The following is a 72089-nucleotide window of genomic DNA, read 5'->3' as shown; positions in this document are numbered from 1 at the left end:
AGACAGAACAAGATGTGGGTGGGCTATTCATGTTCTAAAAAAGCCAAGTAAATCATTTATTTTTCTGAAAAACCATTTTGTAAAGTGACCTTTTGTGTGGTACCATCAGTAAATCTAATTTATTTTATGTGAGAGAAACAAAAACAGCACAGCATAAGAGACATTAATAATATATATATAAATATCTGATAGCAGAAGGGTAGAAACCTGCATTCGCTGTAATGTTTGCAAATGTAGAATTCCACCAGACACTGCTTATGAATATTTTACCATCTTATGAACGGCGCAGAAAAATAACTAAGCACTGCTGACAGTTTGCTGATCATAGAAATATTAGCTCTTCATTATGTGGAGTATGAAGTAGGGCTGCTTAAAATAAAATTAGACATGAGATATATATATATATATATATATATATATATATACCTTGCGAGCAGGGCTTTCTCTACCTAATGTATCGATTTGTCATAGTCTGTATCTGTTAGCGCTATATAAATAAAAGATAATAATAATAATAATATATATATATACGCACTCAGTTGCACATAGAATCATGTATAATAAGTAATGTACAGCTTCAGAATATTTTTTTTTCTTACACCTAATTAAATACTGTTTTGAAGATCTTCCTCCTTTGCGTTCCATATTCCATCATTACTGGCACCAGCAGGTGATGCTCAGGGCACAAAGGGTGCGGGAAGTCGTGAACTTTGTGCTAGTGGTTGCACAGACTCCACTTTCAGGCTATGGTGGCTTTTGACGGCACAAAAGACAGCTGTTGTGGTCTCCTAAGTTCAAAGTTTCCAACAATCCAATACAGTTGCTAAATATCCTGGTTTAGTGATTATGCTCTATTAAAAATGTATGCTTGAAGAACTCCAACTAATGTTCCACTCTAAAAATGTTATATGCCAAACAATATTTCCAAAGTTGAATTATTCTAAGAATAAATTCTATGTAGTACACAACTACAATGAAAAACAATATGGCTGATATACTAGTACTAGTTCAGTAAGGTGCAAAATATGAGATATGTTCCATTTCGAAGAGCGTGTAACGTGATCTAAAGACGTGTTATTTTGTATATACAGACTTGTATATTCATGTAGCGTAGACATGATAAATTACTTTAAAAATAAAATGTCAAGGAGTACTTGAACATATCTTATTAAACCCATCAGAGAAGTGTAGGAAGATTGGCCAAATCTTCATAGTGTTCTGTGCTGATCTTTTAAATCCTTCTAGACCTTCCCTAGATTATGCCATTCACACAGAATGTAAACAAGCTGTTTTAAAAATAGAGTCTTCTTGGCTTAAATCCTTTCTTGTCTATTCAAAAACCATTTGATTGCATAGTTTCCCAAATCATACACAACATTTACTGCACCTTTTTGGATTCACACAACCTAGTTTTATCCAGCTGTCGCCAACTAAATTACTTTATGGGCAACTAAATGAAGATGATTAATCACAATTTTTTTTTATTTTATTATAATTATAAAAATGATCCTCTTTTCTGTTATACTAATAGGTGAGAGCCAGCATTATGCTGCCCCCCCCCCCAAAAAAAACAACTAAACAAATGCTTTGTGCCATAACAGCCCTAGATCATGGCTGGTGTTATAAATCTTTCTCTATCCACTCACAGACTAGAACATTATTAAGTAAAGGATAGAAAAAACAAAAAGTGTGGTTAAGGGTCTGGATTATAATTGGTGCACTTATCTGCCCAGGCTGTGATGTGAAAAATGCCACCACACAAAACACAAGCTTATGTTGAGCGCCCTGGTGGACCAAACCAGAGGGTCGAAGACATTAAGGCCAGAGGACCAAGCTTTTCTTCTCTTAGAGGGGCTAACTTGATCTCAGCGAAAAGGCTGTCCCATCTGCCTCATAGATGAACTGTAAGATTTTGAATAAACTGTACCCCTAGAGTTTCATGCACAGTGTATTAGGTCCAGGAATTGTATTACAGTTTTCTTCTTGGACTGACTTTAATATTCCAATGCAATCTTTCTTCAGGGATCATGGGAAATAAAAACAAACAAACTGAGTAATTATTGTCAACAATATTAAAACATAACCTTTGAATCATTTCAAAAAGATAGGATTTCCCAATCAAGGTTGTTTTCTATAGATAGAATAAACAAATATCAACAGTAATCAAGTAACATCTAAAGTATCCAAAGGTATTTCATTGATACAAAGTAGACAATACCAATTAAAGTGTTGCATGTAAGAAGTTAACTGAAATACAAATCTTCTCCAAGTTAAAATAGTACCATACCTGTTGGAGGACTGGATCATCTAGGGTCCAAAGGGGACCACTGGAGTTGCTTGGGGAAGGGGGCTCCTTGCAAAGGGTATCTCGCCTTCCATAGAAGCAGGCAGCCAGTGCCCTCAGGATCAATCACAAGTTAGTGGCCACTTTGGGCATACACACACATATATACACATACAAATATACAATACAAATCAGTACACATGGTGGAAAATAATATATTTATAAACAAGTGGATTCTGTATTCTTTTACTTTTGTTTACATTATTTTATACATTAACATATGTACACACTTATGTACACATACTCAAATATGTATATACACACTCACACATACTGACACATGTACATACACACAGGTTCGCAAAAGTCATGCCATCCCTGACCTGCGGTCCCTACCTGCAACTGCTGTGTGCTGTGTGTCAATGGAGTGAAACAGAGGCCTGCTGGCCCAGTAGGCAATTTACCCCCAGCCCAGTCCTATAGTAAATGGGTCATCCATTATATAACTGATATGTTATATGCTGTAGTAACTGTTGTGTTGATGTTGTGAGTTGCTGAAATATATGATACACAGAGGTTTTTGTTAAGCTTGTAATTTTCTTGGACATGTGAGTGTAAATTTTGATGTTAAATGCATTCTTTTGCCTTTTATCTCTACCCAATCTCATTGCTGCTTGCACCAGGGACTATACGCTAGGATGAGAGTGCCCTAAAGACTACATAGTAAGAATGTTTGCCAACTTTTATCATTGACAGAAGTAAAAGGCCAACATCATGTTTTAGGACTATAGGACAAGAGTCTCATTGCAAATTCAGTTGGGTAATACCCCTTTACAAGGACAAGATATTTCCAGCAGCCTGTTTAAGAGGTTACTAGAGTAAACAAATTCATAGCAGCTATTTATGAACTCAATATAAAAGACGATTGAACAGACACAGTCATAGTTAATATTATGTGGGTGTCCAAGAGGCTCTTGTTTGCATTCATGTTCTGTGATCTGTTTACAAAACTCACTTAAGCATCATAAATATCACTCTGCTTGTGTCATTTGTGCATTCTGCTTTATCCGGCTGATTAAATAAACATATGCCGGTTCTGTCCTTCTGTTTCTTTGATAGTTGTCTTAGTATGCATGAATACACACCAACATATTTATTAATAATCTGCTAATGTCCTAGGGAAATGTCCACTTGAAATAGCATGTGATATTTCGCAACAGAATATTGCTTCTCACACCTTTTTGAAGTGTAATCATATAGGTAATTCATAAAACAGAGGTGTCAAACTCAATTGGGCAGGGCCTGGTTTGAAAAAGGGCTTAGGAAACGATTAGCAATCGCCTTCTAAGTTCAGCTGGTGTAACCAATATGCCTCAATATTGAGGCATTCAGCAACACAAAAGAAAAAACTCAGGGGCCCCTCCTGAGAGCTCCTGAGAACCCTCAGCTAACCATGCAGGTCAATAGAACATTTAGAAATTAAAAGGACAACCAAAAAATTACAAACAATTTAAGAAATTAAAATTGGTGCTGTATCCTTCCAAAATCCCTGGCATTAAACATGTTAAAATACCATAATTTGGGGTATCTAGTTTTGAAAAATACATGGTCTGATGGCTTTAAGGTGTCCCAAATAGGACATGGGTGCAGGATAAAAAGAAGTCAGAACTAAAAAATGTGAACATCTCAAATATTGCCTTTTACCCCACCAACAACTCAACAAACCTATGCATGGGTTGGCTCACAGCATTTAAAAGATCCTGCTGAACATATATTAGGGTGGTGTTTGGCAGTGTTATACACCAGGAGCTGTAAATTCATACCTGAAGTACAATGTGTGTGAGAAGAAAAACACAAACAAAATTACTACCACAAATGACAAAGGCTGTTGGTAAGTTTAGCGCATTGAAAGTGTTAAACTACCACCATTTAAAATACCCTATGTTGTATATTTTTCAAAACTATTTGGTTTGTGCCATATAGGACATGGGCGCAGGATGACCAGATTTGAAAAAAAATGGTTTTAAAATCGTAATATGATAGAAAAAAACTTAAAAACATTAGGTATATTTTAACTTATGACAAATATTGCAATCTATTTAGCAGGTTTTTTTTCCATTAGGTTTTATAGACAAGTAAAAGATTCTTTCAAAAAAAGAAAAAGGTTTTCTTTTTCACCATATTGTATTTTTTATAGCAAATTAGGTGATATGATCAAAATAATGGCATCTAAAGAAAGCCCTTCTTTTTTGACAAAAACATGCTAAAGTGGTAAAAAAAAAGGCTCCTGTTAAAAAGGGAAGTAAAACACTGTGTCACAGAAGGGTTAAATCACCAGTACTATGGTAAATCTCCAATTAGGAAAACCTCAAATTTTAGCTTTTGCTGTTACAGAGGAAAAATATCCATGAGTGTATTAGACTAGTGCCTTCCACAAAGACAGTATAGATACAAAATATAAGGACATTTCTCTGCACAAGGAAACCAACACCCTCAGATGTATGCTTCAATCTTCACGGGCTTTGTGCACGACATCAGTTTGGCATCCTGATGGAGAGTCCCAGTGGTCAGGGATTCACTGTAAGGCAGGTTATTAAAGTTGTCCGTTTTGTTTGTATTTTCTCTTTTGGGGGTCTCCCAAAGTGTAAAGGTGAGTCCAGATGTGGACCCCCTTGCTCACAGAGTTGAAGGGGTTATTCATTGGATATCCTACAAAGACAAGAGAATCTAGCTCTCCCTAGGTTTTATGAAGGGATTTGTTTACTCATCAGTACCTGGCTAGAATACTTACTACTTTGAGTTGACTTAGTGAGATGGGCCTGTGGTCAGCTCAACAGCTTAAATACTGCTTCATCCATAGGCAAGAGGGCATTTAGGCAGTAGGAAGGTGGAGAGATATGTAAACTAAGCAGAAATATTCAAACATAATTTTTATTCAGTTCTTTGAGTGACGCAGAACAGTTCATTGTTCTTTGACCCTAGCATTATAGAAAAATGTTTTATAAATATCCTTCTACATTCATATAAGAGCACATGAGTTAGTACATAGTATAACTTCTAACAGTGTGGATTTGTAAGTTAACTTTTTGGAGTATTTTTGAGCATGCATTTTATACATAACAGAAATGTTCCATTCTGTAAGCTCGGCACTGCATTATTTTGGCTTTTCAGCTTCAGAACAAGCTGGTGCATAACGTTTTTCTTTTTTTTTTTCATTCTGAACACTTTAGAGTGCGTACAATGAAAATTACATTTTGGTTTGCTTTCGATAAACATTTTTCGGAATTTAGCCTAGATATCTTAGTGAGAATGAGGTGCATAGGGGGATTAAAACTAAATGGGAGACGGCCAAGTACTTGAATGGATAGAGCCTTTGGAAAAGCTTAACTATAGGAAGAAAGCATATCTCTAAATTGCAATTGTGAGCATCAAATGTCATCACTCATCATGGTTTTTTTGTGCATGAAGATACATTTTTTTTAAAAAATAACTAAAGGAATATTTCTATATACAAGTATGTGCCCATTGAGTTTTTTTCCACTATAGTAGTACATACTGTATATTGTGTAAGCATGATAAAGGGTAATAGGGAGTGAGAGAGGATAAGAGAAAGAGTCAAATGTTGCTCATCTGCTCAGAAAAATAAGAAACAGACTCAAAGACCAAGGGAAGGAGAGCTTCCCAGATATATATACATATATATTTTAGGAAACATTTTAGGACTCAGCGATGATGTAAAAAAACTCCCTTCTTGTTGGGGTTCTACCTATTGACTACCAGGTTTAATGGCTGTTGGGGGGTCCAATCCATATGAACATTTTCACATTTCTACATTTACATTTCATTTTTGTACGCCAAGATTAGTTACATATTAGTTACATATAAAGTAAAGTGGGATGGTCTAAACGAAATGCAAACAAAGGGGTACGGTTGAGAAAAAAATACTGTATCCTTAGTGGATAAAAGTGCCAAAGATAACAAAGGGACTTATATAACCCTATAAATAAACAGAATTGGGATAACATGGTAAATACTTGTCTGTCTATTCAAAGGTTTTTGCAGTGGATATCAGTGAATGGTGGAAGTGGTTGTCCATGAGAGATGATGGTTGAAACGTGGACCATCAAGGCTACACATAGTATAAAATATAATCCCAGTGCTAAATTGCTGTTAGAGGATAGAAAGATAACTCAACAACTCTGAGAAGGAATAAACCAACATTTTATACGTCACTTGAAGAGAGACAAGGATAATTGCCAGAAAATGTAGCAATTCAGCAGACCTCAAGTGACATTAACAGGAAATAAGCAAGGATATGAAAAATGTTACATTTTATTACTGTTACTTTTCCTGAACATTCACGTGTCTTTATTTTTGGAATATGAGATATATTTATCAGCAAATGTACGGCACTCAAGGGAATTTAATGTAAAAGTGCTCTTATAGGTGGAATCATTTGGAATGGTACACGTGTGTACTCACCATAGATTGTGTCTCAACTGAGTTATTCTCATACTTCTTTCCAATTTCCACATTTTCACAATAACTATCTGCTGCAAAGGTTCTGAATTTAAAAAACATAGCATTGTACTAAAAAGCACAATAAAAAATGCAAAGCATTCAAAATGTCACAGAAATTGATTTATTCTTTGGTCTTTTTTATTAAATGTCATCACAGCTTATTACAAATTATACCACTTGATTGATCATTGCTCTCCTTCATTTATCTGAGATCCCAACCCCAGATAAGGATACTAATGTAGTCAGCATGTCAGCGTAAAGAAAAAAAAAAAGGAGTTTATTTACAGCATACTGTGTAGTCACAGAGTTCCAGGAATGATGGTGTAAAAATCCCAGGTGAAGTAATAGAGTTGGGAATGTATAGCTTATTAAATCATTAATTTATTATACTCTCTAAATTGCAAAGGCTGTTGTTTAACCATATCCCTCATAATCCTCATTGGGATTATAACTGAATAAACAATGCTGTTTCAGACGTAGAGATATTTACACCGGGGCTAAGTTAGATCCCACAGCGTAATAAAAATATGAAAACAACTAACAAAGCGTTTGAGCTGGCATAACTGTGGCCCACACCTTCCTCCACGAGCCAAGGTAGGGCCCCGCTTAGGCATGGCCAGCAATAGCTATAAGGCAGGATAAGTAAACAAGGTTGGCAGCAGTTGACCAATGTACAATAGATCGGATCTACAGTAGCCTTCCCATAAACACAGACTTATTATGTTTTTGACATAACTGTAAAGTTTTTTGGCTTACTTATGCAAGCTGTTTTTGGCCTTCAAAGTTCTAGTGCTGACTTAGCTACTTGAAATGTTTACTTCTTTGGTTTTTTTTAGATAGACTTTCTCAAAAGCTCTCCAGATGGTACAGTTTGACTAGTTTTTATTTGCCTGCCAGCTTGAAGTAACGTCATCCTATTTGGTTGTTAACAAAGCAGTGCATAACAATATAATCTTGTCAGTGTGCGCTGCTTAGAACAATTACTGTGTATTCATAAAGCATGACTATATTCTGCAAATGTGAAGCAGATAATATATATAGAAAGACTGGCACAGGGCAAAATAACCTCTAATTTGGATCTGGCCTAACTGTACACTATAATAAATGAAATGATACTGTACCTTTTCAGGATATACTTAAAAATGCAAATATTTAAAATTGGGTATGGCAAGTATAAACCCAATAACTTTTCTTGGAAGGTCCAGTTATAGCAGCTGATTGCTAGGTATCTGGTAAACTCCCATTGATATCTGCATAGTGTTAAACTTTGCCCACTTCTTACCCTTTTTTTCCCAATTTTTCCCACATAATCACAAGTAGCCATTGCCTTGATATATATATATATATATATACATATATACATATATATAATGAGCTATCTGCCACCATAACCCATGTTCCTAACAATGAGTTTTTACTCATATTGAGTAAAACATACATTACCTCACACCAATTACTGAAATCTGAGGTAAGCATTGTATTCTTCTCTTTTTTGCTGTAGTGGGTACAGAGTTTGCTCATCAGCCTTTGTCTTAACTGAACTAGAATGCTTCACAACTACTATAAACAATGACTCACAGATATGTTTTGTGGTAATAATGCTTTATTACTGTATTCTCGATAACGCAGAGATTTTATTTTAAAAATGCTCCCCCCTATGTAACGTCAGAAGATGGGTGACAGCTGTATGTAATATTTGCTTAATTATATTTTTTTTATCTTTGTGTTAACTTGTGTTTATTAGTTTCCACATAATAAAACTATTGCTATTGTAATGGGGAGCACCAATATATTGCTTTTATATCTCCTGCATCCTAATATTTCTACATTACTGATCTTAAAAGTTAGGAAAAATACATACACACTCCATTATAGATTTCAAGGCTCGTGAGTATTTTTGGAAGCTGTTCCTTTGTCACAAATAAATGCAAACATTACCATTAATGGTTATTTACTATTATATGTAGCTGTCATTGTATTCACCTGCAGATATAATGTAAATTGATGTCAGCCAGAATGAGCTCTAGAATGAATTATCACGCTACTTCACAGACCAGGATCACCCCAATTGTAATAATGAGTCCAGACATGGTGCCTAGAAGGGTACCAGTTGCACCCCTTGACAAAGCCAAAAACATTTGTCTGGGGTTGTTGGTTAAACTCCACAAAGGTAGTTGGCCTTTCATTTTGCTTCTGTACTGTTGGGTCAGATTGATATGTCAATGATGACTTTTTAGTGGTAAATTGAGCTAATATTTGCGATGTTCCTGGTTGGAGATGCACCATAGGACAAGCTGTTGCTGGTTCAAAGTTGAATTGGTCTTGTACCCATTTGTATGCTACTTGGCATATGGATATTGCCAAGGCAGATTACAAGAAATGGCAGTAGCGGTAAGTTTCTTTTGCATTTTTATTATTAATTAATTATTATTAAACACATTTAACAGTTAAATTTTTTAATATAGGTGAGGTTCGATTTACGTTTCATAAGTTGTATGCCTCTTTAAGACAATTATAAGGGGGCTATTATTGACTCTACATGGGATATGTTCTTGTGCAGGAAGGGGTTAGTCTCAAAACACTAAATAAATACTGGTCCAAGGACACTAAGTGTTAGAGGTTATAGAAGGCGTATCTCACGTGTCCTTGCTGTGTGCAAATGTAATTCATCGGATTTCTGCATCTCCAACCAAAAGAAGAAAATTAAGCATAGTAAATTAAATTGCAGAGAGGTGAAAAGTGTAAGATGTCAGGAAGGGCAAATTGATGATGTGCAACATGTCCTGTGAGGTCTGCAGTACTCATTTTGATTAACTATTGGAACAGATTTAACAAATAAGAATTGTAAAAGGTAACGTTGTGAAAATTCTAATTGTACGGCATTCTTAAGATACTCTGCATTTCCTTATGTTCCGGTCAGTGTGTGACATATTTCTTAAACATGAGCATTTTAGTGAGCTGTCATTAGTGTATCAGATGGCTCGAGTAAATTGCAAAGTGCTATATGCAGTACATTAGCATAAGTCTGTTTGATTATACCATATAAAGTATTGGAACAGGGGTACACCACTAGCAACTATTAATGAACTGTAACTCTGTTAGTTCCTCACCTATCATATCTCATTGGATCATGGATTGTACTTTTAGCTATGCTTATCCTGGACTCAGAGTATGAGATTTTATCCCAGGTTTAATTCCATTACCAGTGAACCTTATAGATGTCTTGGTATACTTTTTTGTGTAACTTTATTACTTCTAAGAAGTCACCTTCAACATACCTCTCAATTATTCAGTTATGGAGAATGTGCCTTTACAGGTTTAAGCTTTACACCAACCAGGCCCGAACTGGCCATCTGATAAACTGACCAAATGCCTGGCGTGATAGCGCACAAAGATGCAGCACGTTTACGTTTTCTGCTACTCCTGTGGCAGATCTGGTCCTTCAATGTGTGGCCGCTAGCAACCATGCGCTATGAGAGCTTGGCAAGTGTTAGGTATGACTTTATTTTCCCCTCCAAACATCTTCCAGACATATTTTCCAGACCAGACATCTACAGTCTGATGAGTTGAAAGCTTAGGTGGTGAGTAGAACAGACAAATGTATCTACATTTATTATTATGTGATTACATGTGCAGACCAGCAATGGCAAATTTCCACCTAGTCAATGAAGCAGAGCTTTCACAAAGAACCATCAAGAGGCCAACTCTGGTGTCTCTAAGAAGTGGTGGTAAGGAGCATACACGGCATCCCTGAAAGGACCACTCCTCGTGAGCACATATATTTCTCAAAATCTTATTGCTGTGACAGTATAGTCACAAAACCTGATTAATCACAATTACATGGAGCCAGTCAAATATGGATTCAATAATAGTAAGTAGAGTAGGTGGGATGAAAATCGTAATCTCAATGAAATAACTTTGAATTGTAAAGAGCCTACTCTGTCTTTATAGCAAAATTATCTTTTAATCTGAATAATATGTAGCATATAACTAATCAACAGAAAATTATATATATTTAATATTATAATAACATAAATAATATTTATCTTATCAAATATTTCTGACATAAAATTCATACTATTGCTATTTAGGTCTTGCATTTGTATTTTTATTGATTTATAGACTAACAATAAAGTCTCATTTTACACATACATACAGTTTATTAGTTTTATTTGTACACGGAAAAAAAGGGCAAATTATGGCTGGATTTTTCAGTAAGTGAAGTAAAGTAACGATAGGAGCCTAAGAGTTATGCAGTTCCAGGACTGTAGGCACTGCTTCTAAAAGTTAATATTTTCTCTCTTGTGATGTGGCTCTGTACCAAAATGCAGCTCTGGGTAAATTTGTTCTTCTTTTTCACTAGTCCAGAATTGTCCTTACTTATATTTCTCTCTAGACTTATATCTAGACGTTCATTGCCAGTAATTACAACCCTTACGAATTTAAAGTCTTAACAAGGCATTGCATACTTTACCATCAGGTGTTCAATGGATCTAAAAATAATAAAGGTATCTTCATATGTACTGCAATGCAGTATTTTTTTAGCCTTTATAAAGAAAAAGCTGATTAGACTTCCCTGCAGGTAAAATCTTCTTGCGTCAATATCCACAGACACATTTTTTGTGTTAACAGAACTATACTGAATGAAAATTAAACACTATTTACATTATTAGAAAATGTTTATCTTTTTAAAAGAAAGTAACAAACATTTATAAAATACAGCTCAGCTCAGACCTCGTAGAGATGGGTCCCCATCTCCTAAACACAAAATGACCGGTTTCCAATGACTTCATCTGCTTCTTTTGTGTTCCTCTTTCATTGTGGTTGGGTACGCTAGTGTCTAAGGTCTCTGTTCTCTCAATCATTGGACCCATGCAATAAACATGGAAGTGGGGGATCTAATAGAGACAAAGCACAGAAGACTGTAGGAGGGGACTTTAACTCAGGTATGGCACAAAAACAATAGCAAGAATTTTGAAGCTCAAACTCATCTATGGCCGGTTGTTAGTGAATACTATATTTCAAATGGCCAAAGAAGGGCACTTTTGGCTAAGAAGGTGCTGTTACAGGTACAACTAGGGAAATACTTTACCAAGATTTTTTATATTTTTTTGTGTGATTAAGATGAATAATGTATTCTTCAAACGTTTTTTTTATTTTTCAATACACATTATTGCGGCATTTAAGGCAGCTGAACAAAAGCAGTTTGAAATACTTCTAATAAGCAAACATTTAGAAAACAGGCATATCAAGGCGGTATATCAGTTTATCAGGGATATGTATAACCAGTGGTGTATACTGGTGACGGGGGGGGGGCCCTGTCAGGCGATTAGGCTCCCTGTGATGCCACTGACCAATGGCCATTTTAAAAGAGACATAACTGACCTCCCCAACTGGCCCATTAACACTGTGGAGAGCAGTCCTCCATAGTTTCCTTATGGTCTTCTTTTAGAAAAGGAGGGGATGCAGGGAATGCTTGTCACACCTAGTTGTAGCCGAGAATTATTTTATTATATGTCCCTAGAGATGGCTGACACATTGACCAGCTACATGTAATTCAAAACTGCTTATAGGAATTATCCCTTAGCAGAGATCTTGGGCCAGATATAAAGAATCATCTTAAAACTAGACTCTTGCAACAACAAAATTAAAAGATTACACTAAACATTCATATTTACCAGAAGTGATTAGACCCTCTTAAAACATCTGGGATAACGATCGCTAACTGCTCAATGCTACGTACATAACCTAACCTAAAATCACAGCACGGCAAGTACTAATTCTGAGTCTAATAAGATCAAATAAACCTCTGTGCATCCAACATCAAGGTAATTAACAAATTAAGTTAAAAACCAGTAAGGCCTATAAGTGTATAAAGATCCTAATTTATTCAGTCTTGATATGTGTTGGGGTACTTGAAAAAATAAACTCCTACTTGTTAAACCAGTAATTGCACAAAGTTTGTTGAATTCTAAATTACAGTATCATTTTGTCAATTTGTGTAGTTTATGTAGTGGAGGGATAGCCTGGATTTATGTGCAAGCTAGGCAAGGGTTGAAAACATTTTACTGTGTTTGAATCTGTTTTTTTTTTTATATATACGGTTAAACTAATAGAGGCTTAATAGTTTTCTGAGCATTATGCAAGAATAAGTATAATTGCTCAATTTAACTAGTTACTTTGGATTAAATGTAACTATTTTAAATGAAGAATGTTTGTAGTTATGTTGAACACAGCCCTGGGCTCCCCCAACACCTACTTTTTCGGCTGGAGTCCTCTCTGCTGAGTGCCAGGATATGATACCTTATCCCAGCGCTCCACCTTTGAAGAACAAGTCGCTACCATTACTGGATGATATACAGGCTATACTGGCTAGGAGCAGCCCGTTATATTGTAATGGGCCATTTAGGAAGAGTAGAGATCTCCTATGTAAATGGCCCATTGGGCAGTGGCTCAATAGTGTGATCTACCTCCAGTTTTGTGGCAGGGGTTGTCATCTCAAGATGTTAGTAAATGGAATATCAATATAGTATTTTAATAAGTTATCCTAAAATATATTCTCGTTACTATTGTTCCTATTCTGTCATCTGTTGGGGTCCTTCCTCTTGTTGATAATTGATATGCATGTGTCCTCTACCTTTAATCAAATGGCTCTCGATATTTGGGTGATTACCAACTTGCTATCTATTTTCGTCTGTGAAATAAGCCGTGAGGGGTGCTGCTTGGAAAAGTGTCATAAATAAGAATATATTTATGGCAATATGATGGACAAATAGAATAATGCTGAAGGATGCAGTTTGTGAAAAATTAGAATTTTTTGATTAGTAAGGGGTTTTGTATGGACATTCTGAGCCCTTCGTCGACCTTCTGGATCCCTAGAGCACATACTACAATGTATGCTTTTAATTTTATGAACTGAAACATTTGTTTAATCTCGCATTACCTATAATGTTTATTTGGGAGAAAGGGTTGTGATATAATGTATGTTATCTGGGTTGGCACGATAGTTCCTTTAAACATTCTCTTAATGTGTTCTACAATTCAACTTATGGATAATTATTAGTCTTTTTAAACAGTTTCTGCGAGAAGACCTAAATTAGTCAAGCATTGGAGAACACTGAAATACCAGAGGGCCATGTCTACCTTCCTGAATCTAGGACAGTGAACAAAGTTACAGGTCTCGTTGGTTTCCCTGGGATTGTATTTCATGAGTAATGTAGAACTGCCATTTTACCCTAAATCTAATCAAATACCTTCTAAATCCAAGTATCTGAATTTCACTTATCAATGGGTTGTTTCTTTTCAAAAGTAATAAGGGGGGAAAAACAAATGTATATATAATGACATAGTTATATAGGCTGAAAAAAGACATGCGTCCATCAAGTTCAGCCTTTCCTCTATCAGTTAATTTGTTTGTTGATCCAAAAGACAAATCCAATTATTTCAAGAATCTGACAGCCGAGGTACACAAATTCTATTTTTTTCAAATAATGTACAGTTTTCTTTATGAGCGCTTTTTTATACATTCTGCTAAACTGTTAATGTCTTTACGTTATTGAAGCTGCAAGAACCAATCTCCAAGGTTCCTTAAATGCAGTGGAAGTTGTAACCTGTATGGCTAGGTCGGAAAGCGGAAAATATATACTCCATTTGGTGTTATCCTGGAACATTTAGTATTTGCCCTGTGGGCTCTCAATGTCGCAGTCGAATATCAGACCACTGGGCATCATTTAATCTTAAAGTTGAATCAATGGGACGTGACTCACCTAGTCCCATGTCCATTATTGCCTACTCTGCCTACTTTCCAAAATATCAGAAACCAGACTGAGTTTTTGGCCAGGCTCTGCCCCTTTCTAGGTGGAGAGCTCCAGGAGACCAGCCCTGAGAAGTGTACAGGTATGATGGCGAAATAAATAAAATAAAATACACAATTTGACAATCACATGTGAGAATAGAAACACAGATTTTGATAGCAGGTAAGAACCATTTGGCCCATCGTTGCCTATTTTTTTTTCCTGTAGAGACTCAAATCATAATTGGTCCTTGGTTCTTTTCCTAGAATTAATATAGCCCTTTCTGCTGGGAAGCACGACTACTCATATACTGAAATTCCACTATTACCAGATTATTATTTTTTAAATGCAATTATTTGTTGCCCACATTTTTGGAAATAGCTTTTGGGAAGCTAAACCTAAATATTTTTTAAAACAGACATGTAATCTTCGTGTTTTGTGCCATTCATATACAAGCATAGATCTTGATGCCCTGTTTTACGTGACAACACAGACAAAGATTTTTGCAAGGCTGCAGATCTTGATTTTCTTAAATTTCCTTTTTGCTCTCAGTCAATGCTTGATCTTTTCCTTATCTTTTATTGTACATAAATGAAGCATAGCGCCAATTAGTATATTTGTAACTGGTTATGCTGAACTCTGCAGAATATATGGAATTAATTATCAGGATCTCTTTCTCTAGCATATTTTCATGAGTTGGCACTTGGTATAAATGAAGAAATGGTGCCCTCTACATTTTGCAACTAGGAAAGCAACATTGTATACATATGTTTATTGTAACAGTATTTCAGATTATGATCCAATAAAACATAGTTTGGGGGTTTATTCTCAAAACAGTATGAAGATGAATTTCATTATGAAGAACTACCCCCTTCATAATGCACAGGCTATGACGAGATTGCACTTTCCCAACAATAGATCATCAGCCTGCAGCCAATTGCCCCATACGATGCGGACACAGGCAAGTGGAACCCCAATTCAACAAAGCTGCCGATCTCTCTGAATGCTACATTTGTAAGGCGCTTCTATTAAAAAATGTGTTTTGATGACATTTCTGGAATGTGTGACGTCTATGTGTCTTTATTCCATTATTTATTATACAGTAGATGTGCAAGGAATATCAGAATTAGCTGTAAACCTGAAGTGGTTTTGTCATCTAAACAAGCTGACTAATGCCTTGTCATTGCAAGCATTTCTGTTAATGTAAGCATGTGCTGAAGTGGCTTAAATTATAATAAAATGCAAGATATGTATTTTATTGTGTTGGGTTCCAACAATAAAGTCTGCCTCTTGACATCAGCAAAAAGCATTTTGAATAAATTGATGAGAGTTTGGGAATGAGACCACTAACAGAGACCTGGCAGGGCAGAAATGGCAGCATCCCAGGGCCCATGCACTCCTCAGCGCTCTATGGTGGGTCACCTCTGTGCCCTGGAGCCTCTGTGTTTGCTTTAGTCTCTTTAAATAGAGAAGGAAGGGATGTTAGGAGAACCTTTTCTGTAAGAAGGGTTTAGCTGTCTCTGCATAATCCATATGGTTAGCAAATTTCAAGAACTCTTTTCACATTAACCATGCATTATGAATCGCTCAACTTGGACCTTCATGCAGAAGAAGCTCACCAAGATTTTCTTTTTTATAATGGATAGTGTAACAAAAAAGTGAAATATACCAGCGCCTCTAATATATAATAGCAGCTTCAATGTCAATGTGCTTCACTCGATTACATGTATATTTTACTATAGAATTAATTTAAGTGGCAGATTATTTGTGCATTGCAAGACAGCAAATGAATGTGTTTTTTGCTGCTTCCCACAATGGTTAGGAATTTAAACTCTATCTGGAGCGACGTAACTCATTGAGATTTAGTACTGTTCAACCAATGTTGCCGTCCTAATTATTAAAGATGTACGATTTTTGTGGAATTATAATATTTACTTAATATGCTACAGTGATCAGACATCCAATAACTGGGTACACATATAAAACAAGCTGAACTGAGGGGTCTTAGTATGTTTCTGCATCTTACATTTACTGCCCTTAGGTAAATATTAAAAACTATTCTTTCTAACTTTACCAGTGCCGTTTTCTTGGGTTAAACCTTTTGAAATGGGCTGGCTATGCTGTTGCCTTCCGTATGGAACATCATGGAATACCTTGTTGGTACTCTTCTACAAAAATTATTGGTGGAGGATAATCGGAAAATAAAATGTTTAATTCTGAGCTTTATCCATTCTTACTTATAAGAAATGTTGGTGATAGATTTCTTTGATCAATTATTAATGTACGGCCAACACAGATACTATCTAATCGTTTATGGTGTTTCTTTTTTAAGCTTATGTCATCTTAAACCCGATAAGTAATTAACAGTGTTCTTTGATACATCCCTTTATATATTTTATATACTTTGCTTTATCCATTTCAAACAATTATCTAAATGCACTGAAAAAGAAATCTATTTATGCCCATCCAGTTTAATGAAGTCAACCCATGCTCTCTGCAGAGGTCGCCTTGAATCCTTTCTTTTTTTTCTCTTCCATACTTTTTCCCTTGTTGATTTTATTTATTCTGACTTAAGTTGTGTTTTCTCTGGATATGAAATAGGACATTTTTTTTTTTCTAAGAAATTATTAGTTTTTCTTTATTCCACTCTAACTTCAGTTCATTTTGTTATGTGGTAACCACAGTTCGTGATGAAGCACCCCCTGGCACACAGGAATACATTATGTTACGGCAAGATTCCATCCAGTCTGCGGATTTAAAGAAAAAAGAGTCCCCTTTTCGTGCTAAGTGTCACGAAATCTTCTGCTGTCCTCTGAAGCAAGTGCACCTCAAAGAGAACACAGAGCCGGAAGGTTTGTGCACCATGGATCCATGTTATGTTCGTTTCCCTTTTTCCTTATTTTTTCTCTTGTTCGTGTCCCTAACCCGTGCTGTATGTCCCCAGCCTGTGTCAAGACAGACACACGGAACGTAACGCGCTTCATATAACCTCCCCCACTGCTTGCCTGTTAATGTCTTATACGATCTATCAAGGGACACTGTATGATACTAAGCATGTGTAAGCATTATCTTAAAAAAAGGCAGAGAATATTAAACTGACATGGCTTTTTCCAAATTTAACATTTATTTTCATGCAGTTTGCATCATCATACTGCCCTTTTTGGCTGCTAAAATTGCTTGCTTTTCCAAATAGCATTTATCCTCATATTTCTTAAAATAATGCACTTTTTGAGGAATGCACAGAACAAGATATTTTCCCCACCATAAAGCTTCTGCACTCGCTGTACCAACAAATAAATATATATATTAAAAAGACCAGCATTGGATTTGAGAACATATTAAGAATGCATTTGTAATGCACGTCCAGATACCTTAGAGTTGAAAATGCATGCAGAAGAACAGTGCATCTTAATGTAGATTGTGTATATATTCATATTTTTTTTCTTTCAGCCGCAGTAAAGGTTTGGATACATTGATTGATATATCAGACACATTAGCCAGTAATGGTATGCAGCTGTGTATATTGTGATATACCATATTTATGGCATTTATGGCATTCCTTTTAGCTTTTTGAAAGTTCAGTACACCGTTTTATAGCGCATGTGTACATAGAAAAAAGAAATAATCTTATAGTGTAATATTGTCAAGAACAAGAAGCTATGTAAAAGGTGTGAAATGCACTCACAAACAGTGCCAGCACAACAGGCTCGTCTGAGGTATGAAGACTGTTCTTTATTCTTTAAAATCTCTAAGAGCATAAAATAAAGAAAACAACCATATGGTGCAGTATCTTCCTTAATAGTATATGCGCAAGTTAAAAAAAGCACTTACAGGATGGTTGAATTCAAGTCGCTATTCAAACTAAATGTCCATTGTAGTGGATCAGGAACATGCAGATTAAAAAACTTCTCAACGGCTACAATCAATTTTTATTCTATTTTTACTCACCACGATTGCGGATTATCATAGCGGATGACATCAATTGATATTTATTTCTCCTGAGGAAGCCCAGTGAGCGGCGAAACGCGTTGAGAAGTAAAGAATAAAGAACAGTCTTCATACCTCAGACGAGCCTGTTGTGCTGGCACTGTTTGTGAGTGCATTTCACACCTTTTACATAGCTTCTTGTTCTTGACAATATTACACTATAAGATTATTTCTTTTTTCTATGTACACATGCGCCCCGAATTTTGCTGGTTACGTGTTTGAACGCCGAGAGGAGCGTTCTGGTTGGGCTGCGGCAGTGATACATTAGAGAAGTAATTTTTGGTTCCTATTCTTTTACCATCACCTTACACGTGTTTTTTGGGTGTTTTTAGTTTTTCGTTTTTCACCGTTTTATAGGGCGGTATAGATTTATCGTGATGAAAAATTGAAGATAGAAGACTTGAGTAAATTTTTATGTTGGTTTATGGAGCCTCTTGTGTGGCTTGGATATAAGGCTCGTGAATTTAGGGTTTATTCCCTGCCTAAACCAGTTGGTTAAATTTGAGTCTTTAAGCTGACCAAAAATCCTTATGCATTATAAGAACGTCACACGATAAAAACAACCCGTTAAGTTTATAAAACCCACATTAATAGAATTTTGTTCCATTTGCCAATGTTCATCAAACCAAAAAAAATTTATTCCAGAGGGTTTCAGAAACAACGTGATTTCAGAATGCTGCATACCACATGTTTTATTGATATACAACAGTAAATGTTCCTATACAAATCCACAAGCCCTGTAGATATTTTTGCCCTTGTGACCCAACCTCAAAGTCCCATGACCAATGATCAATGTGTAGGCCATGTTGATGGCACCTGATGATTAAGAAAACACATGTATAGCTTCATAATGATATAAAAATGCATTTAGGTGACAGTTTTATAGTAGCCGATGACAGCGCTTTAATTATTAAGTGTTTGTCTTATGGATTCATCACCATAATGAGTATAGTTATGAAGTACAAAGTCACAGGTTTCCTAAAGTGACTTGGGCTATTATGTCTGTTCATGAAAAAGATTTTTTTTGTACAGCCTACTATATCTTCTATAGATTGAAAAGCTTTAAATGGAATGCCTAACAAGGTACAGTTTTAGTATTAAGGTAGACAGCCCTAATTTATCATTTTGTTTGCTATTTCCTCCATATTGAAAATAAAAAAATCTTTGGCAATTTATTTACGGAAACACACTTTCTGGTGTTGACAGATAGGATCATATACTACGTCTCTCTGGTTTTTAGCAGCTGTTAACAAAACCTTTTGCTGTAATTCTCTTTTGGCTAGAAGCCCTAATAAAGACAAGGAAGCCAAAAGAATCTTCAGTCTTAGGAGATGTTATTCTTAGAATAGTCATGTTTCCACTGGGGTTATTCACACACATGTAAACACTTGCTGGAGAAGAGTTTTTTTGTGGTAACATACTATCAAGCTGAAATATATATTGCGTTAAGTGTCATATTGTGCTTTGCATGCTACTAAATACTATAAATGAGAATGTAGTGTGACTGTAGCTGTGTGATGAATATCAATTTTGGTATTTCCAATAATAAACAAAAACATGCAGATCATGAACCCTTTTCTTGTATCTTATATTTGAATATATATTCACAAATATTTTAAAAAAAAATCTTTAGGCAGATTCTGAGAGTTTTATTTTTTTATTTCTTGTGGTTAGAATAAATAGCGGAGTTATTTTTTTGAAGTGGTTATTGGAAAAATAGATGTATTAGGAAAAAAAGTAGAAATTATATAACAGTAATTAAAGGACAGCGTTGTAGGAAGTGAGAAATCTTATGGTAGATAATTAGGTAGATTAGTAAATAGATACCATGAGTGATGAGGGAACGGAATCTGTTTAGCCTCTAGATTTGAAACCTATGACCTATGCTCTTCAGGAATTGAGTTAAGGACTGGACACATTGACTCTGTATCGAGAAGACAGATCTCCAGACATGTTTTGCTACGAGTATAGATAACTCTAGTTCTCAAGCAATGTCACCTAGTTGGCCGGCAAAATGCCCCCATCACTTCCGAAACCTTAAGTGCAGTGGAGTGGGAACTAATAATCATACCTGGGACAAACCCGGAGAGTCCAGGTGAAGCATTGCTTCTCTGAGTCACCATGGAGAATCTCCCTGTCACGGTAGCTGGTTTGCGGCATGCATACCCCATGTAAGTGGGACCACCCAGCGACGTCAGCAGGACCGTATACTCACATGCCGAAAAGTGAGGGCTCTGGTTAGCTGGCGCCTAGATGTTCCTAGGTAGGCTAATAATTATTCTTAAGGAGAAGCACTTCCCCATGCCTCAACCCCATTTCATGTCTATTCCAAAAGATCCTGTGGGGAAGTATGGAGCTCAAGTCATGCCTCCCAGCTTGTCCCTCCAAGAGGTTACAATATTAGGGGTTGAAAGTAATTAGGGTCAAAAGTGAGATTAAGAGAGATATGTCCATCTATACCCTCCATCCTCTGAGCTGTGGGATGAATTGGATTAAATAAAAGATTAATAAAATAAAAGATACAAAAATAATATAAATCCCTACCTACACCAAGCTCTATGCAGCCCAGATAGGAAAAACAAGGTCTGTTCCATGCCGAGTGGGTGAACAGTGAAAATCATTGCCCACCGCCTCAGCACCCTAATGGTACAATGAAAAAATGATGTTGGTTGATGTCTTCAAGATATATATATACATATATATCAAGTGATAAGAGAATGAAGTACATTTTATATATAGTCTATATGGTGTATAGAACTGTAGAATGTAAAAAATCCAATTTAACCCATGACTGCACACACCTGTGAGGATACAAAAGCGACAATTTCACTCAGTGGATGAAATCATGCATATAGCTTATTAACAGAAGAACAGAATAGATTATGCTTATCCCCGTTAATGCACAGAGAGACTCTCAAAGCTATTTACAGCGTCATAGCACGAGACGGGCAGCAGGCCTAAACGCCAGGCACCATACAGTGATCCGTGGCAGAGCCTCATCATTGCTGAATTGTATTTCGATAAAAACAATCTTGTCAACATCCCAGCATCAGGACATGTTTCAGTGTGTTCAGCTGCACTAGAACATTTTACATGACATAATTTAAAGTTTAAAGATTTAAGGTTCCTGTTATACTTTTTTATAGAGAATTATGAAAAAAGCGGCATAATAACCCTTTCCTCAAGAATTAGCCCTTACGCTAACATGCCTTCATCAGTCTATTAACCCTTGTTTGTCACAATTCTATTCTGGATTATATTGTTTTAAGATTTAAAGTTCCTGTTATACTTTTATACAGAGAATAACGGAAAAGCAGCATAATAACCATTTACGTGACAATTATCCCTTACACTAACATGCCGTCATCAGACTATTAACCCTTGTGTGTCACAATTCTATTCTGGATAATATCGTTTAAAGATTTAAACTTCCTGTTATATTTTTATGCAGAAAATAATAGAAATGCAGGATAATAACCCTTCCCTCAACAATTAACCCTTACACTAAAATGCCTTCATCAGACTATACACCTTTGTGTTACAGTTCTCTTCTGAACAAAATGGTTTCAGGATATTTCAGTGAGTAATTCCATGGACAGCTTATACTTTCCCCTGAAAACAAAGTCTATGATTCGTTAGAACATCTGACACCTTTTTGGTTTAGATATATTCAAGTTGGTTTCTCCACAGGTCAGGTGGTTATCGATCTCTTAGACTGTCAAATATTACAATGCATATTCTCAAGAGCCCAATGAATGTTGCAAGTATCGTGTTATGTTTTGTATCTTTAATAAAAAAAAATATTTTTATCACATTTTAGTTGTGTGTGACATCTGTCTGCCCGGAAAGGCAGAAGCACTTTAACAAAAAAATACCTCCAGAGTAAAAATTAGTTAAATTAAATGCTAATCTGCAGCTAGTTTTAACAATATGTTACAGGAATACTACTTCTGGTTACAAAATTAAGCATTTTATGCACCAAAAAATGTAGTTATAATTATTGTTATTAGTAGTAATAGTAGTAGTATACATTGGCTAAACTGTGCTTAATTATTTGTTTTCCAAGCACAGTGAGGGTCTATCTCATAGGGCATACAATCAGATAGGTAGTGCTCAATGTGCTGTGGGGTAAATACATTAACTAACGTCTCAATATAGCTGGCAGACATAAATTAAACCAAGCGTTGGCTGCTCATATATTTTCTTTTTTTGTTTGAACACGCTTTAAATAGCAATGTTATCTGGCCTATGCAGCAAAGTCAGAGGGGCGGCAGTCCCCCTGCTGCAAATCTGTGGGCTCTTTGGGTGATAAGGTCCCCTGGTGTGCCGTTGCTCAATGCTTGCTATGCTAAACACTGGGCACAAAGCAATGGGATATGACATCATATCCTGGCGCTCAGCAGTGACCATGGTGGGCGCGGAGAGGGCAGCTGGGGGTGCAATCCCGAGTCAGGCCTAGGGTAGTGCCCAAACTAAACACATGACAACCTGTATGTTTGCTGTAGTTACTTATTTATAAAAAGAATACACCTATTATGATAAATATTAGTTTCTCTATAGTCTTTTTCTTTTCTCTACCTTCCATTTAAGCTATCTGACCTTTAATCAACATGTTATTTTTCCTCTGCCCATCACCTTCCACATCTGTCCTTTCCCAACAGCCTATTTTCACAAACCCTTTTTTTTGGCCCCCACATCCCACCACTTTCCCATTTGATCCAAATCTTTTTCTTTCCTCTTAATGCTCCAAAGCTTATTGCTGTTCTTTCTTTGTTCATTGTCCCATCCTTGATGATGCAATTATTATTTTAGAAAAACCCGGCGGAAGATTTGTTAGTGGTTACCTTGTAAATCTATCTGCCTTGTTGTTTTTCCGTCACCTGGCATCTTTTCTTTATCTGTAAGAACATTTAAACTATTTGCATTTGAGCTTTTAGCATGTTTTTTTTAAAACTGTGCTTAATCTTGTATATATTTTATATCATGAGATTGGTGTGTAAGTGGTCAGGGATTATATAATGTACTATTCTTTAAGTACCTCATGGCTTCCATGAGTTGAGACAACTTCCGTCACCATTGTTTTCAATGGTGTGGAATCTGTGGAAAATGTCGTGTTTGAATTGCCTTACATAGTACAACTAATAGAAATGCTTAATGCAGTTTAGTGGGATATGCCCGCGTCTCTGCTATGGAGGGCTGAGTTGGCTTCAGGGGCGTAACTAGAAACCTCAGGGCCCCGGTGCGAGAATCTGTTAAGGGCCCCCCCACCCCCAACCCATCTATCCCTTTCTCACTATCTACCCTCTCCCCCCCTACCCCCCTTCTCACGATCTCCCCTCCCCCTCCCCCCCTTCTCACGATCTCCCCTCTCCCTCCCTAACCCCCTTCTCACGATCTCCCCTCTCCCTCCCTACCCCCTTCTCACGATCTACCCTCTCCCTCCCTACCCCCCTTCTCACAATCTCCCCTCTCCCTCCCTAACCCCCCTTCTCACGATCTACCCTCTCCCTCCCTACCCCCTTCTCACAATCTCCCCTCTCCCTCCCTACCCCCCCTTGTCACAATCTCCCCTCTCCCTCCCTACCCTCCCTTCTCACGATCTACCCTTTCCCTCCCTAACCCCCCTTCTCACGATCTACCCTCTCCCTCCCTACCCTCTTCTCACAATCTACCCTCTCCCTCCCTACCCCCTTCTCACGATCTACCGTCTCCCTCCCTATCCCCCCTTCCTCACGATCTACCCTCTCCCTCCCTACCCTCTCCCTCCCTACCCTCTCCCTCCCTACCCCCCCTTCTCACGATCTACCCTCTCCCTCCCTACCCCCTCTTCTCACGATCTACCCACTCCCTCCCTACCCCCCCTTTGTAGGTCACTTACCGTCAACTCCTGTGTTGGGAGCGTGAGGCGTTTGTCTCGGGTGCCGGCGCTTCACTGCTGAGCGCCGGCATATGCCGGCACCCGAGACAAACGCCTCACGCTCCCAACACTACACTCTGGTCAGCGCTGAGGCAGGCGGCGGCGGCAGCAGTGGCAGCGGCGGGGAGCAGAGGCATCCTGGATTTCTGTCAGTCAGGGGGGCCCAAGGGGTGCCGAGCGGTTGCTGAAAACGACCGCTCGGCACCCCTTGGGCCCCCCTGACTGGCAGAACTCCAGGGCCCAGTCGCAGTCGCGACCCCTGCGACCCCAGTAGTTCCGCCACTGGTTGGCTTCAATCCTTATTGGATGCACCCAGTTACATAGTTATAGTTAATTAAGTTGAAAAAAAACATATTAGTTGATCCAGGAAATGCCAAAAACCCATTGAAAAAATCCTTATTCACTCCAAAGCAGTCAAACTCACCATGGATCAACATTACCTCAGCTTTTACTTGTAATAAACGTGAATGCATTTTATATCTAGAAAAACATTCACATGTTTTTTTAATATACTGATCAAATTGGCCAAAAAGACTATTCCACAATTTAACTGCCTTACAGTAAATAAACCTTCTACGGAAGCTCCTTTTTTCCATTCTTAAGGGGATGCTGACTTGTTTGGAAGGTACGATTAAAAAAGGATCTCCAAAAAGATCTTTGTATTGAATTTGAACATACTTGTAAAGGTTTTACCATATGCCCACGAATAAATTTTTCCACAGAGAAAACAAACCCAATTTGAACAGCCTTTCTTCGTTCCTTTAATCATTCAAAGGGTCTCTGAACCCTTTCTATTCTCCAGTATGTCTTTTTTTATACTGATGCCCAAAACTGCACTGCATATTCTAGACATGGCTTTTCCAATGTGTTATAAAGAGACAAAATTATGTTCCGATCTCTTAAACCTACTCCATATCGCTTGCCTTTAACAACAGCTGCCTGTGATTGTGCACAGCTGCACAGTCTATTGTCAACAAGAACACCCAAATCCTTTTCTCTTTTCCATAGGGGATTTACCCAATACACAACCATTTCAAGTATTTAGTTATATCCAGGGTTATGAATTGCAACACATATGACACAAATACATGTTTTATTAGCCATGAGATGTTATTGCCTCTTTAAAGCTATCATGGTTTTACAACATATTTTGATTAACTTAATAGGTCAGAAAACAATCACTACTACTGACTCTTCTCTGGAATCGAGTCTATTCAACACCAAATTGCCTACTCATGATAAACATATAAAAAATAAAACATAAAATATAAAAATATATAATATTTATCCTTACTGTTTGGATTTTGGTTTCGATGTATAATATTTCCAAATCCCACTGTAGTTCAGTTAACTTTGATGTATTTGTTGTAAGGTTATTAATACTAGAGTGACAGAATAGTATAATGGTAACTAATGCAGAAAAATACTGCAGCCACAGAAATCCATAATTTACACCTGTAGCATTAATATAGTGTTAGTGGTACTAGGAAATGGAAAGTAAAGCTCTTTCACATGATAGAACCAGCCTGAAATTGAGGCTTCATCCTCACACTTGGATACCTTTTTTAATCATCCTAACTCATCTTATCTTATAGCACAGCTTCTACTTCACATCGTAAAGCTGTCATATATGAGACATGCATTGATTGGGATATCGACTTTTATTTCGATGTTGAGATACAATGGATCACGTATTTGGTTCTAGAACAGCAGGTTTCTAATAAATCAATCTACTTAAGATATCAAATCACCATGAAAAAAGGAATGTTTTCTTGTTTTATCTTTTAATAGTAAAAGTCAGAGGCATTATGGAACTACATAACTCTCTGAAAACTACTATAACCTAAATTCCCAGTGGTCCACAAGCAAAACTCATTGGCACAGATGTTTAAAGGCAGCTGCATAATAAAAGCATTAGCAGTTGTGACATTATGTGGTCATGTGTACAAATTACAAATTACAAAAGCATCTTTGTGGCTAAATAGAATCCAGTACATTTATATAGTATTCTACAGTAATAAAGGTATCAACACAAGACGTTCATAAAGAATATATATATATATATATATATATATATTCTTCATGGACGTCTTATGTAGACTCCTTTATTGCTGTAGAATACTGTGTGTATGAAAGTTGCGCCACTATTAGTTCTCACGTGGAACATCAGTTCAGACATCAATATATAAAGGGTTTTGTACAAAGGCAAAAAACAAGGGAATCCAGCATGTACATCCATCTATTCTCTTTGCTTCTTCCAATGGTTGCTAATGTGTCATAGATTTCTTTCTTAGCTATATCTTCCACTTATCGAGAGGCTTATAAACGCTACACTGCACAATCACACAATGTCACTATAATTGTCGAATCAATACAGAATTATCAAATGAAGGTGTTATCTTGGCAGTGTTAGAACTATTTCAACACTTTCCATGTGCTTTTTTTTAAAAAAGCTGTTACACCATGAATTGCATTGGGTTGAAAACACCTCTGTCCTTTGAAGGGCAGCAGAGAAAGGAGAGATAGCACTATCTCTCTGGGGCTGTTGGTTATGGAGTGTCTCGTGTATCTCATTGTCACCATGTACATATTACTGTCTGAGACAAAACACAGGGACTGGCTTTCTGTAAACAAGGTTATCTGACATTAAGCAAAAAGGAAAGGTCAAAATATTTTCTGAAAGGCTTGCGGTAAATAGAGATAAATCTGATTTGTTAGTGTGCATGCGTTGGGCATTATAAAATTTTAAATAGAAAACTTTGCAGTATTACTCCTTTTTTTATTTCTCTAAAATTAGTAAATTGACCTAATCTTGTCCATTGAGTTAATGAACAATGAATGAGAGTGTGTGCTCTATGTTTAATGCATTGAGACAGAGGTAAATGTCCCGTAAGCAGAAGCAAATTAATAGTAATTGTCCTGCATAATATTACATTTTTATCAGGCTATTATGTGCAAGATAAGATTCTGAAAGCAAAACCTTTCTTTCAAGTCAAAAGTAATATGCCTTTGGACAGACGTTTTAATTGTAAACTATGAGCGGTAATAAGAACACTTGCTAAGCAAATTCTAAGAATTTGAAGCCATCTTTCCATGATGTGGCTCTCTAGTGGGGATCAACTTGTTAATCTCTGGAAGTAAAAACCACATAGCAGAAATCCGACAAGACCTTCCTGTCCAGCTGTTTGTTTTGGCACAACTTAAGCGTGTAACTGATATTATTTGTTGTTAAAAATGAACGTCGGGTTTGCTAAAGTATCTGTAAGAGATGATTTGACAATCGCATCGTTTACATGGTGTAAAAAAAAGTTATTACAGTGTCAGGGTGCTCTGATTTCCTAACTTCCTCCTCTAATACACCGATGAAACTCCAAGGAAGCATATGCTACCTTCTTATGGACCGATGTTCATGATGAAGAGCCACATTAGATGTTGAGACCTCATAGGTCCCTTCTGCAGATGGAAGTAAAGGTAAGTAATAGTTTACAAACAATGACCTGGGTTTTATAATCCTTTGGCTGTCGAGATGTCTTGAGTTTCCTTCACCATTGAAGACACGTTAATGACCTTATTTAGCAGCACCCTACCCTACAAGCAGTGTCACTAAGCACACTTACCTACTGGATAGAAGAAGACCTAGAACCAGACTTTTTGGAGGAAAATCAAACTTTTACTTAGGCATTATGAATCAGGACCTTGAAACGATGTATAATTTTATATGATAACTCTGGCTCAGAGGCAGATTAGGGAACGTGCATTCTTGGGAACAATTTTAGTGAACCAATCGTCATTTAGATGAGTTTGATTGGGACCTTGTTCTGGATCTCATCATGAGAAATGATGGTGCCAAAATGAAATGCACATTTGTCTGAAGGTTATTTTTTATTTGTTTTAGTAAATAGCTAAATAGGTATTTTTGTTCGTTTTGGAAAGTATTACTCACATGGTACGCCTGTACAGCTGTACAGTTTCCTTCACTAATCTTTTTTTTCTTCATGTCACTTGGTAAATACTGACAACCTTTGGTATTGGTATTTTTGAGACATTTTTTGGATCTTTGGGAGAGTTGTGTGGTAAAACCAACACTCGCTGTCCAATAATTGTTTGGCTCATGCAAGTGTATAGTTCTACATCATATCTTAATTTTTTTTTATTTACACAATATATGCCTTAATCTTTTTTTCCCCTTAAGAATCCCAATTGGCCTATGTTTGTCATAAATTTAATTCAACGACCAACTCAATAATGGGAGAAAGCAGCTGATGTAATTTCATATGTTACTACAAAAAGACTTGGCTGACATCTTTTTTACATCTCATATAAATGTCCACCAGTCATATGGGGAACTCGTTATGTCACTATAATTGAAGATACATGATATTTCCTGTTCAGATACATTTCGCTAATATTGTATAAATAATCCTCTTAACACATCACGTCTGGCATTTTCCATAGTTACCAAACATTGCACTTGAGTTACAAACTGATACTTGATGCATCTAGGAATGAACTTGCAGTCTTTAAATTGTGTTATCTAGTCAAAGTGAATAGCAATGGCTTTCATAGTCAACAATAAACATGTTCGTACATTGCAAAACTCTTCTTCAACAGAGGGGAAATGGAGTAAAAGAACTTTGGAAATATAACCATCAGACTAATATATTAAAAATGAGTTGGGAAGGCTTTGAAAGAGAAATTAATGAAAATGTGAATCAAGTATACAGTAAGTATACAGTATGGTTAGTTAAATAAAAAATATCCAGAATATTCTCGCCCCCTCTCTCCGCAACTAATGTGTGGTTTGGTGGGTGAGGGTGATAAAGAATAAACTGGATGGTACAAAGTCAACCTGTACTCCAGAAGCCCAGAAGTATGTTATAAAAATAAATCTTTTACAGTGTAATAAAGTATTGTATACTATTACAGTGTAATAAAATAAACCTACAAAAATGGATGACGTCCATCTTGTGGCTCCTCCTAAACCCCCAATCCCGTACTCAGTGGGACGGAGTCATAAAATGATACAGAAGTAGAAGACTATATCATTCTCATTGTATTTACTGTGCTGTATGTCAGAATTTTAAAATGTGTTTCCTGGGTGCTGAAAAGATGTTGTGTTGTGTCACAAAATGCAATTGAAATGGAGTTGTGTAGAGCTTTTACTTGAATACTTTAATGCCTTTTCAGCATGTATACCTATATACATATACATATATACTGTACATTGTATCCTCTTATGCCCTCCTCTTTTATAATGTGTCTGAAAATATATTCAGAAATATCTACAACAATGCACAAACATAAATGAATGATAGGCTGCATACTTAATGCATATAAAATATATGAATAGATAAACTGTATCAAATCAGGTTAAAGATTAGATTGGCATTTTGCTACTTATTTTGCTCTGCATTCCTACCAGTAGGTGTCACTATTGATTAAGTAGCCAGTAATATAAAAAATTTAATTTACACCACTTTATTCCATATTATAAAAAATATAAAATTAAGTTGTATTAAATTGTTATTTTTTCAGTGCTGAAATGAAAATAAATAATTTTAACTGATGCTACATTATGAGTATACAAAGTAAACCTCTCTCAGACCAAAAATGGTGTAAAAGACTTAAATCTTAATCAGTCCTTGGACTAGTCTTAGATTCAGGATGGCTTTAAGCTTATTCTAACTCTACCACTTCTGCTGTGATATTGTTCTACTTATCTACCACCATTTTAGTGAAGTCAATTTGCATACATACAATCTAAGTTTCTGACCCTCTAGTTTTAGATTATGACCTCTTCCTCTAACATTTCCAAACTAATATTTGCTGAGTGATACAAAATATTACTATTACAATTTAACTATTTTTTCTCCTCTATCAATAACTGCATGGGATAGGCACAAAGCTATCCTGAATCAAAAACAAGAACAAGAGTTTTTTCATCTGCAAAAATGAGCAGACTAGAGCCAAATGGTTTTTATATCTTGACAAATTCTGTCTGTTATTGTATGTGACTTTAAATGATTCCACGGATTGTAACAGTGCTATGGAATCTGCTGGTGCTATGTAAATAAATGTAATGTACTATATATTTTTCTATGTTTCTAAATGTAATTGAATACTGCTATGGAAAAATGAGATAAAACAGTGATACATTTTACATTAGTTAATAAACCTGGGCTAACATATTGCTGTTTTATGTCATTTTATGTCATTACTTGCCTCTTTTTATGGCATATGTTACATGTATATTTAAGGTCATCCTACTGTGCATCAATGTTTTTTAAAAAGAGGGTGTAGTTTGATTTTAATACCACAAGAGGTCACTAGTTGCAGGTGTATTGGCTTGTGGATAATATACCATACATGCTAGTTCAAATTCTTAAAATGAACTATTTACTTTCTGACCAGCAGAGGGCAGTGAAGTTATTTCATAAGAATAAGGTTAACCTTATGAATTCCATAGATCTTACTATGGTGCTTAAGATATTGTCTTTATGATATTATTACATTATAAACATATGTATGTTTACAACATAAATGTATTTACCAAATAGACAATATTGCTAATGGATAACTGCAATGCAATTAGAAATATGCTAATATAAAGTATTCAAACTAGAAAAAGAATGCGACAACAAAGAAAGTGAATGTTCATAGTCATTTTAGGCAGAACATCTTTAATACCGCTTGTCATCTTTGTATATGTCTGCGTAAATAGTCATGAGAAAAAAGTAATGTGCTTCTTTTTGGATATTATATTGAAACCCCTAATTGGGAGGGCCCTATTTTGCATAGAGCTTCTACACTTCAAAGTTGAATAAGTGAGTCTTGTCTTGATAGTATGGACCTTGTGATGAAGTGCACTGGAACTTACAGAACAAAGAGCCATTAGTGTGTGATTGCTAGATATGGAGCACTATGCAGTTCTGTCAAAAACTTTTACAGAGAGGAAATGCATAGAAAACCCATACATAAGCAAAGAAATGCTGGGCGTAAATGCTGCCTTGGGTCCTTGTTACTCTGTCACCCCAGTGGGTACATGTGGAACTGCAAGTAGTACTTCAGAATACTGAAACTAGAGCAGCCCATGGGGCATTTGACTCCCTGCCCCATTTGTCAGTCCTCATCTGTGCCCAATTCATAGTTAAATCAATGAGATGGCTTTCACAAACCCCCCCCCTTATTAACTAACAATTCAGAACACCAGCATTACAAGGCATTATGCAGGATCAACTCAATCTTTAGCAGGTGGAGCTCACTGGATTTGGCCACTCCAAGTACATAGTGAAGTCGATGAAGTGGAATCTTAATTCTTACTGCTGTCCCCTGGGTATAGTAACTACACCTTTCTGTGTCTTGCTTTAATGATAAAACCTCTTTTTTTACATACATATTTCATTAAAGATGTTAATACACTAATGCAAGTCCATTTGCTCAGTAACTTCCAATATATTTTACCACAAGGTTTAAACGATCAAGACAGCACTCCGGATCCATGCAGGCCATTATATTTACTTCTGTAGACTTCATTTTAGTGAATACACTTTTATAAAGTATTTGGATAAAGGTATAGAATAAAAGTAGAGTAGATTTGTTTCCCAACATTAGACAGTGAACCTCGGCTGGTGCTTTCAGTTTTTTATTCATGCAAAAACAAAAAAATACACTTAATAAGTGAAGAGATATTAATTTCAAACTGTAGCTATACCAGTTTTGCAAAATCAAGTGTATCATAGTAAAGTCTATAAATATAAGTTAGTGAAACTGTTAAAAAAAAAAGAACCAGCCATCATCCTTTGTGAAAAACAAACATTTTCAGCATTTTTCTAGCCGCCGTCTTTGCTGAGGAGCTCCAAGATATGACATCATATCCCAACTCTCTGTGGTCTAAAGGCATAAAGTGTCTATTAAACCGGTATATGGAGGCTGGGCCAGCTCTGTGTAAATGGGCAGTTTGGGGAGATCAAAGATTCCCATTGAGCAGTGGTTTTGTGGCGGGGAAACTTCCATGCATTTGCTGTCTTTCCCATTCTTCCAGCTCCTTGACTTGCAGGATAGGCTTTGAGTCTGCTGGGAAATCTCAAATGACTGTCATGTATTCTTGGGATTGCTCAATTACACAGAACTGCTACTTTTATATAGGCTGTATATTCCCCTATGGTTTATTTAATCAAATAATTAATATGTATGAATCCGTGTGCATGCCCACATGTAGTTTGAGCAGACCGTTAAAACATGTTGTTTTTCCTCGTTTGACCTTCTTAGTATGAAACCATAACTTCCATTCCTATCAGAGTTATATAGCTGATATTTTCTTCCTTGTCGTATTGAGAACTCTAAGTGGTTATATTGGCTGTCGATTCAAGCTATTTTACTAAGAAAGCTCCAGTGGGACTTCTCTGTCTGTCACGTTCAAGATTCTGCTACAGCAGTAGAATCACATCATTGTTTTTATGTGTCTTTTTCCCAGAGGATGGCTATAGCCATTGTGTCTGTGAGTTTGGATGCTGTTCTTTATTGGCAATAAATCCTTGATTTCACAGCTAAATTTGTCCTTAGTTGTTTCGTATATTGACTGAGGAAAATATAGTGTAGAAATCAGCAAGAAAGACCGGGCAAATGAGCATGGGGGAATTACGTGGTGGTCCTCTGATCTAAAGACTGGTGGGGGATGCAAACTTTTATTTCCCTGCTTATTTTACTTGCATGACATCATAAAGCAGCATTTAGCCATGGCTTTGGGCAAAATTACCCAGATCCAAATGCCCCGCTTTGTCAGAAAATTGTGCTAGTTGTATCTTCATAAACATAGCCCTTGACAAAGGCGTTCATGTCAAAACGTTGGAGGGGTACAGCTTATTCACATGGTGCTTTAATACAGATATGTGCTTTTTAATTTATGTGCCCTTATTTTTTCTAGAATGCTTATATATTGTACTTTATGACCTGTACTACGAATGTGTACTATTAACTGAGGTTAATATACTTTATTAGCATTATTGGGGTGCTTGCTTTTCTTTTAGTTTTTTTGAGTGTATTATTGGGTTTCTTATTGGGAAGACAATCCCGTATTGCTTACGGCACCCATTTTTTACTATTGTTGTGCCATCCTGAACTCTTTATATTATCCATTATAATCAAGACATTTTTCGTCTCCTAGATATTCTTAAAGGGGTACTAATGCTCACACTTTCTCAATGCTTGTTTCACATGTGCCCTTAATTAATGCTAAATGAACAGAAATATAAATTTATTTTTCTGGTCTACTGCCCATGGGACTGTACACTTTTGATGCACATTCTCTAAACAGCAAGGTTAACCATTGAACTCTACTGGTACCAACCGGGCACAATGGTTTCCATAAAGGAATCTGCCACCAAATATAGTCATTAAGATTTCTGTAAATTATGTGGTATTTATATCCTAACCAAAGAAGGATAAAGTTGATAGTAGATAAACGAGAACATTTAAATTTGAAAAATATATGAAAATAATAAATACAATTGTACTTACACATGGCTTTTCTAAATGCCTAATTTATCTGTAAAAAGGAGGAAAAAACTGAACCCAGCACAATGTAAAACAGTTGATCTAGCTGTAGTCCTACTTATCACATCGGAGGAGCTCTCTGTATCTTGCAGCCAGGCCATCACACAGAGAGAGCTAATTTAATGTGAACCGGTATCCGGTTACAAGCCTTTTTTGTAATTCTAGAAGCCAGAGTAGAAAATTTGTGCTAAAGAATAATGTGTTTTGCTCTGAATAAAAGGACGGGACGACATTCAGGTCCAAGAAATTGTTAGATATTGCCAGAACAATCCTGCTACATGATGAATCATTAATGATCTCTGAAAGTCATAATGGTCTGTCATTAATGCCCATTAATGATCTCTGTTTACCACTAGTATGGGCTTGATGGTTCTGGCCAGTACCTTAGAGAATACTTTAAATATTCCTTAAAGTTTCTCTGTCTATCAGCTTGCCGCAAATGTAGACAGCAGCTGTGCTTGAACGTTTCTGCTTCAAAGAAAGATGGCTTTGGGTTTACGGAAGTCGTATTCAGGTAAGACATTGCCTCTGAAATTATATTTTTAAAGAATTCAAGTACAAGACAAAAACCAAGACATTTTACAATTTTAATGTTTAAATAAGCTTTATCAGAGAATATCAATATACTAAAATGTAACAGGGATTAAGACATACATCTATTAATGGGAATTAGCAGCAGTTTAAATGTTTTATTTAAGATTTATTTAAGGTGTGTTCAATTCAGTTTCCCTGTATTTTAGATCACCGTAACATTAAGCATATTGTTCAAACATGTAAGTTTTGTTATATATTATGATGTTGATTTATAGTTAGAAATAGTTTGTCCTCCTTGGTTAAAATATGGCTGATTCCAATGCAGGAAAATAATTTTCATAAAGAGAGACATTCCTTTCCTAGAATATTTTGATTTAGAGTGAATGAATGAATCACAATTATAGTGCATTACATTTGGCATGTATAGTAAATGACTTTAGGAAAAGGTTTTAATGTTGAATATGGATACTGGTATTAGTGGATTGGTTCCGGTTCTTTTATGATAGCACAAAATCTTTGTTCATGTATTGTAAAGTTAATTAAACAGGCTTATGTGCCAACGCCCAAATATCCAGTTTTTATGTCAAGTATAAAACAGCAATGTGATATTAACATGTTAATCTGCGGCTTCCTGTGCTAGGTTTTCATTAAGAAAAAAAACGATAATTGAATTTATATGGTCTGATCTGAACAGATGGTCCACAGACAAAAAATAACTCATCTCAGTATATCATTCTCATAAAGAAACCTTCAGTAATTTTATGTATTTAACTCTATAGGAAAATATATAATCTGTGCCCTGTAATAAACAATATGATAAGCAGTTAATGAGATATAAAGTTGTAATTGTCAGATTGAGATTATTTTCCCACTCTCTTGTTGAGAACCATAAATTATGTTAAAAACAAAGTCTACCATAGAATAAGTCCTCAATTCTAGGCTGGGCCATCCAAGTCATCTAGACTTCAAAGTCTATCATCTCCTGAAAATTTACAGCCAGTTAAGAATGGTAGAAGGTATTAGCAGAAATTTAGGTTTCCAGGAGATGAAAAATATATTTAAGAAAGGGACGTTGTATATCTTAATGACAAATGTTGGGTACAACAGCAATATCCTGTATATTCAGCTGAACATGGATGGAGATAGCTGTGTTATAATAAATATTGAAAGCAGGGCAATCAGTAATAGTAATATTCATAAGGGTGATTTTACACGGTAAATATATAGTGCAAAGTAATAAGCATATGCAGGGTTAATGATAAAAGTATTTTAATTGGGCAGTAATAGCGTCATTCTGATGTCATGTGATCCTTTCTGCGTTCCTATTGTGACTCTGTTTTTTGTGATTTCCTTATTAAAAAAGCGCCTTGACTTATGTTCTTAAAATTGAGAAATAATATTGATAGACTGATATTCGTGGTGGAGAAGGTACAAAAGTTATACTTTGGCAGAACTTACCTTTTCACACAGTTTGCATTTGGTTGAGGGCTATACAATTTATAACTTTATGAGCACCCCCCAATTGCCTAATGATAGTTACCCGTGCAAAATGTGCACAGTATAGATATGTCTGAGTGATGTATTTCATTTTATTTAATTTATTTCAAGAATTTTTTGCTTGTAACCTTTCTATTCTTTACAAAACCTTGCTAGGGAATGCCAACACTTGCAGAACTAGTGTGACAACTTTAAACGTCCACTTTCTGAAGTCACGACCCACATGATGACGCCATGTCACATGGTACAAATATCAAGGTACATGATGTAACCAACCACAAAAATTCTGGACAGATAAACAGCTTTTCCATAAATGTTTTCACTGGGTGGAAAGTGGTGTTTTCTGACAATTTTTAGAATACAAGCATTTTTGCCCATCTCGAGTCTTGTATTCTCATATGTTGATGAGTCTTATAAATCCTGAAATCTTCTGTAAACCAAGAAATTATCAGGAGCTCTTAGTGAAGTTACAGAGAAAGGAAACAAAAACATAAGCCCTGTAAATAATATTAGTGTGTGATAAAATGTAGCAAGAAATACATTTAGGGAATGTACTACATGTAGAAATGAATAGCAATTTTATGTAACTTTACAGAAAGATGTTTTTTTTTAATGCACCAGTTCATTTATGTATATATATATATATATATATATATATATATATATATATACAGTATATATTATAAGAAACCTAATAGGGTGTAAAGTGCCAACATCTCATACAGATGTTTTCTTCTCATTTTTCCTCCAATCATTATCTGCCAGCTGTGTTCAGGGGCCTCTCGCTCGTTGTACGTATCCTAGTGTGGATGTGAATGTCTCTGCCTGTGATTTTGTCATTGAGCTTGTGAAATGTGTATTAAAGTATAATACAGGCTGGATCAAATACTTGCAGTGGTAGGTAGAAGGGTACTACATGAAGCACATGTGCCCCACCACCAATGGTCTGTGTTGATATTTAGATCCTGTCTCCTTGTTCTAGAATGGTATAGGACTTCCCAGTGTGAAACCAGACAGAAGGACCTCTTTTCAGCAACCTCTTTTTTGCAAGTAGGAAATCTGATGGTAGAGCTGGACCTGGTAGCATGGTTTTGTAGGCAAATGCTGTTTGTACCACTAGGGAAAAAAGTCCTAATTCTTTATAGAGCTTTGATTCTTTTTACAGTGTCGTAACACCTTGGAAGATGTGTCTTAAAATAGATAGCTGTTCCCATTGTTTATCTGATTTATCTGTACTTTCACTGAGATCTTACTTATTGATTGCCACATCTTTAAAGGTAGACGGCTTTTCAACATTTAGTGTCTTGAACTAAAGGTCACTTTCCCAGTGAAATAATGTGCTTCCTCTTTTAGCTTTGGATGTAATTATAGTGCACTTGACTTTTAATGACACAGTTCTATAACATAATAGTTGTGTTACCGTGTATGTTTTACAACCATTTAAAATCATATTGCAATCATTATGTCATGTAGGCATTATTTCCTTTTTCTTTCCATGTATTAGAAATGCCCCTCCTAAATATACACTATATAGACCAACTACATATTAATATCTATGTATTTAAAATGCAATACCACAAAAGTCCCTTTTGGTGTTATGGTCAAGTGTCCCAATACTTTTGTCCATATAGTGTATTTGGCTAAGGCCCCTAAAAACCTAGAGTGACAACTCAAATGTTTGGCAGAAGAAAGTGATCTTGGAATTACTGTAAAATTTGTAACAATAATTCATAATACAATGATATGATTATATATACCGTATTTGCTCGATTATAGGACGAGGCTTTTTTCAGAGCAAATGCTCTGAAAAATATCCCTTGTCTTATATTTGAGGTCGTCTTCTAATCAGAACTCAAATAGAGGTCTGATTACAAGACTAAGATACAGATCCCCCGCAGGAGGAGGGGCCTGGATCATTCTCTCTGGCAGCTTCTGGGGGCTTCTATGACAGCGCGCTGGCATCACATGACCTTCCGGTGCTTCACCATAGAAGCCCCGGCAGAAGTGCCGGCAGCAGCGGAGGTTGTCTGTGCGCATCCCACAGTTGGCTAACGTTTGCGGGATGCACACAACCTCCCCTGCTGCCAGCACTTCCGCCGGGCTTCTATGGTGGAGCACTGGAAGGTCATGTGATGCCGGCGCTCAGTCATAAAAGCCTCGGCGGAAGTACTGGCCGCCAGCAGCGGAGGTCTGCAACGCACAGACGTCCACTGACTGCCCCACTAGACACCCGGGAGTCTAAAGCACGGGTCACAAGTAAAGGGATGCACTGGGAAGTCGGGGGGGGTTATGAGTGGCATGGGGGTGGGGTTCAATGGTTTTCTGGAGGCAGAGTAGCATATAGGGGGTTAAAAGGCATACCTGAGGGCAGAGTGGCTTATAGGGGGTATAAGGCATTTCTGGGGTGAAGAGTGGTATACAAGACATATCTGTGTGGCAGATGTGCATAACTGGGGCAGAGTGGCAAATAAAAGGAAAAACAAATAATTTTTTCAATCATAGTTTTTATTAAATATGAAAAAATAGTTTACAAGTGAATTAATATTTACTAATAAAACATTTTTCCTATAGGGTAGTCTTATATTGAGGCTTTTTCTTTTTTTCCTAAATTAATATAAAAATTTGGGTCGAGGGTCGCCTTATAATCAAGCAAATACAGTATATATCAACGGCAGTGATGTCATTGTTTTTTATGTGTCACTGGAAGTGCAATGCTAGATAATCTGCTAAAGTATATTTGTGGTAGCATTGATATAAAAGGCAGTTGAAGAAGGTTACTACATTGCCTCATGTTCTCCTTCGCCCCAGAAAATGCAGTAAGCTCTTATTGAGGGTCAGTGAGCAGAAATAAATTGCCGTTGTTAATTTACATCAGTATACAAAATGTACCCTAATGAGTGGTTTTGTATTGAAACAATTTGCAATTTATAGCAGAGAAAAAATACAATAAAAGGGAAAAACAATTAGATTACAGCACAAAGCATCTAGTAGATAAGTGAGTACAGTAAGGCAGATAGAGGTTGCATTTGGTGCAGAAAGTAGAGTGAAAACTGTTAGGTTAAACACATTACCTATAAGACTGATTTTGAATGCACTTAGGCGTAAGTGGAGATGATGTAATAATATTACATTGAAAGCTCTTGAAATGCTGTTTGATATAGAAAATGTTTTGTTACTATGTAATGAGCCTAAAGCTTAAAGTGAAGACAATTACACATCTGGCTTCATACTATATGCGCTGTATATCTGTGGTTATATGTGGATAGATGTTGAAGAACAGGAAAAATCCTTTTGTATAGTTTTACTGAGCAGTGTGCTTCATAAATTATAGATTATAATATAATTTAGACAATAATGAAACACTAATGCAATTATATCGTGCACCTCTAGATGTCTCCAGTTACTGCTAATTCACATGATCAAATCCAGTGTGTGATCCATGGTATAAAACATTATAACCTTAGATCTCCTCTAACACATAATCTACTACCTCTCTTATGATTTGTATCATCATATAATTAATAATACTGAATGTCATGTTAAGTTTATCAATATAATGTATCAATACGTATCTATGTGTATATACACTATATGGACATAAGTATTGGGACATCTGACTATAACACCAAGAAGGACGTTTATGACATCACATTCTAAATAAATAGACATTAACATGAAGTTGGTCCAACCTTTGCAGCTATAACAGCTCCCACTCTTCTGTGCAGGTTTTCCACAAGACTTTTGAGTGTTTCTGTGGGAATTGTTGTTCATTCATCCAGTAGAGCATTTGTGAGGTCAGGCACTGATGTTGGATGAGGTCAAGGATGTGTGAGTGCCAGTCAAGTTCTTCAACACCAAACTCATCTAACTATGTCTTTATGGACCTTGCTTTGTGCACTGGGACACAGTCATGCTGGAATAGAAAAGGGCCTTCCCCAAAGGTTTTCCACAAACTTGGAAGCATAGTATTGTCCAAAATGTCTAATGGTATACTGAAACAGCCCCATACCAATTGGAACAATGCAGTCAGGTAGGAAACTTTCTCCTGACATCTACCAAACAAAGAACACGTTTATACTACTCCAGAGTCCAATGGTCACGTGATTTACACCACTCGATCCGACGCTTGACATTGTACTTGGCGATGTGTGGCTTGCATGCAGCTGCTCGGCCATGCCATTCCATAAAGCTGCTGCCGCACAGTTTGTTGTGCTGATATTAATGCCATTGGAAGTTTGGAACTCTTCAGCTATGGAATCAGCAGTGTTGGCAGGACTGCCCACTGTCATCAGCAGGGGGTCCCGTGAAGTCAGTGGGAGTTTCCCCTGACATCAGTGGGAGTTTCCCCTGACATCAGTGGGAGTTTCCCCTGACATCAGTGGGAGTTCCCGCTGATGTCGGAGGCATTCCCGCTGACAGCAGTGTGGGGGGAGCGACCCGGAGGATTCAGGTCTTGACTCGGAAGAGTGGTGCTTTACCCGGCAATTTCCAGGTCAAACCCAGAGAGTTCCCAGGTATGAATATATGCCATGCAGGGAGATGTGTTCATCCAAACACATCTTCTGAATGCAAAATAGCTGAAGTAGCAACACAATATATCATGGCATGAGAGTCCCTTTAAGTTGCACCCCAGTAAGACAGGCATGTCAGTTGAGATGCAACCTGTCTAGTTTGCTGTACAAGTAATCTATCCCTGAGTAGTTATAGTTAGGAATAGTAACCGTTAATCATACACTGTATATGCTGGCTGAACACTGTGGTTGGTTGTTTCATTGACTTAAGTGGAAGTGCTACAGCACATGCGCAAGAAAGCAAAGGCAGCCAGGAGAAGAAGGCAAATAAGACTGACATCGTGTAATGCAGCAGGCATTTTACATAAAAATTAGACTGGATTGTGTCTTTAAGGCCTGATTTTTTTCTCTGTGTAAAACTAATATAGAAATAAGTAGGGGTGCATGAACACTACTCAGAAACCACGACCAGCACTAGCCATCTGTCAGTAGACCACTGGATGATAGCACCCAATACTTATCTGATCTATGGCTTCAGCTGGCTGGATGCACGTGGCTGCATGGTGTGTGAGCATAAAAGCATTGGAGTAAAGCAAATGTTAGGTCCCTGTCTCTGTGGCAGCTGATGGTAAATGGAAGGTAACATTTCTTAGGCAGTTTATTGTATTTTTTGAAGTGGCAGCTCATCACAAACAAATAAGTCTGTTTTTTTTCCAGCAGGTGAAGGCATATTAAATGCCATTGTTAGGACAGCCTGTTTTAATGCCTTTCTTAGTGGACCTTTATTCACTATAACTCGCCATGGATCCCAGGCAATAGTCAGGATTGATTTTCACTTATAAAAGTCACGTATTGTGAAAGTCACTCTGTATTTGTAGATAACACAGGTGGACGTCTCTCACTACCCACTTTTTTTTGGTAAATACTGAAATACATCAATTCATTACAATACCCCAATCATCACTGGAAACACAAGACAGCTCCCTTCTATGTGGAACACACACAGTGTCTCCCTTTACATTTATAACATTAATTAAAAGCTATATTGTCCTCATATAACGGTCAGATTAAAGCTTTAGCTATTAAGGTGATACGTATTGCTATTAACAATTTCACAATGTTACCAAAAAAAGTAATATGTTATTTACCTACACTGATCCGCATTTAAGCTCAATCATCAATTGCAAGTATGATTTTAGATGTGCTGTTTTTGTATTATATTGATTCAACGTGTTTTTATATGACATGTTGATCAGATAAATAGCCTGTTCTTTACAATGTACACACAACAGTCTCACCACACACACCAGCCAAACTGCTAATGTAAATATAGGTCATGTGCACAGCATATATACATTTATGTTTTATATGTTCTGTAGGCGGAAGGATACTGTGTTTTTTATATAGGGATGCAGGGTTTTGGGTTAGCTGAAGTCTGCATTGCAGTGATATGTTAACATATTATTGATCTGATTGTAAAACAGCTAATGCAAGATATTAGCGAGGACCTGACTCTCGCTTCCATTCCATCATAAACACCCACACAGTAATACTGCGGACTGTTTCAAGGTGTCATCATACTATAGATCATACTATGGATTCCACTCTCTCCACTCTATCAGTAATATGTACTTGATGTTGCTCATAGTCACAGCTCAAACACATTCTGATTACAGTACATCACTGAACACCATCTTCGTCAGACAGCTCTTGCCTTAAAATGTGTGTTTTTTATGTTCTTACATGAAGGTACCTCTCTGAGATAGTTAAACGACACATAGATATATTAAAGATGCCCTACCAACATGATGCTTTCTTCACGCCCGTGTTATTTGTGAATTGATACAACATAAAAATACAATGAACATATTATATGTCAGTGAAATTTACTTCTTGTACCATCCAGAAGGTTCTGTATACAACTTTTTGCTGATTATAAATTGCGACCCTCTATGTATATAATAAGATTGACTTTCTGGTCTTGCTTTTCATATTTTTTTTGCATTTGGATACAGAGCAATTATGCTTTGCTACACTAAATTGCTGTCACAAACATGAATTTAATTATGCATTTATGTAAACCTGTTAATGTATATGTCTTTGCCGTAATTATTAGTAAAGAAACTGATATGCATTGAGTGTAGTAGGGAGGAATAAAGAGAACAAGTGCGCTTGATGACTGGTACAAACGGCAACTTTTGTAATAGCCCTGTTGACGTTATATTGAGGCAGTAGGTTGATTGTGTGAAAATCAAGTAGTAAATTTAGTATTAGATTCACCTAAACTTCACGTCCATTCCCATGTCAAATCAAGAGTCCCCAGGGCAACCTCAGATACTCAAGCAATGAAAATATTTTGTAATAGTCTTTTGAGAAACAGTTTTCAAAACAGAATAGTCCATTACATTAGGAATCATTGAATATGATGTCTTTATTTGCACAACACATAAGTAAAGCAAAAATAAGGTTTGTCATGAGCGTCCATCCATGTGACCCCTGGGAGCTCTCGCTTGTAGTTGCATAAAACATTTTAGTATGAAATGATACCCATTAAAATCATAATCTAGTGCCACTTAAAAACTATTAAGCATCAGCCACTAGTCAGAATGAAGTCTGTGTACCTTTTCTAAGCAAGAACCCCATGGTGGCACCTCCATAAATCCAGAGTCCTAGGCAGCTGCCTAATTTTTGGATATGGTAGGACTATGGTACCTCCAATGTCTCTAAAGCTCTGCAGCCTTATGTAGAGTGGAGCCTCAAGATGGCTAACGAAGGGACATTATCAAAACCCTTCTTATGAAGTCTTGTGGAAATGTAGGGTACTTTTGCACAAAGTTTTCTAATGAACAAAAAAAGGATAGGCGTACTGGCATTCATTGTTTTTGTGTAAAGGTTCAGATAGTTTGGAAATTGACATGGGTCATGATAATGGTGATGTTCCATTCATGTGTATTCAGGGGAAATGGATCTTCTGGCTAATACTCAAATCACTCTTCAGCATGGGCGTAGGAACCCCTAAAAATAGGGGGGGGATAGCATTTTTACTGGTAGGGTATACCTGACCATTTCACCAACAGGGACTTTTATGACATTACATTATAAATACATAGACATTAATATGTAGTTGGCCCCCCTTTGCAGCTATAACGGCTTCCACTCTTCTGGGAACGATTTCCACAAGATTTTGGAGAGTTTCTGTGGGGAATTTTTGCAACCATGCCTTTATGGACCTTGTTTTGTACACTGGGGCACAGTCATGATGGAATAGAAAAGGATCTTCCCCAAACTGTTCCCACAAAGTTAGAAGCATAGTGTTGTCCAAAATGTCTTGGTATATCACCTTCAGCTCATAAAACGTTCTACTAGATGAATGGGAGAAAATTCCCACAGAAACAGAAAAATCTTACAACCACAGATGGACCCCAATGGACACGGCCACAGAGACTACTATGATGTATTGAAGGAACCATCCAAGACTCTTAACACGTCATGCACACAGGAACATATCAACACTTAAACACTTGAATAACATACACACACATGCACACACTAACATACACACACACAATAATACACCCCAAAACATTCCCACCCTAATATACCTAGACACATGCCCACCATAACACACCTGGAAACATACTAACATACCCATAAAAACAGATGTGCACAATAACATACCCACAAACATATGCTATCACACCCAGACACGCATTCAAACACATCATTCACTTACTCTGCCTACCCCTAGATTTAACACGTGGCGCTTTTTATTAGTGATGCCCTAGACCAAGTAGCACCCCGAAATATTCTCTTGTGTCCACATGCTACATACAGTGACACACACACTCATTTTAACCAGAAATAGGCCTGGATTAACCCTAGGTGCCCCTGAGTTAAACATGTGTTACAGGGAATCATTCTCTTCCCTTTAAGTACGACATGCCTGCTTATACACACACATATGCACTGCTCTTACGCAGGCCTGCCCACAAAAACACATATATACGCTGCAATTACCTGAACATACACACTTGCCAGTACTCACACATATGCACTACTCTTATACACGCCTGCCCAAACATACATAAACTACTCACACACACATGCCTCCCCATAAATATACACTGCTCTTGCACATACTTACATAGACATATACACTATAAGACAAATACAGTCCTTATATACACACATATACACTGCCCATACAGACATACACATATACACTTCCCATACACACGTATGCACATACACTGCCCTTATATGCGCGTGCCCATACACACACATATACACACCTGCCCTATACACACACATATATGCCTGCCCAAGTGCCCATACACATTCATAAACATTGCCCATATACATGCCTCACCATATATATATGCACACACACATATCTACCATCAGACCCCCCCCCTTCATTTTGCACATCATACCCCCCCTTCGTTTTGCACATCAGACCCCCCCTTCGTTTTGCACATCAGACCCCCCCTTCGTTTTGCACATCAGACCCCCCCTTCATTTTGCACATCAGACCCCCCTCATTTTGCACATCAGACCCCCCCTCATTTTGTACATCAGGCCCCCCCTCGTTTTGCACATCAGACCCCCCTCGTTTTGCACATCAGAACCCCCCATCCTTTTGCACATCAGACCCCCCTCGTTTTGCACATCAGACCCCCTCCCTTTGTTCTTCACATCTCTTACCTTTCTCTTCTACCTTTTTGCTTTGTCTTCCTCCTGTCCTTCTGGTTTGCCGCTCTAGTTCAGTGCAGCTGCGCACAGCTGTTTATGCTGAGCGCCGGGGCTGGGATATAAACGTCATATCCCATCGCCCGGCACTCAGTAACAGAGAGCACACTGGTAAGTGTTACCTTAAAGTTGGACTGGTTAGGGAACCCCGTGATCGGGCAGCTGTGCACCGAGGGCACTCGCCTCACTTAGAGCCCTGGGGGGGATTTCTCTATTATCGGTCCCCTCCGCATGATTTCCTGGGGGGATCCATCCCCCCCGTCTCCCCCGGTTCCTACGCCCATGCTCTTCAGCTTTAATATTATTCAACTAGGAAAATGCAGTCATAACATACAAACTTGCATTTGTAAGTGGAGTTGGCCAGAATTTGCATCTCTGTCTCTCTATACTGTAAAATGTACTTGCACCATTTTAGTTATTGCTGAGAATCTAGCTGGCCAAAATGTTGACAATGTGACATCCTTTGACTCTGATACTTACCTACATCCTTATTCCCAGTATTGGGACAAGAGCATAAGATGCCAAGCATTGGTTCAGCTACTTTACATACAGTATATATTTCACCTGTTGTGACATAATATAAGCACATTAAGCAGCTACTTAGGGCCCCATTGGTCTTACTCCATTAAGAGGTTGTGTGAAGACTGAAGAAAGATACTTTTCATGAAGTTATATCCCAATAAATGCCTGTTTGTGTTTCTTTCATCAATACGCCCCCTAAATCATTCCATTTATGACTCTTAAAAACCTAAAGCTGCCACTGACAGACCAAGACAGCTAGACATAAGTTTGTTTTTTGAGACTGTATTGGCAAAACATGGCTTATTGGCAGCTATACATTGGGTTAAGAGTAGGATTTTCATACCAAAAAATATAGAAGGATTGTCTCAACAGTAAAATTGTGAGTAGGTTTTGTTCACGTTACATTGTTTTAAATACATTACATACATTGGTTACATTGTTTTAAATATTTTTAGGTACAGGCAGACAGATCTTTGTATATATACATTTATCAAAATTTTCATTGGGTATTGGATGAGCCCTGGGTTGAGATCTTTAGCATAATATATAATAATACATAGATATGATTGATTAACAGTGTTATGCAGTGGAAATGTTGGCTATATGTCTTGTGAAATGTGTGCATACGTTATATTTAGCATACTGCACTATTCCATCACATCTGATCAATACTATTCAATTTGATAATGATGCGGTGACATTAAACACAAATGCTACATTCTACGAGTAAATAACAGTGTCATTATGATATTACCCTGTTAAGTAATTGCTGTGCTTTACCTTTTGCTGTGTCATGAAAATCTGAGCTCACTTCTAAGTCAACCTCTTGGGTCAAGGAAGTCTTGACAGTAACTCAATGTGAAGAATCAATACTGTAGATGTATCTTTCACCAAATAAATGAGGACGACACTTTCTATAACATATAAATAAGTTTCACTCAACATAATTTGTCTGTTATATAATGTCAGGCACAGAAGAGGCCAAAAAGAAGACAATACATATTTTCAAAGAATAAGGATCTAAAAATGGGATGTCTTTCAGAATGCCTGAAGAGTTTTGCTCGGGTGTTCACTATATATAGATTGGAGGATGAGGTGGAATTAAGTTCTATTAAAGGCACATGATCAGTATAACAAATTGACTTGATGGTTACAGTGAATAGTGCCAACTGACAACCATGGTTTCACCTTATCTAATTTGGAGGCAAGGTTGTCTTCTCCTGTGTTTGGCATATATGGACTACACAATTATACTTTGGTAACAGATATGGTAGTAACAGACCCCTGACTGCAGCGTTGACCTAACCAGAGGTGGAGCTGACTAAAGGTAAACATATCACATCTATGGAGATGTGTTTGGATGAACTTATAGCTTAGGGGAAGGGAAAGGCAAAAATGATTATGGGGTGTTATACACAAACCATGCATTTGCAAGGAGGGCACCACAAAGGGGTTAAAGTGCATATGATGGCTGGATTGTCCCTGTAATTAACAATATCTTAAAACACTCATTTTTCAATGACTCAGTTCTTGATTGTTTTGCACTCATTGCAGAAGAGGCAGCTGCCCTGTGTCTGCTGTCTTTTGGGCCACCTCAACAGCCATCATAGTCTGGTGCATAGTCTGTGCTCCTTGGTCCCAGGCCTTATACACTTTAATTTCTGAATTGAGTGGGATAAGGTCACACTGAGGTTTACTGAGGCTCAAATTGGACAAATGATAGAAGGCTAATTTACTTCTCACCTAGCTACGAGAGAGCCGACGTAGCTGAAAATTCAGCAGCTAATGAACAAGTATCACAGACATTGACAACACATGTTAAGTAGCGAGCATTTCTCACATACACTACTGTATTTTGATTTGATTGTAACATTGCCTTTGCTAGAACTCTCCAGGAATACAATACCACATTCAAATATCCATCTACACTGAGTTATGTTTAAAAAACAAAAAAAATTGGAACATTAGTGTATATTCTATACCTCATCAATTGCTATCATTTACATAATTTCATTTTTTGTATATTTATAACATAAACATAAAGAGTTATCCCTTCCTTAACACTATGTACACATTCAAATACTAACCCATATATATTGCTCGAGACAAATACTCAAGTTAAATATTGCCATGCGATATATCTGTGTTGTTTTTATTCTTATTTATGATTTAATATATGCATCAGATAACGCAGTTGATATGTCAACAAAAAAGTATAACTTCCATAGCAATAAGATTAAAACAAATCTTTACTATTATTTACGTGCGGATAAATACATTACAAACAGTCAATTTTGCATGCTTGCCTTCAGACTGCCGTTACCAGGATATTTTCTGCTTAACAGCACAGAAATTACATTTACAAGTCTAGCTGAAATCATGTGTTAAGGAAGAACTAGGCAGGAAAATTAGACAGACCAATCAGAATAAAAATTCTACCAACCAATGACAATTTAGCAAAAAATGGCCAATCGTGTATTGCCTTACATTCCAAATCAGGCAACTCTGTTGCATCTATGATTTGTCCTGGTAAGGAAAGAGTAATTCAACAATTAATTCAAGCTACCTTTCTCTCTCCGGGAGATGGCTCTTGAGAGCAAGTTCCCGTCATCAACACATCTGATCCTGACCTACCGTGCCAAACCCCTGCATAGATAGAAAAAAAAGGCTGCAATATAGAATTATGCAGGACTCTATACAACGCACGGAGCTACCGAGCTGCAAATGCTTTTGTTATGCTTTATAAAAGTAACCAGATGTTTGTAGAGGACAGACAATAGGAGATTGGTCTGTATTCCATTGAAACAAGGAGGAGATCAGACCCATCTGCATTTCTCTCTCACACACACAGTTACAAGTGGCTCTGGAGCTTGAAGACTGAATCTGCTTCTGTCGATGCTGCAGGCGCAGTGTATGCTATGTTCTCGGAATACTAAAATACCAGTTTCTGTTATTTTTATCATTTTTTTGGCTTATATGCATCCATTGTAACTAGTGTGGCTGAAGAAAATAAGATGCATCGCGCAGGAGATCCAGACGTGATCTGTAGCACTGATGAGTATGTACAAGCGGGAAAAAGCAGAGACCATTATTTCATCGAGGTCAAGCTCGTTCTGGAGGGGTGGCCAATATTAATGTTTTAGGACCTTAGGAAACATTGAATGAAGATGGAAGAATAACCAAACCGTTTGGAAAAAAAATCAAGGAGTCCCAGTGTTTGTGAAAAGTTGACAGTATTTTGGTGACGAGAAGAAGTGACTCGTATATCCTAACAAAAGGATCTTAATTGTCTGTCGGCTTTCTCAAAGAGGAATGCGTGATTTGCAGCTTTCGACTATAGAGAGGCGCATTACGTGAACGTCGACATTGGCGGTATCCATAGTAAAAGTTTATGCAAAAAACAAGCTTTTGGTCGATGTGATATTATTTTGCCTGATTAGTTCACAAGGATTCTGTTGGTAAACAATAGCCATGGCTGCTGCTATAGCCAGCTCGCTCATTAGACAGAAAAGACAAGCCCGGGAAAGGGAGAAGTCTAATGCATGTAAATGTGTTAACAGCCCCAGCAAAAGCAAAGGAAACTGCGAGAAAAACAAACTCAACGTCTTTTCTCGGGTCAAACTATTTGGCTCTAAGAAAAGGAGAAGAAGACGTCCAGGTTTGGAGGGGTTATTTCTTTATCATTATTTCATTTTGTCTTTGTCAACCTCAGGTCACGCATCATCATCACCATCATCAAGAAATGTTCTGGTTTCATCACCGTTGTTAAAGTTCCATTGACTACTTACTACCATTTGTTTAATATATATTCTTCTTCGATTTCACACAGACTCCATAAATGCTGCAGGTTAATTTCAAGTGTTGGGAGTATAAAATTATAACAGTAACTTATCATTTAGTATTTAGAAGTACAATGGTCTATTAGTATTTTCTAGAATAAAAAATATGTCTTTTTTTGCCGGTGAATAATAAATACCCTGTTCGAAACACAGGTTATCTGTCTTCTATTGTAAGTGCCTTCACAACTTCCCATCATCATGCTAATCAGTTAGGGATTGCACAGCGTTGTGTTTTTTTCTGTTACACCAAAATGTGTTATTTGGAATTTGTTATTAAAAAGTGAAATGTAAAATCCAATAAAGTCTATGTGGATGCCCTTGGATTAGAACATGTACTATGTAAAACATTAGATTTTATTTCACCCAGCTAAACTTTCTATGAAAATAATGTCATGGTTATTAGCATACCATGCATGGCAGTAATTAACATGTTTTTAGTTTATTTTCATAGCTGGCGTTATAATTTCTTATAATTTTCGGAGCTGACATTTTCATTTTTTTTATTTTTTTTATCATTTGAATAAATCAGGAACAGGCAGCACCCAGGCATCCATCTGCTGTGAACTGAAACCCCCATCATCCACAGTCTTTTTTTACTGTATGATAGGGATTGCAGTCAACCCTAGCAGCAGAACATTAATATTCGGCATAACCACTCAATTTATTTTTTTTAATATATATAATAATGTAACCTGAAATGTAAAGTTATTCCAGTTCACAACTTTCAAGTAAACTTTAAAATCTCTATCATTTTCTCTAAGCCTAATGAATAATCATTGCAACTTAATCAACTAACACAAATGGATTCAATATATATATATTTTTTAAATATCATAATGTATAGCATACGTGTACGGACAGGAATCCCTAGAAATAAATAAAGTGATAATAGATAAAAAATGTATATATATTATTTCTATAGTGTCAAAAATTTACACAGTGCTTACACAGCGCTTCTTACCGTACGTATATTCAAAGGGTATGACAAAACTAAAACTGAAACGTTTACACATTGTACCAATACTACTCAATGCTGGAACCTGGAGACTGTATATCAACTTTCTTCAAGTAAGGTTTATGTATGGCTATGGTAATAGATACAATAGATTAATGTGGTGTTAATAAGAGAAATCAGAATGGCGCTGGCACTTGAGTAGTGCGTTGGGCTACTCATCTTTCGGGATAATGGGGCATATCTGGAAATGATATCACATTGTCCTTAAATAGGATCTTCCATTGTTTAATATCAGTTGTGATTTTGGGTGATTAATGTGTTTTTCTGTTTATTCAGCTATAGTAAAAAGGTTCTAATCTATTATGTACACTCTCTGTTTACTTCCAGAACCTCAACTCAAAGGTATAGTGACTAAATTATACAGCAGGCAAGGGTACCACTTGCAGCTACAAGCAGATGGCACAATCGATGGAACAAAGGAGGAGGAAAGCACTTACAGTAAGTAGTACTTGACCTTTTCTGAACGCATTTCCACTATAGCCAGCGTTAGACGTAAACCTTTTGGCAACTTAAAGGTACATCTATCTATAGCAAATGTAATGCGAGCCCTAGGAAGCACTTTCCCTGACCCTAAACTCTCTGTTTAGTGTTTGATGCTGCATATCGCAAAGGGAAGCTGAATTCCAGGGTGTATGTGATTAAGGTCGTCGTCAACTAAAAGAATCAAATGTTATCTCCATGGAAATCCAGAGATGTCCTCTGGATTGTATTGGGTTTCATCAAAGAACATATATTCACCCACACATCTTGCCGATAATAGACATCCTGATTTCAGATCTGCCAGATACCATTAACCCTTTGCATGCTACCAACCTACTCAGCAATGTTTGTGTAGGATTTAACCCATGCATGGACGTGGATCTATTTCTTTTGGCCTAATTGTGCTGAAAAGTGAACGCAGCGCTGGCTCAAACTGGCTAATAATAACAACATGTTTCTTCCAATTTAAAATCATTCTGAAACCAATCTCTATTAACCTGGATGGGTGCGCTAGACAGTTATGTTTAGGTAAAGATACACTAAGATTACAGACAGCTTCTGAAAATCACACTCTTTGGAGATGATAATGTCTTTTTGGAACTTTGTGGTAAAAACAATGACAGATTTTCAATATTGCACTGTGCCTGTTAGTTCAAAACAAGTATAACACAACAGGTGGAGGGAGCAGTGTCATGAAAGAGGAAAAATATACATCTATATAAATATTATAATAATAATCCACTACTTCATAGAATATATTTTTCCACTCTGTGATGATGTGAAATAAAACAAGCAATACAAATTGTTGATTTCAAAAAGAAAATGATCTTCCTATTTTCCTTTCAAAGAGGTTTCTCTCATATTTTTGAATAAACATCTATCAGTATCAACCGCGTCATAATTCTGTTTTAGAATTGAGTAATACCCCTGGCATCAGAATCACAACCATATGAAGCAAAATCGAGGCTTCTGGCGACTGTCAATACTGCTTTTTAATCAGTTATTAGTTAACACCAGTGGTCCATGTTTTATTGATGTCTTTATTAGATAAAGTTGGGTAATTCTTAAATCCAACACTATTTGTGTTCATCGCAATTTTAAATAAGTGCCCCTAAAAAGTGCAATTACTTAAATAAAGCAAGAATAGTTTAGTCTGTTTCTGCCGTTACATGAAACCTGATTTATACCGTATAATAATTTAATTTCAGCTTCGCATTTCATACACTGAGATAGTTGAGCCTATTTTCGGTCTGTTATAACAAAACTAAAAAGATAACTGTGCAACAAATGCATTTTTTATTTATATTAGTAGTATTAAAATAGTATACAGTACAACAAACAGTAACCAACTTTTGATGGGTATTTTGATACATGCAATTTATACCATTAAAAAAGTTTCCTATAAAAAGACATATATTTTTTCATTATAGTCAGGATGATTTTAAAAAGTTGCGTTTGGGGATTTACAGTTACAGTTTAACTATACATCTGTTAGAGGGATTTGGCTTTTTTTGAGGGTTTTTTTTTAACATCTGTAGATTTGCTGTAAGTCTTATTCCAAAAAGCAAAATAGCTATTAACGTTCCTTATGTTACATGAACCCACATAATTATATAATGTTGCACTTTGTACATTTTCACTGTACTTTAGAAATTATGTTTGCTGTAATAAAAATGTCCATTGTATAGTGATATGAATTTCAGTTTCTGAGAAATACTAAAAGCCACTTATTTACACCCCAGTGCTTTCAAGAGTCTCCATTATGGTAATGTGAGACACCTAACAACCTTTATATAGCGGATCTGTACTTGTAGTATTTTTATATAACTTTGCTTAAATTGCTTTGATTTCTTCCAGCGTTGTTTAACCTCATACCAGTTGGTTTACGAGTGGTGGCAATTCAAGGTGTTCAAACTAAATTATACATGGCAATGAACAGCGAAGGATACTTATACACCTCAGTAAGTACTTATTTCTTACGGTTCTAAAGAGATTCCATTGACTGTGATGAATGCACTTTAAGCTATGCCCTTTTTAGCATTAGACAAGCAGCATTAAGGTTACACCAGGGCTGTGTAACTTGTAGGACTGGCTACAACTGTGTAGGACTGGCTACAAGTGATGGCTAGTTACATAGCTATGTTACAAACATATGGGAAATAAAGTGGGATAAAAAACATTTGGCTCATCTAATCTGCCCACTTTATCCTGGTTTAAACATCCTATTATTTTGAGGACAGCCTCATGCATATTTGATATAATGTTTAATTTCCTTCCCTGCATGTACCTTTAGAGCTTTTGCTGTCACCAAAATAAATCCTTAACCTCTGATCCTTAGATCCTTATCCCTTGTTCTAACATTTCTCCTTTTCTCCCTAGAGAATCCCTTTCTATAGTTAAATGTATCTATTGCATCCCCTCTCCCTTCTCTCCTCCAAGATGTGTGGATTAGTGAAATACGTCTTTACTAAAGGTTATGTTTCATGAAACTCTGGTACACTTAGTGCTCTTATGGACCCATCTAGATGTCCCCACTCGGTACCTCTTATGCAGCTTGCCTTTGCATTGTACGTAGGTGTTGAAATGAAATTATAAACTACAAATGGGTTGTGGCTTTCGTTAGATCGCAGTGGGATAGCTGATCTGCTATGCACAGAATCCTGACCTTGAATCAGGCCATCTGCAAATAATTTAGCACCTTGTTCCCCATGTGCATTGCACTATAGGAGAGACGCGACTCGAGCAATTCTGGAGGAAATTGGTAAAAATTATATCACCGGCAGGGTCATGCTTTCTTAACTCATAACATGACATTTTAATACATAGGTCCTTTAATGCCTGTGCCATATATTTATATCTGAACCTGATAATTTAGTGTGAAAATACATCTAACTAGAGTTGGCTTCAAATGTGCCATCATAGAAAACATTTTACGTGTTTAATTACTGGATGTCCATGTTATATTTTAAAAGGAACAGCACACAGTAGCACATTTGTATTTTTCACAATTCTTTGGTGCACGTTGTCTGTAGATGCATACATTTGTTGTGTATTGTGTAATGTTGACTTGACAGATAAAAAAAAAAAACGTATGCTGTTTAGAAACATATATATTTAGATCTTGCTAAAAGTATTGGTGAAAAGTATGTACTCATGTTTCATATTTAGGTTTAATCAATAAACCGGAAAATGGCAATTGATTGAAAAAAAGAAAAATAATCAAGGTGTAATTGTTCTGACACCTTTAGTAGTAATACATTTTTATTAAAACATTTGAAGGTGATAAAATCAATATATTTAGACTAGAATATATTAGTAAACATTAATGGCATACCTGACCACTTTAAATTGTAGGTGATGCCTGGGGAGATATTTTAATAACGAGCTACATTTACCAGAACCATTAGTTAAGTAAACCCCCTTCATTCTTTGGGCTAATTTCCAACATAGCCCTGACAATAAGGGATAGTCTTGTTAAACGTTACTTCCCAGAATCCTTCACTAGCTAATCGATGATGGGAATTGTGTTTTGGCCATGGCTGGAAAGTCCTGCATTGCTTGATCTTGATTTATAAGCCAGGTTTGCTGTGTTGCTGATAATGTTCACTGCTCATCAGAAATAGTTACATGTCCATCTAAAGCAATGACAATCTTAAACCTGCCTGACGTTTTGAGGCGAGCAACTTCAATCAATAGATGTGGCAGCTCTTCAACAGACAATGACAGCCCATTTTTAGGTTCTTGGCTCAGAATCAGTTCTTCTTGTCCATTTTGGTGCGCCTTCAATAATATTTTTGACAGAAATTCCATTTAACACCCTTCTTGTACATTACCTAATCACAGAACACCGCAGATTCCTTTACACTCTAAGCAGTACAAAATGGCCGCTTTGCCAAGGTTCTGGTTAAATGTGCAATAAATTACAGATAGCTACACAAACCAAATATATTGCGTTCAACAAAATGCTGAGTGGATTAGTAGACAACTGAGCCAACTGCTCTTACACGGACCTATTTCATCTCTCAGCGTCCATGACTGAATTTCTCAATTCACATTCCCCTGCATAGGATGGTAATTACTTGTAAGGCACGGAATTCCCCATCTGCAGTGTGGCAGAAAATAATTCATACTTCTTCACTGTCCTAAGAGACATACCCAGAAAACAATTACAATTCTGTGAAATTGAAAAAAGGTACAGGCTAGAATTATTCTTTTTTTGTCTTATTTCTAAACACTAAATGTAAAATGTTATTTTATTTTGGGCATGTAAAAACATTTTTTTTATGCAATATGTTAATGTTTACCACTAACTAGAATATAATATATTACAAAATTAATTACTATTATTACTATTGTTATTATATGACATAATAAACTTATAAATATTAGAAGAGAGAAAAAACTATTGCTCTTTTATTTTTTGGTAGAATCATTTATAAAATATGCATATGTAACACCTTGATCCTGGTATATCTCACTTACGTGAAGATTTGATTGATGCCCTAGCGTGTAATGAGTGCAGGTTTAATATCCAAGGGCTGGAATGGACCTTACCTTTATCTTTATGCTGGTTTAGTGAACTATACAGAATTAATACCATTATTGCTCAGAATCACTTTTATTGCACCAAATAGGCAAAGATATCATGGTTAGTCGATTTAACGGTTTAGAATTATCTGCACCTACAAGGGGTGTTGCTAGGTTCCAAAAGTATCTGGGGTTAAAGCCTAATAGTAAACGTAACGTATGATACATTTTTACCTTTTTTGTATATATGCATGTAATTAATTATTATTTTAACAAAGTACAGGGGGGGGTTCCTTCAAGGGAAGATTTATTATGTTAGAAAAAAGAGGTCATGATCTAAAATTAGAGGATCAGAGGGTTAGATGTAATGTAAGGAAGGTTTATTTTACTGAGAGAGTGGTGTATAAGTAGAACATGTGGTAGAGGCTAATATAGTGAGGGTGTTTAAACATGCATGGGATTGGCATATGGCTATAGTGAATTAAAAGAAAAAGACAGAGGGCAGAATAAGGTCTTTACATCAGGAAAAATAGACAGACTAGATGTGCTGAATGGTTCTTATCAAACACGATATTTATATGTTAATAGTATATATTCCTTAATACATATTGTACTAATATTTTGCATGTAAAAAGTAAGCTAAAATAAAACCATATTCCCTTCGCCTTAGTATGGGTATCTTTACCTAGTTGCTTTTGAGCTTACTTTTTGTGCATGTGGTTTCCCTACTCATATCAAAGTGGTGCCACTTGTTTCTTTGACAGTCTGCAGGAGTACCCAAGTGACCCTGTCTCTTCAGTGTCCAGTGTAGCAGGAAGGAGTGAACAGAAATCTGTCCCCTTCCAGTTACAGATTGTGTCCTGAGTTATCCTATATAATAGGGTTAGCCCCGGCTGGATTAATTGGTGGGTTCAGTCTACTCGCTATAACATCCACTCACTGTAACCAGATAAACTAACACACTACACACGAACACAAACATTCACTCACACTCTCTCTTTCTCCTTATTTACCCCCTTCCCCTCTCCCAGGCGCCACTTACCCTAGGCTTATACTCCATGCGCTGACATACGCACACTAACATCCACCAACACACATCCTAACACCAATACTAACACACACATTCATTCCAACACCATACACTAACATACACAATCTCTAACATTATATTCTTAACACACTTATTTTAATGCCATATAATGGTGCACACCTTCTAGTGCCATTCAATAAGACATGCCTGTCTGCTAACAGCATACACTTGCACTATACTATGTATATGCTAACACTATACATTCATACACCAGTATCATCCAGTAATGGACATACACACACACTATTTAACACCAAACACTTACACACACTCAATCTAACATCGTACACTTACACACGTTCTCTAATACCATACACCAACACACAGTCATTCTAACACCATACACTTGCACATACATACATATATGCCACACTCACTCTCTATCCACTACAAAACTACATTTTTATACCTGTAAAGTGAACATTCATGGCATATCGGCAAAAACTAGAAGTACAATTCATTTCCAGTCCTGAAGATTCTTCAGACAACCCTTATGAAAACTACCATAACTAATTAAGCCCCACTAAATTTGATTAACAACTTAATTGCAAAAAAAACATGAAGATCAACCTAGCCCCAATGTTTGTATTTTTATTTTGAATGAATGTTTCTCATTGGGGGAATTCTTTAGATATGGAATGTGAAAATGATGTCTCATTTGATTCCTCCTCAATTTGTAACCTTTGATTATTTCCACCAAACCTGAGATTTTTTTTAATGAAACTATTGTATTGCATGGATGCTATTTAGAAATGGGGGGTCCAGAGCTACTTAGGGAGATCTGTTGGACAGTGTTTTGTCACTATTTATAATGAGACACTGGAGATGTGTGTTTCTGCCCACACAGATTTAGATCCCTTGCACTGCTGGATCCTGGAGACAGTGGTGATATGATATCCATAGAACTTTCAGTTGTTTGGGTCCATGCTTTGAAAAAACAGTAAAAATACTTGAGTAAACAGAGAAAAACAACAGAGAACAACTTGCTTTGCTTAGAACCCCCATGGTTACCATCATCATCCCAAATGAATAGTAAACATGTACAAGAGAAGTAGAAAAAAAATGTTGGGGAGGGTTAAAAGTGTAAGGGCAGGTATATGCTACAAAGCTAGGGTAAAGGGGGCAAATGTTTAGGGGTGGGGGTGAAAACTTTCCATTTTCGTGGAAAGTCCAGAAATATACCAGCACTTTTATTTGTTGCCACTACAAAGTAAAGAGCTAGGAAGGATATTGTGCTTTAAGTTTCGTAAGTTTGGACATGAACCTATATTAATATATTAATAATTCAATACACATTTGTAGTCATAAAATTATGTACTTAAACAATAGTATATATTATTTACAACATCTTTCCTAGATTATGTACTTATGTGTTATGTTTATTCACTCAGTTAAACAAATGATCGGGTTAATCATTGCACTTTATTGAGTGTTAAGGGAATGAAGGAATGCATTAAAAAGCAAGGATAATTATTCAGCTTTTCTCAAACTATACATAACGATTTGTTCAATAGAACTCACACAAAAGCAATCATTGCATTAGCCGTAATTCAAATGATTGAAAAATTAAGTCTATAAAAGAATTTTAATCTCCCTATGCCTTATATTATTCTAAGGCTCCAGATTATTATTATATATAATATAATGTTTATATTAATGTACATGGTTCAAAAATAGCTGTTTACGTGTCTTATGATTAATAATGGATGAAAAATTTCTTAAAATAGGTCATGTTAAAAAAAAAAAGTATTTTTTAAATATGCATGTTTTACTGTGTCCTGTAAAATATTTAAGGCATTCTATCATAGTTTTGTATCTTTCGCTCATTTAATGATTTACATTCTTACATGACATATCGATGCAAGAATCATGATTTTGAAGCCCTCGAGAAGGGCATTAATGATGCAGAAACATTAGACGGACTGAGAGGCATGTGCAGAAGTCTCTTTCTGTCCTTGTCTCCTTTCTCTGGTATACTTTTTGTTTTTTCTCCAGTTTTACTGTCTTTTGTAATAAATACTAGTTTTTGATATTCACTCATCTTGGATTTAAAACAGTATAATTGCTAGAGTGTTTTCTTTTGGTGCTTATGGGGAACCTTATATGTTCGCATCCTATTTCTTTGACACAATTCTCGATCATTCAACATTTATTTTATGTAAGTGACGTTCCCTCCATAAAAATGTCTCATTATATATTGTTTTAAAAAGTTATTTACGTTATTGTAGAACAGATTTTTTAGTTGATCTCAGTTTAGGCAGTAAACATTGTTGATATACCTGTTCAGTTGAGAGTATAGATCATTGGATGACATACACAGGTATATTGTGCATATTGTGTGGTGCTGCGTAAATTGTTGGCACTATAAAAAGAAAAGATAATAATAATAATAATAATAATAATAATAATAATAATAATAATGTTGTGTGGTCCCTAATGTTGGATTCAATGAAAAATCATACAAAATAGCAGCTGTTTGGCAGTATTTTTGATCATAGTGGTTATGTTATGACACATATATGTTATATGTTTATAATATCACCCTCAGAAAGCAGGATTATTTAGTTTTTTTAATTTATGCACTTTTTTTTATCCAACATAAGTTTAAGTAAGATTAGGGGCTTTTATTGGTGCCTTTAGAAATGTTGGGTAGAGGAAGAATCATTATCAGAACTGAATGCCTTTAGGTTCTGGGCAGGGTACCAAATTAGGGACCTGATGCATAATATACTGGGTGGTGCTAATAAGAAACTTGCAAGTAGATAAATGTGCAAAAATAGGTAAACCATTTGAATATTATTATAATTATACACATCTGAAATGTATTTAGCAAGAATGTGTTTAGGCTGCCATGAGTTCTTTTGGGGATATAATTTTTAAAATTAGCTTTGCAAAGATTTTTTCATTCTGTTTTCAAGATTTACTATTTTTATAAAAATACTCAACAGCAGCAAAGGTGTCCGCCATTTTTTCAATTTAGCATGTAGAATTCCAATGGGTACATTATTGAAATCTACAAAATATTATATCAGTAAGCTTTCTCTGTAGATAGTGTTATCCATTACGATGCACAGAAGACATTTTAATAGGATGGTGCTTAATGGCAGTTAACAATTATTGGACTCTTTTTAAGATCGAAAATAGTTTTACGAATATTTAAAATGCTATTAACCACATACATATTTTTTTGCCTTTTTCCAGAAATACTAATTTACTGCCGTATGGTGTCACGAAGATAAAGACAAATGGTGCTAGTTTAGTGATTGTTTTTCTACCCCCCCAGGAGTAAACAGAGAAACAGCAGCAGAACAGATTTCAGAGTGATATAGCAGAAGCCAGGATTAACCGTGTACATGCGTGGCAGTTACCACCCGCTCAGTCTTTCCTCATCACCCAGAAATGTGTATATTAAGATGCTTCCCATCAGGCCCGGACTGGGACAATAAATAGGCCCGGGCATTTAAGCCTGAGCAGCCCATTTTTATTTATTTATTTATTGTTAAAGCCCACCCTTCATGTACCATCTTTGTATTTACTCACTCATTCACACAAATCATTAACACATTCATTAATGCAGTCTCACAAATCATTCAAGCAATTCATCCACACATGAATTCATTAATTGTCATACGCATTCACACAATTCATCCACACATTTATTCAAGCAGCAACTGCGACTGGGCCCGTGGCAGGGCCGGATTGACTTAGGGGCTGATGGAGCTGCAGCTCCAGGCCCCTACCTTAAAATAGGCCCAGTCAGGACCGGACTGACAGGGCCTATGCAGCCTCTACGGCCGCATTAATGCAGGGCCCCTTAAGCCCCCACCAGGGCCGGCCTAAGGCGTCTGCGGCCGCACAGGGCTTAAAATTAAAACATTGGGGTTTTGTTGTTTTTTTTTTAACTTTATTTAACTTCCTCCATGTTAAATAAAGTTTAAAAAACTTTATTTAACATGGAGGATGTTAAATAAAGTAAAAAAAAAAACCAACAAAACCCCCCCCCGATGTTTTAATTTAAACCCTGTGCGGCCGCACACCCGTAAGGCCGGCCCTGGTGGGGGCTTCCCGGCTCCTTAGAGTGGCGGACGCTGTCACAGTTGCGGCGGGCTTAAAGGGCCCTGCGTTAATGCGGCCATAGGTAGGGGCAGCTCCATCAGCCCCTAAGTCAATCCGGCCCTGCCGCGGCCCGGCCCACTGGGCAAATGTCCGGTGTGCCCGATGGCCAGTCTGGGCCTGCTTCCCATATACAAACTCAAAAATGGCCTAGATCATAAAATTATTTCTGGAGAAATTAGCAGATCAACTGACAAAATAAACCCCTTAAAAATATTATTTACATCCTGGAATCTCAGAATTAACACTCACACACACACAGACACACACAATATTCACATTCAATACAGGGAGATACTCTGCAGGGAGATGAACAGCAGGAAATAGAGAAAGACACACATGCTAGAGAGAGAGTGACCGGCATAAAGACATACATAGGTGACCCTCTATCCCCGAAGCCCTAAAGTGGGAGGAGCTAATCCTCTTTCAACCTACACACGATTGGTCCTGACTATTGTTTTAAAGTGTAAAGGTATAACTCCATAAGACCAAGAATTATTTTTATTATTTTTATTTAGCACATTAAAACATACGTGAGGCAAAATATAGTTTTTCACCATTTGGCATTTAATTGAAAGTAGGGAGTTGACTCAGCTTCATTTTTTGAAAAACTTTTATCTGTCTGTCTGTCTATCTATCTATCTAAACAACTGTTCAGGTATTGATATGCTAAAATAGTAGCTAAAATCCCTTAAAATTGAGCGTCAACCATTTATTGTCACCTTCGCATACAGTATATAATATCTACAGATAATGGCTCATTAAACATTGTATTATCTCAGTTTTCAATCCTACCTGAAAATTCATAATTAACCTTTGTAGAATTGTATTAACCTTTGTGTGTTAATGCAATGCAATTATATTTCATTTCATTAGCCTGCTACCCCTGACCAGATCTGCCCATAATAAGGCATATGTAAACCTTTTACTGGGGGGGGGGGGCATAAGCGAATTGGTAATTTAACCTTAATTATAGAAAAAAATATCTAAAATATAGTCGTCTAGTGGTTAGGGAAATGTTTTAATTTGACTGTTATGTAACAAGCATAACTATCTCTCATATGTGATACATTCTTTTTCTATAATGTATCTTTGACCTGCGATTCATTTATTCAAATAATTAAATGCATTTAATATGTAAGTTTACCTAAAAAATTCAGCCTATTCAAAAGATTTATTTTTAGTCCTAACTCTGTTAAAACAGGGTTTCCAGGGTTGAGCTAGGTCATATCTTCCAACCAATTATATGTGCAGTTATGTAATATTGATTTTAAATTCTGATCCGCTCAAGGATCTCAACATGTGTAGCTCAGAGGGAAGATAAGAGCGAAGGAATATGGCAGTGACATTCAAATCCATAATGGAATTAAACAGAGAAAATGAGTATAACACAAAGCAGAAGAAATGCTAGGAGAAGAGATGATGGTGTGAAATTAGGGTTTGAGGCTTGGATGCAATATAAGAAAGTTCTTCACTGAGACGGTGGGTTAGTGGAAACGCCTTCCTGTAGAAATGGTTGAGGTTAATACCACGTGGGATGTTTATCTTATGTAGCGTAGGCGTTAGACTATTACACATGATCAAAGACAAATTAAGTGTTGAGATATTAGCACAAGTACAAAACTGGCCAAGTGGCTCTAATATGCTCTGTGTTCTGTGTCTGTGTGTTCTGTATTTCCAGAGGGACAACATTATATAAATGCCACTTTATGTCCCTTCGATTATTTGCCCCATTTTGCTTATTTAAACAATAGAGCTCCATTCCTCATATGTGTCACTGTGTGTTTGTTCCATTCCCTATATAGTTTCTAGCCATTAGTTCTTCTACATACTTCAGAGCAATAACTAGAGTAGTATAAATACAAATCAAAGTTATTTGTAATAGCGCTCATACGTGACCGTCCCACAATACAATGCTTTGGTTATAGTTTTGCCACTGGGTATGCCAATATTCATATAATCCTAGTTACTAATGTCATCAATTAAAAGATACATAAAAATACCCATTGATCTAGTAAAATTGGGTGCCACGTTATGGTAGTACAGATTGCAACCTGAGACACTTAAGGGAATTAAATGATTGAAGAAGCCTCTGCAGTTTGTGCACTTCATGTTGTGCTAAACAACAGTCATAAATTAACTCTTTAAAAAAAAAGAACAAAAATGCATTAATATTTCAAAGAAACACAACACCACCAATTGCTTTCAGGAAATCAGATAATCTTTCCATTGTTGCACGAAGCCCAATATGCGAGTGCTAAGGACTGAGAACGTTATCCAATTTGTGTAATTGCATCATTTTCTTCTGCTCTGTCCTCCACCCACCGAAGCCTGAAAATTCAGATTCGTACCCTGCAGAGCTCTCTTCTCATCCGTTCTCATTTAGATGCTGAGATGGTCAAATAAGATAACATTTCATTACAACCACATGCTTTCTTTTTGTATCGTGTATTCCTCTATGCAATCTGTGAACTAACTCACTGACTAATGTCACAATGTAGCACATATTTCCAAAATGAAAATAATTAATAATTTTTGTAAACAGAAAAATAACAGAAGGGTGTTCTTTAAGCCAATCTTAGATGTAATAGTTACTAAATGTAATAACTGATATATATCTATCTATATATAGATAGATATATAGATCAAATGTAATAAGTTTTACGTGTTTTGCTAGATTAACTGCAAAATAGATTATTTGATGTCATTAGGTAAATATATAAAATGGTTTTGTCTAAATAACTATAAGCCTTTCATATTTGACTCTTTGCCACTATAGCATGTACAGATATATCGGAACAGGTTTCATCACGTTTATTTTAATTTCTTTGGGTAATAAGAGATAGCATCATCATAAAAAAGGCAGAAACGTTGCTAGATGTGTAAAAATTAATGACAATAAAGTATATATTGAACAAATTCAATTGTAATTGAAAATCTAACTGTAACAGAAAAAACTACCACGAATCTCACAAAATAATTATTATATAAAACATGAAAGCATTTAATTAATACTGCAAAATAAAAAAATACATACAAGGATATAATAATATTACCTCCCTCTAGTAACAGATGTACTCGCACCTATAAGTGGTAATAATAACCTATAAATTCCTGCACAGCATAAGACATCCTATCCAATTCATTATGCATTATCTATTTTTGCTTGTTTATTACAATGGATTTTAGAAAATTTATAGTTATGATCATGTAGGAATTTGTGTTTCACTTTCCTGGAATCTATATAAATTACGGCACCTTTTACACCGATCATTTTGGCTTTCGGGTTACAGCGTTACTACTACCTCTTAGAATTGCAATGTATGAATTTTCTTTAAATGCCCAGGAATACCCATTAAGGTCTTTATGTTAAAAGGAATGAACATTGATACACACAAGAATAGTTTGTATATCACTGCGTCAATCAGCTAGGGTGTAAGGATTGATAAAAAGTGGTTAACGGGAGTGGAACAATTACTGTGGCTCATCTCATGTGGTCAGGTGGAAATTGTCATTAAGAGATATGCATTAATGATCATGTCTGTCCTACTCCTTTCCTCTGTCTGTCCAGTTAATGTTTGAGTATGTTGAGTATGTATATTTGTGATACTCATTAATTTGGGGAATATGATTCTGTACAACATTCTACGCATCTCAATCTCTTTCGTGCATCTGTTCCAATAATTTGAGGGGATCTTAGCTTAGAAGTGAAATCAAAATGTAGTTCTGGAATTCTTTTTAAGCCTTGGGATATTTACAGTAATAGAGCTGTCAGCTCCATCAGTCATCTGTCTACTCTGTTCTGCAAAATCAAGTTAAATAATTCACAGGTGTTCTGAAGAACATTTTAGTAACACAAAGTAATGGAAGTTAAATTCCATTTTTCTGTCAATGTTCCCTTTTTACGACTATGTGTAGGGTGTTTAGAGGTTTAGCGGTGTGGGCATCATCAGAAGAGGGGCTGGGGCATGACCATCATCTTACTTCACACGTCCAGCCACCTCACAATATATTGAAGCTCAATGCCAGGATATCGCTTCATATTGTGGCCGTTTGCTTCGATTCATTGTAAAGTAACCACGGGAATTGTGATTGAGGTCTTTCTCAAAAGTTGGGGAGCGGGGCAGCTCTCTGGGGCAGTACCTGAAAACAGGTGCCTTTATGACGTATAGAACAGTCATTATTTTGTGTAGCTGCTGCCATCACTGGGTTTTGGTACTTAAATTTTTTGCTTTTCAGCTTTCTGAAAAAGTCAATTATTTTCTGGTTATCCAAATCTCAGTTTTGGTTTATAAGAGAGCAATTGTGCAGTTTATCACTTTCTATACATGCAGCACACTGGAACATGCAATAATTGTCAAATATATGAACCACTAATTGCTAGACTAGGAACATTTGACAATTCATGTAATACAAATGCTTCTCTGGTTAGGCTACCGGGTAGACAATTGCCCCCCCTGGTCTGCTGTACGAGTCAGTTTTGCCCTATTCCACCCTGATTTGCCTGGGCCAGCCTATAAGCTCTGACCTGTAGAATATTTCTATAGATAAAAAAGATGCATACATGGGTTTGACCCTCTTTATTAGCTAAATGCAGGCTTTACTGCTTATATTATCTAAATGGTAGCCTGGCATGCTTATTTGTGACCCATAATCACATTAATCGCTTAGAAATAATGAATTGTATTCTGTATGTTCTGTATGCCCTTTAATCAAGTCTATCTTTTTGTTTAGAGTATTCTATTATAGTTTCATTGAATGTAGAACGCATTCCATGATTCTTGAAGTACAATGTATTATCTTAAAAGGTTTAGTTAAATTAGATGTATTAATGCAAACGGGCTAGAGCAAATTAGAACTAATGAGGATATTTATCAAGGGAAGGAAGGGAACGTTGGAGCCAAATATGTCCTGTAGTTAGATTTTTGGTTAAAATGTGTTTGTTAAATGCAATTTTTGTGCAGACACGCCAGCATTGTCTGCATGCAGTCTTGTGCATTGTTCTCTTTTCAAATCTGTATATTAATGGAAATAAGGTTTATACATGTTTGGAAGTCATCCAAACAAATAATTATATCAAGCTACGGAAAGAACAGACCATGGTCTGTTTCTATACTTCCTTCCTATTTCTTTCTTTTTCTTTCTTTCTTTGTTTTGCTTTCAAAATCCATGTTCTAGAGAGGATGAGATTTGAGTACGGTATTACCCCCTTAGCTTCAAAAGTATCATCTGTTGCACATCACTTGGACTAAGATGCTAGATGCTGTAGGATGTCAGGACTTTTTGCTGGACATGACAGTTCACAAAGCAAATAGCACTATTTTGTGGACCGCCACTTTACTAGAGGCACTATATAATATCACGTGCCTATATTGATATAGAAGTTTGTAGACACATCATACTTATATATTGTACAAATATCCCTTTAAACATGCATGTGATAGGCTTAGGGCTAGTCTGAGCATTAGACAAGATCAAGTTTTTACAGGAGGAAAAATGGGTAGTGTATATGGGCTGAAGCCTAAGCTTAATTTAATTTATCGCGATGAAACTACTCATTGTGTGCTTTTAACGATGACGAGGCTGCCCAAGCACTTTAAGGCCGGCTGTATGTATGCAGCCAGACATTACATTTTCATACTCTTGTAGTGTGTACACATACTCTGCGGGTAGTAACCAAACACTGCAGCACCCAACCTACTAATGGCCCAAGGACCAATGGGCATTTGTCGTTGTGCCAGATGGCCAGTCCATGTCTGGATAGAGTAGTCCAAGCTAACAAATCATGTTAACTACAACATATATTGGACTTGGGTACATTGGCTTTACAGAAAAATTGGACTGTTTTGGTTGCACTGCCTTAACAAAAACTAGCAAGGCAATGGCAAAATGTAACATCATAATGTGAATATAAATACCATGTCCTGAGTGGTATTATAAAAGTGAAATTAAATGCAAATTGTGTTACAGCTGACCTATAGTGTGGAATAGAGTTATGTGCCCAAATTCTAAAATAACTTTGCAGCAAATATGACCAAATCCCTCTTCCGCCCCAATGTCCAAGTTCTCTCGGAGCTGAAAATATCCACTGGGTATCTGAATACTGGGTCAAATATGGGTTTATAAATTGTGTTAATAAAACACATTATTCTTCTCTCACACTCATGGTCTCTGTGAGCTTAAAGATGTGATATAATATCCCAGCACTTTGTTTTATCATTGATGCAGAGCCCATAAGCACAAGGGAGCCCCTTAAATCATTCTTGCCCCCGGTACCACGAACCCTGAGTGCAGCCCTGTGTATTTGCTCAGTTCGCCAGACGGGAACAAATTAGTACGATGGCACAAAATATCATTTAAAACAAAAAATGATACCTTGATTATGATGCTTTATGTGGTGTCAGACAAATAAGCAACTCAAGCGTTAATCAATAACATACATTTACCCAGTTTCAGCCATTCCATGTAAACTCTACGTTTTGATGACAGAAATGTCAACCCGCTCCGATCTCAAAGGTTTCAACTGTTCAGCTAAGTGGATCCAAATTTGACAGTCTATCCTCTTGGTTGCTTGAGCATGGGTGAATTGTGATGCTGGAACATTCTCCAAGTCTCCAGTATATTGGAGTTAACATTATTTTAGGGTTGGGGGAGGCGGTAAAAAGTATTGTTTAAAATTGGCAGAGCTAAGCATTTGGTGGTTTCCGCAAGATGTTATTAAGCTGTATTTGAATATTTTAGCCAGAAGTTTTAATCACAAACTGGTTGTTAAATAATTTGGAACAAGGTGGGTTTCATTAGTGTGGAATGCAGTTTAAAACAATATTAGGAGAATAATAAGTGACATTATAAAAATAAAAGATATGCATAATGTTACAAACTTAAAAACAGAATAATTCTATGCTCTGATTATCACCATACTATATAAATTTTACCTTTCTTACTACGTTTCTTACTTGTCAAGTTAAAATTTGTAAAGAAAATTTTTTTTAGCCGTCATGTACATATTAGTCGTTTTGATTGAAGCTTTCTAACAAGACTATAGCAATACTTTGTGTTTGTAAAAGCATTCCCAGCGCGTCTTTGCTGTGTGTTTCTCTCCGGTTAATTACGCTCCTGTAGTTTATACAAGGAACTGAAAAAGTTAACTGCAGAGAATTGTAATAGATTCGTGATTTTACTGCATGAAATGAAGGATGCCCTGCTATCCGCTTCGTGAAACCAGCTTGGTTTTCACGAGGGGTGGGGAAATGCAATCCTCGAGACTTAAAAGGGTTAATGGTTTTGCGTGTCTTTATTTGAGCGCAGCTTATGGTTGAGATCTCAACAGCGTGAGCCTATAAGCTTCGTGCTGAAAGAGGTTGCAACAACGGGATAAATATTCATAAAGGGTTTAAAATGTTTTCTTCTCTTTTTCAACCTACACAGTTTTGACTGCTCGGCTCCTCTGGGGATGGATATCTTAATTTTGCCCAGCAGCCTTTCAACTGACTGTAAAACTTGCCAGTTTGTAAAGAAAAGAAGGATTTACTTGCTTTACTATTTTTCGCAAAAGAAATCCTAGGAGGAAATCTGCTACCTTCACTCAGTGTCAATTAATGGAGAGCGAAACGCACAGGGCACACATTGAGCTTCCTGTGTCTCATCGCAGCATCACTGCTAATTAGGATTGGCAGTATATCAGCACTCCTGTGCCTTATTAATATCGGCCTACCATATGGAGAGTAAAAGAGCATGGCATTTCTATTATAATTATTTATTTTATTTCCCTCACAATTTAATTTCAATAATTCAATAACAATAAGTCTGTATTTTTGCAGAATTTGATTCCAAACAGGCTGTCTTTTCCAATTCTAAGAAATGCCCAACTGTCCTGGGATTCATGCATTACTTGCCTTAACTATATTAATATTACAGTGGCTTTAGTAAGCATATTTTTATTAAATTATCTTTTAGAATAGTTTAGCAATTCACACACTCACACATACATATATATATATATATAATATGTCATATAATTTGTCACACAAAGGTTCTCCCAGAAAGAGAGATTTGTACTATATAATAATTATTCCGATTATCACTAGATTACCACTGTTGCGCTTGTACTTAATTTTCATGTGTGGCTAACAGGTGTCCAAAACTAAATCCTTTTTGTGTAAAGGGTACAATGGACTTTTGATACAAGGGTATGTTTATACCATTCTCACTTATCACGTGAGGCATTGCAAAGAAAAAGGAGGGGATTTACTTATCATAAAAAATTGATGAGAAAGGGTTAAAATTAAGATAACTCATCTGTTTTGATAAATTCAGTATATTGATCTAAAGAAGGAATCCTACTTGAAAACATGGAAATTATCGCCTCGAAACCAGGAACCATATGCCATCAAAATAAATGCAACACCCAATTTCCTTGGAACTAGGCTATATTTTCCCCACTCAAGACAATTTAAGCCTGTTTTGCCATCTATATCTGTCCACCATGAATATATATATATATATATATATATATATATTTACTCACAGAGTCCATTGCACACCATTCCAAATATTCCAAGCCCGGTGCTAGTAACCAGCAGTTTCCATATAAAACACTTTCAAAAAGATGGTCAGCACTCTAGGTCTTTAAATTGACAATTTCATTTTATTCAAAGTCAAGTCGACGTTTCAGTCATTACGATATGTCCTGATGAAAGTCAGTAATGACTGAAACGTCGACTTGACTTTGAATAAAATGAAATTGTCAATTTAAAGACCTAGAGTGCTGACCATCTTTTTGAAAGTGTGTTATATATATATATATATATATATATATATATATATATATACGCAGATCTATCATAATATTAATATTTATTTAAAAATGGTTAATTGAACAAAAAAATGTGGTCCTCTGCACCCTCTTTTAACCAAGAATCTCAGAATAGCCAACTAATTCTATGGTTGCATGAAGGGTCTTGATAAGTGTCAAGAGGAGAGGTGCCATTGGACTTCATGCCTCCCATATGTCATTTATATTATTTTCTAACCTGCCACTGCCAAGGTGATGGAGGGGTGGGGGTAAAAGAAGGTTCTTGACTCCCCCACGCGATTTTCATTATCTTGTAACATAATTTTGTATGTTGCGGTCAGGGATGTTCAAATTCCAAGCCAACATTCATGTCGTTCACCACTGCTTCCAAAATGTAAAGTCTCATGCACCTGCTGACATCATATCAATTTTTATTAGGGCTTGCAACCTCATCTGAGTGTGCTCAGTATTAACCATTAACTCAACTGGCCACTTTTTAGAAAGACATACATTTAATACACACAAATATAGCATACTGATAGCATAGTGATATTTATAATAATAAAAATAATAATATAATGTATTATTTATTTGCATTATTTATAATGGCAATAATAACATCTTTGCATTATTTATTTGTATTATTTATAACAATAATAACCGCTTTGTACTATAGCTGATATGTGTGGTTATAGGTATAGGCACTATTGAGCATCACGCTGTAAAGCTGGATCATTCAAACATTTCATTCTGTTTTCAGGAACATTTCACACCTGAATGCAAATTCAAAGAATCTGTGTTTGAAAACTACTATGTGACATATTCTTCAATGATATACAGACAGCAATCTGGAAGGAGCTGGTTTCTGGGTCTCAACAAAGAAGGAGAGGTTATGAAAGGAAACCACGTGAAGAAGAACAAACCCGCAGCTCACTTTCTGCCAAAACCATTAAAAGGTAAAGTGAACAATTCTCAAGAAATTATAGCTAAAGTCTAACATAATGCTGAGCTTTTAGCCGTATGGTTCATTATTGATTATATGTGAATAATTCCTCCTGTACATTATTGCTAAAACAATGAAAGCGCTTAGACCAGGGGTGTTGAACTCTGGTGCTTGATGGCAGTACATACTCTAGATATTCTGGAGCCCTGCTTTGTGATATAAAGGTAATCGGTTTTTACTCAGTAAGGGCTTAATTGAGAAATCCATAATCGCTAATATCGGATGACTCCGATTACTATTTCCATAGGATAGAACCTAGATTCTCTTCACTCTCTGCAACTCTTGTTTCTAGTTGTCTAGAACATGAACAGGAAATAAGTATCTGTCAGCTCAGATCTCTGTGCTGCTGCTCTCAGTCGGCCCCTCTGTATGGAGAGACTTAAGGTGGTGGGTTATCAAACCCAGGTTCCCACTTCCCTCATTTGCTGTCATTCAATTCTGTGTTACCAAGCAGCCAACAGATTTGTGGAATAAATAAGGGCTTAACTAAGGTAGACTTTGACTCTGGAGCTTTAAGGTTTCTACCTTGTTAGACAGAGCCATGTTTATCAGAGCAGACCCTGGTCCGAAATATCAACATCTTAACAGGGATATTTTTATTTAAAACAAATATGCTTCTTTTTATTATTTGGTTGGAAAGTTTGCTTTTGCTACAAAAAACGAAAAAAACCTTTGCTATGTACAAATTTTAAATCTATATTGATAATATGGTGTCTACTTCATTTACCAAACCAGGCAATTGCTAATCTATACAAATATGAGTATGTTCTGGCTTGGGTTTTCCAGCTGTGCCCACACACCCTTTTATATGGCTGCCAATGAACGCAGAAGGACAAATTATTTTACTCTTGTTCAGATGTAATCATTTTTTTGGTCCAATATACTGTGACATCACATTTCTTTTATTGTAAATCGAATAATACATAATACTGTGATCATTTTATTAAAAAATACATCATTCTATTGCAGTTGCTATGTACAAGGAACCTTCCCTTCATGATCTCACAGAGTTTTCCAGATCTGGAAGCGGCACTCCTACAAAAAGCAGAAGTGCTTCAGGAATACTAAATGGGGGCAAATCTATGAGCCAGAACGAGTCTACGTAGCCAGGTGCAGGTCATACCTACGGCAATGACATATACAGTAATGGAACTTTACCTCTGGATGCTGTTGACTTCTTCTAGCAGTTTTACATCCAAATATTCAATTTATTCAGGACAAGCGCTGAACTTGGGTAGCTCACTCAGTCATTAGATCTCTGTTTTTTTCAGTGGATCCCATTAATTTAGAATGTGCTTTTTGCATCTCAGAAGGCACCAGGATAGCCAGCAAAAACATACAATGGATTAAAGCATGGAGGG

General features: G+C 36.5%; 1 protein-coding gene across 2 annotated transcripts; it reads left to right on the top strand.

Moving 5' to 3' along the window:
* Positions 1-17320: 17320 nt before the first annotated feature.
* On the top strand, positions 17321-71834 carry LOC149298191 (fibroblast growth factor 13). 2 transcript variants are annotated; one of them, XM_089487692.1, is made up of 5 exons: positions 17321-17450; positions 51049-51159; positions 53059-53162; positions 70486-70681; positions 71698-71834. In XM_089487692.1, the coding sequence occupies exons 1-5, from the start codon at positions 17321-17323 to the stop codon at positions 71832-71834; spliced, it is 678 nt and encodes a 225-aa protein (XP_089343818.1). The 2 variants fall into 2 exon arrangements, with proteins under 2 accessions (XP_089343818.1, XP_089343817.1); XM_089487691.1 differs by lacking the exon at positions 17321-17450 and adding an exon at positions 49339-49525.
* The last annotated feature ends 255 nt before the right edge of the window (positions 71835-72089 follow it).

The sequence above is a fragment of the Sceloporus occidentalis genome, unplaced genomic scaffold (genome assembly GCF_023333645.1).
Source record: "Sceloporus occidentalis isolate IW3139 unplaced genomic scaffold, rSceOcc1.0.p SCAF_34, whole genome shotgun sequence".
In the NCBI taxonomy this organism is placed as follows: domain Eukaryota; kingdom Metazoa; phylum Chordata; class Lepidosauria; order Squamata; family Phrynosomatidae; genus Sceloporus; species Sceloporus occidentalis.
This window is presented reverse-complemented; position numbering and strand designations above follow the sequence as displayed.

Excerpts from the sequence above, each read along its gene's own strand:
- LOC149298191 (XM_089487691.1), top strand. The coding sequence starts at position 49,339 with ATGGCTGCTGCTATAGCCAGCTCGCTCATTAGACAGAAAAGACAAGCC. Across the intron at positions 49,526-51,048 it reads AAGGAGAAGAAGACGTCCAG|AACCTCAACTCAAAGGTATA; the intron begins GTTTGGAGGGGT and ends GTTTACTTCCAG. Across the intron at positions 70,682-71,697 it reads TCTGCCAAAACCATTAAAAG|TTGCTATGTACAAGGAACCT; the intron begins GTAAAGTGAACA and ends ATTCTATTGCAG.